This window comes from Taurulus bubalis (genome assembly GCF_910589615.1).
Source record: "Taurulus bubalis genome assembly, chromosome: 14".
Lineage (NCBI taxonomy): Eukaryota > Metazoa > Chordata > Actinopteri > Perciformes > Cottidae > Taurulus > Taurulus bubalis.
Window position 1 is genome coordinate 24,933,165 of NC_136602.1, and position 61,829 is coordinate 24,994,993.

The 61,829-nt window shown below is 42.3% G+C and overlaps 2 protein-coding genes across 2 annotated transcripts in view; one reads left to right on the forward strand and one right to left on the reverse strand.

Moving 5' to 3' along the window:
• rasgrp3 (RAS guanyl releasing protein 3 (calcium and DAG-regulated)) overlaps window positions 1–18,586 on the forward strand; it is a gene marked incomplete at its 5' end in the record, with an annotated part of 23,143 nt that extends 4,557 nt beyond the window's left edge. The window contains 14 exons of the mRNA XM_079229970.1: window positions 209–276; window positions 1,698–1,829; window positions 2,209–2,356; window positions 4,288–4,461; window positions 8,575–8,691; window positions 9,254–9,532; window positions 13,437–13,517; window positions 13,706–13,819; window positions 13,926–14,041; window positions 14,639–14,786; window positions 15,040–15,076; window positions 15,759–15,908; window positions 16,056–16,423; window positions 18,569–18,586. Coding sequence (XP_079086096.1) covers window positions 209–276; window positions 1,698–1,829; window positions 2,209–2,356; window positions 4,288–4,461; window positions 8,575–8,691; window positions 9,254–9,532; window positions 13,437–13,517; window positions 13,706–13,819; window positions 13,926–14,041; window positions 14,639–14,786; window positions 15,040–15,076; window positions 15,759–15,908; window positions 16,056–16,423; window positions 18,569–18,577 — 1,941 coding nt within the window. The 3' untranslated portion in view covers window positions 18,578–18,586. The remainder of the gene's footprint in view (window positions 1–208; window positions 277–1,697; window positions 1,830–2,208; window positions 2,357–4,287; window positions 4,462–8,574; window positions 8,692–9,253; window positions 9,533–13,436; window positions 13,518–13,705; window positions 13,820–13,925; window positions 14,042–14,638; window positions 14,787–15,039; window positions 15,077–15,758; window positions 15,909–16,055; window positions 16,424–18,568) is intronic.
• Window positions 18,587–23,040: 4,454 nt separating this feature from the next.
• cdh31 (cadherin 31) lies at window positions 23,041–53,577 on the reverse strand (the record flags this gene model as incomplete). The annotated part of the gene is made up of 20 exons (XM_079229824.1): window positions 23,041–24,013; window positions 24,689–24,832; window positions 26,078–26,208; window positions 27,094–27,312; window positions 27,865–27,997; window positions 28,261–28,352; window positions 28,455–28,597; window positions 29,152–29,396; window positions 29,562–29,747; window positions 30,071–30,199; window positions 32,503–32,675; window positions 32,898–33,042; window positions 33,172–33,327; window positions 33,829–33,969; window positions 34,861–35,163; window positions 35,589–35,677; window positions 37,406–38,167; window positions 39,223–39,337; window positions 40,956–41,020; window positions 53,295–53,577. The coding sequence occupies 20 exons, from the start codon at window positions 53,575–53,577 to the stop codon at window positions 23,798–23,800; spliced, it is 3,870 nt and encodes a 1,289-aa protein (XP_079085950.1). The 3' UTR covers window positions 23,041–23,797.
• Between the last annotated feature and the right edge of the window lie 8,252 nt (window positions 53,578–61,829).

A 61,829-nucleotide genomic window follows, 5' to 3' on the forward strand; every position in this document is an offset into this window, starting at 1 on the left:
AAGCGTAACTTTATTCCCTTATGTGTTCAGGAGTCACTTTCTCTGTGTGTCACATCATCTTGGAAGCCCATTTGTTTTGGTTCTCTAGTGGCTCTGAATGTCATGTATAGAACTTTTAAAGCATGATGAATTATTTCCTTAATTGCTGATTTGTCATATATTGGAGTGTAATGATTTGTCAAATCTTCGAAAAAGTCCTTAACTGAACCCCACGTACCGTGACAGCAAAGATGACACCTACCAGAGAACCAGGCTGAAGATTTGTTATCTAATGAGGTAAGATCCTACATACACATTCATCCAAAACTAACACGGCTTAGGGCCCGTTCACACCAGACACGACTCTCAAAAACCATTGCTGGCAAAACCATTGTTTCCCGATGGTACGGCACACCTTTCATGGGCTTTTTTTTAAATGCGCGCATTTTAAATGTGTTTTTTTGGTGCGTTTAAAAGTTGAAATATTCTCAACTTTTAAGTGCCTTGCGCGGAAACGCACAGCTCATCAATGTCACTGCGGTTGCGCACACAGGCCCACTCCACAGGCGCATTTTTTCCAAGGCGTTTTTGAAGCGGCTGCGCTTTTAAGAGTCGCGTCTGGTGTGAACGGCACCTTACTCTGGATTCCTGCGCTTTTGGGAAATACAAACCCAAGACTACAGAAAAGCCAATGCCACTTTACCAGATCACCGGATTTCACCTTACTAGTGCCATAGTCGTTCAGAACGGGCCATACACGGACATGCCCCCCAATACCCAAAAGAACTGCTCACCCCCCAGACCTCCTCATTCAACCTCCGTTGTTGTTATTCTACATGCCACATTGACAAGACGGTTTGTACAGAAGTTGTCCTGCTACAACTGCAACCGGTTTCAATGACCAAAATATACAAAATAATGTCCACCGCTCTGAATATCCTGTTTCGTTAATTTGAATGGTGATGCCCATTTTACTACCTACACACCTATATATACATACATACATACATACATACATCCATACATCCATACATACATATATACATTATATACATACATACATACATACATACATTATATACATACATACATACATACATACATACATACATACATGCATACATTTTAGCAGTTTCAAGACACACACATAGGCAGAGCTGAACAGTTAGATCTGGTCCTCACAATGCTCATTTCCTCTCTTTGTTAAATGTAACAATCAACACTGAGCTATTGTTTAAACCACGATTCAAACCAGAGACTAAACCTGTTTTTAAAGGACAACACTGCTCCAGAGCCAGCTCACACAGGATGTGGACATACCACAGTTCTAGGTTGTAAATGTGGCATAAACTCGAGAGAACTTCCTGCACTCTTCCACCACTTGCCTGATATCAGACTGTTAGTCACAGTTATCCCGTCCCCAGCGCTGATCGTAAAATCATTAGTCCCACCCACTTTGCTTATTGCTCCATTACTTTTTAATCCAGAAACATTTTACGTCATGGTGCCAGATGGGTATATTGACTCAAACTTGGTGGAGTGAGCGGATTCAAAGGTCTGGACAGACAATACCACCACCTTACAGGGGCGTGAGTCACAATACAGAAGGTCACAAGGGTCACTATCTGGTTCAAGAGAGAATTCCTTGGAGCTATAATTACATTATGTCTTTTTAGTGTCAAAATATGTGCTGCTGAAATCTCTATGTGTGTGTTCAGGTACTGGATTGTGACATTCCCTGCAGAGTTCAACCTGGACATGGGTCTGATCCGGATCACAGAGGAGTTCAGAGATGTGGCTGCTCAGCTGTCCTGTGAGGAGCATTTCAAGCTCCTCGACATCTCCACCATGTAAGACCCTCAGATACACGCTTAGACAAGATTAACCCAATCAGTGTTACAAAGCATAATAGCAAGACTTTTAAAAATGTAGTCTTTTTTTAATCCCAATTCCAATGTTAACCTTAAAACAAAGTCCTGGTTCTCTCATTACTGACTGGTAAAACGTCTCTCAGGGTGCGTAGGCCCAGCTATCTGTATCTGATACATAACAAGGAACCAATATGACAAAAAACTTACATAGACATATCTCAAACTGCCTAACACTTTAAATGACCAAAATGGTGATCCTCAGTTTTTAGTCTTTAAATTACAAATTGTTTAGAATCCCTGTGTCTCTGTTTTTCTCGATTGATTGTGCTTATTGCTCATGAATTGTTCTTCGTTGTAGACCGTCATACGACTGGATGCGTAAATTGACCCAGCGCAAGAAGCAGGCTAAGAAAGGAAAGGCCTCCCTGCTGTTTGACCACCTGGAGCCAATGGAGCTGGCCGAGCATCTCACCTTCCTGGAGTTCAAGTCCATACGGAGGATATCGGTAAATCTACAAACAGTCTGTCTAATGAGTTGTTTTATCCACGCTAGCAAGTATAAAAAGGCTCTGTCATTCCTTCTGGAACTATTGAATATAATCATCATGACTTGCTTAATCTGAAGCTCTGCAGAACAACAGGCCTAGTGTGAACATTAATATCTGAAAAATAAATATGAATCTTACTGATCTCCAGTTAGTTGCGGTCATAAAACCCACAAACTGTGCATTCACAAAAGTGCATGCCGTCTTGTTGCAAACATGTTGTTCACCATTCCAGCTTCAGCGGAAACCACAGGGGAGACCTTTTTGCCAACATGGATGCTCATGTTGGGGATAACCCTTTTCACTTCACCCCGAAACTGGGAAGTAAGACACCCAACTAAACCTGGGTCTCACTGGAAGTTTGCAGAAACTGCCAACCAAAGATCTTGCAAGTTGTCGGTATTCAACTGATCAGCAGAGAAGCTGCAGTCTTCTGCTAGTTAACGATCCCGAGGCTGCAAGGCTAAAGGCTGGGGGGCTAGCTGTCCCAACGCTAGCTGCTAGCGGTTCCAACGCTAGCGGCTAGCACAAAGGGAGGCTGAGTGATAGTAAAGTTATCTGTCAATTCACGTAACAGCTTAATTAGCTTGTGGGCCAGTGACCGTTGCATCGACTTAAAGGCAAGAATAGAAGGCACTGAATTGCGTAGGTCTCCTCATTTTGTTGAGCCACAGAAAATATATCTGTTGGGTCTATGTTTGGCCAGATTGTTCTGTCAGGCAGGTAACAAGCCAACAAAGAGGCCAATGCACAAGGGAGAGGATCTACATTGAAAATATTTGGCACAGGAACAGTTCAGGGATTTATTCATAATATTAGGTTACATAGTTTACAGGCAAACAGCTAAATGTTCCATATTTCTGAGTAAAGGTTTCAGGTTTCCGGTTCAGATGGCTAGAAAGAAAGGAACGGCACGTCATTAAGAATCTGGAAGGGAATGAGTGGCAATGGGCTGGTTATTTGCTGCAGGGCTGATGAAGGAAAGTGGACACAGGTGAGCAGGTGTAGGACAGAGTCAGTTGAACTGGTGGGAGTCTGGGGGCTTTCAGTGGATGGATGGCAATGCAGAGGCTTGGGGAAGTGAACAGTGTCTGTGGACAGGTGCAGCAGGACAGCCTGAGTTAAGGAAAACTACTGAGAAAGACATGGTGACACATGTCAGACAGATGCTATACTGTTACTGACATTGCTGAGTCAGTTCTTACACTTAGTTCAAGTTAGATTAAGTTACATTTTCATGAAGTCTTACCATCAACATTTTGGAGCCTAGTGAATAATTACACTACGGGTGAACTATGCACAACACTGATAAGAATGTTACTGAAAAGCTCTTGGGAAGCTGGACACCTGCTGGAGAGCTTTGATGTGGCGCTAGCTGGCCTCTGGGAGGACTGCCTTGTTTACACGGGAAAGGTGGTTCATGGGTAACAACGGCAGAAAGAACAACGTTTCAGGGTGTTATTGGACTGGTGAAGTAATGAAATGAGCACTTGTTCATGTGCGTGGGTGTTTCTGTTTGCCCTTGAAATGAGATGCTGCTGCAGGTTACATACGCTCTCACATGTTCTCCACACATGGCCAGACATTGACTCCTAAAGATGTAAGATTTACAAAACATCATTCAGTCTCTGAATATCTCTGTGTGACTCCTCGATCTTCTCGCCACCATAAGGCTACATTTTCATCGAGCGCCATTGTCAGGTCAAAATATCTTCATTTAAAATATGTATCGGCAAAATGTCATTCAGCTTTCACGATACCATCTCCCCATGAAAGTCTAAATGTCAGTGTGAGGTTTAATCCATTTTTCTGTGCAGTGACCATTCCAGACTTAAGAAGATTAGATTGAAAAATTGCCAGCTGGATGTGTGATGTGTAATATGTGTCTCCAGTTCACTGATTACCAGAGCTATGTGATCCACGGCTGCCTGGTGGACAACCCAACTCTGGAGCGCTCCATTGCTCTGTTCAACGGCATCTCTCAGTGGGTCCAGCTCATGGTGCTCAGCAAGCTAACGCCTCAGACCCGTGCAGAGGTCATTACCAAATACATCCACGTGGCTCAGGTAAGACAGGGAAGAGGCACCAGGGTTTAAAGGGTTTTTATCTGCGAAACATGAACGTTATGGCTAACAGCTAGTGCAACAGCAGAACCGAATTTGTCATAAAACTAGCATCATTACTTTTCTTTTATTAGAAAAGTATGGATTCCCTCAGAAGTGCATTACAAAAAATGATGTAATGATGTTCATGACCGATTACCAAGACATTATTTTACATGTAATAAAGTAGGATCAAAACGTTTGCATTAGCAATATGGCTGATTCAATAGTAATATTACAATGATATCAGAAGGTCATAATTACAAACTGAGCATCCCATTTTTCATGGTGAATGCTCCCTATGTCACTGTGCTGAGGACACAGAAAGCCTTCCCTCTGAAAACACTTTCTGTTGGAACTGGAACATGGTTTACTTGCTGTCAGCTGATGTCATTCACATTCACTGCAACAGGAGATAAACTTTCAAAACAATTACAACTGTAAAATTGACTCAAGGCAGATTTGTCTCAGTGGGTTGTGGATACTAGGCAACGTCCAACTAGTAGGTGATAAAAGGAGCCACATTGGCCCAAAGATCATTTTTAGTAGAGACTAAAAATACTGCAATCATGCCTCACTTTGTCTCTGTGTCCCTCCTCACAAAGACACATTTCTAGATCCTCAAATCAAACTCTGATCCGTCCACAAGATGCCTTTAGATGTTCCACCATTCAGAGAAAAAAGCAAGAGACGCTCCAGAAACACGTTGCGTGTTGCAGGATCATGAGCATTGCCTTCTAGAGGGTCGCGCTCTCGGTCTGACGGCCCAGTGGAGGCTACCGACTGCACAAGCCTCAGTCAGATGAAGGATCAATGGGTTAGGCAGACTAGACTAACACATTCAACAAGACAAAACCTCTGCCCCTGCACTCTCTCTGCCACTAAGGGATGGAGAAGGGGATGATAGCTATGGCAGGTTAACAAGGGGCATGTGTTTTGGTCTTTTTGGCAACATTTTGCATTCCCTGTCAAATCGCCTTGTGTTCCTTTCCCCATCTCCACACGCCCTTTACCGGTCTGTTCCTGTCCTTTACCTGCCTGTTACCTGCCCTTTACCTGCCTGTTACCTGCCCTTTACCTGCCTGTTACCTCCCCTTTACCTACCTGTTACCTCCCCTTTACCTGCCTGTTACCTCCCCTTTACCTGCCTGTTACCTCCCCTCTACCTGCCTGTTACCTCCCCTTTACCTGCCTGTTACATGCCCTTTACCTGCCTGTTACCCATCCTTTACCTGTCTGTTACCCATCCTTTACCTGTCTGTTACCCATCCTTTACCTGTCTGTTACCCATCCTTTACCTGTCTGTTACCCATCCTTTACCTGCCTGTTACCTGCCCTTTACCTGCCTGTTACCTGCCCTTTACCTGCCTGTTACCTGCTCTTTACCTGCCTGTTACCTCCCCTTTACCTGCCTGTTACCTGCTCTTTACCTGCCTGTTACCCATCCTTTACCTGCCTGTTACCCATCCTTTACCTGCCTGTTACCTGCCCTTTACCTGCCTGTTACCCATCCTTTACCTGTCTGTTACCCATCCTTTACCTGCCTGTTACCCATCCTTTACCTGTCTGTTACCCATCCTTTACCTGCCTGTTACCTGCCCTTTACCTGTCTGTTACCCATCCTTTACCTGCCTGTTACCCATCCTTTACCTGCCTGTTACCTGCCCTTTACCTGCCTGTTACCCATCCTTTACCTGTCTGTTACCCATCCTTTACCTGCCTGTTACCCATCCTTTACCTGTCTGTTACCCATCCTTTACCTGTCTGTTACCCATCCTTTACCTGCCTGTTACCCATCCTTTACCTGCCTGTTACCCATCCTTTACCTGCCTGTTACCCATCCTTTACCTGTCTGTTACCTACCCTTTACCTGTCTGTTACCCATCCTTTACCTGCCTGTTAACTGTCCTTTACCTGCCTGTTAACTGTCCTTTACCTGCCTGTTACCTGCCCTTTACCTGTCTGTTACCCACCCTTTACCTGTCTGTTACCCATCCTTTACCTGCCTGTTACCTGCCCTTTACCTGTCTGTTACCCATCCTTTACCTGCCTGTTACCTGCCCTTTACCTGTCTGTTACCCATCCTTTACCTGCCTGTTACCTGCCCTTTACCTGTCTGTTACCCATCCTTTACCTGCCTGTTACCTGCCCTTTACCTGTCTGTTACCCATCCTTTACCTGCCTGTTACCTGCCCTTTACCTGTCTGTTACCTACCCTTTACCTGTCTGTTACCCATCCTTTACCTGTCTGTTACCCATCCTTTACCTGCCTGTTAACTGTCCTTTACCTGCCTGTTACCTGCCCTTTACCTGTCTGTTACCCATCCTTTACCTGCCTGTTACCTGTCCTTTACCTGTCTGTTACCCATCCTTTACCTGCCTGTTAACTGTCCTTTACCTGCCTGTTACCTGCCCTTTACCTGTCTGTTACCCATCCTTTACCTGTCTGTTACCCATCCTTTACCTGCCTGTTACCTGCCCTTTACCTGTCTGTTACCCATCCTTTACCTGCCCGTTACCTGTCCTTTACCTGCCTGTTACCTCCCCTTTACCTGCCCGTTACCTGCCCTTTACCTGCCTGTTACCTCCCCTTTACCTGCCTGTTACCTCCCCTTTACCTGTCTGTTACCTGCCCTTTACCTGCCTGTTACCTGCCCTTTACCTGTCTGTTACCCATCCTTTACCTGCCTGTTACCTGCCCTTTACCTGCCCGTTACCTGTCCTTTACCTGCCTGTTACCTCCCCTTTACCTGCCTGTTACCCATCCTTTACCTGCCTGTTACCCATCCTTTACCTGCCTGTTACCCATCCTTTACCTGCCTGTTACCCATCCTTTACCTGCCTGTTACCTGTCCTTTACCTGCCTGTTACCTCCCCTTTACCTGTCTGTTACCTGCCCTTTACCTGCCTGTTACCTGCCCTTTACCTGTCTGTTACCCATCCTTTACCTGCCTGTTACCTGCCCTTTACCTGCCCGTTACCTGTCCTTTACCTGCCTGTTACCTCCCCTTTACCTGCCTGTTACCCATCCTTTACCTGCCTGTTACCCATCCTTTACCTGTCTGTTACCCATCCTTTACCTGTCTGTTACCTGTCCTTTACCTGCCTGTTACCCATCCTTTACCTGTCTGTTACCCATCCTTTACCTGCCTGTTACCTGCCCTTTACCTGTCTGTTACCCATCCTTTACCTGCCTGTTACCTGCCCTTTACCTGTCTGTTACCCATCCTTTACCTGTCTGTTACCTGTCCTTTACCTGCCTGTTACCTGCCCTTTACCTGCCTGTTACCTGCCCTTTACCTGCCTGTTACCCATCCTTTACCTGCCTGTTACCTGCCCTTTACCTGTCTGTTACCCATCCTTTACCTGCCTGTTACCTGCCCTTGACCTGCCGGTTTTCTGCCTGCTACCTCTGACCTGCCTGCTACCTGTCACCTGTTACCTGCCTGCCAGTCCAAATGCCATTGGAACACTTAAAAAAAAAAAAATACAAAATGAATAATAATCTCTGCCTCCATTGCGTTTTGAATGACATTGGCATATTTATTTGTACAACTACCAATACATTTGTGATAGTTCATATATGAGCTTTTTTAGTCTAACACTGAGTCAAAATAACCAGATGTTCAGTTTGGGTGTATAACCCAACAGTAATATCACAAAATAACAATAACATTGGGTCAAAACAACCCATTGTGTCGGTTGGTTTTCTACTATATAATACTTGATTAAATGCACTGTATATATATATATATAAAATAAACTTAGCTCCATTCCACCAGAGCTAACCTTATACTCATCAACTATAACTTGGCATAAACTGTCTCATAGTTGCTTTTATTTAATGCATGTTTAAAGTCTACCATTTTAATGAAAACATTTATATTTATTTCGTATGACAAGTTGTGGACTTGTGGACAATAAACAACGAGGGAAAGCCGGATGGCATCTCATGATAGTGGTGATAATGTGATCTGAATAGGCCATTCACTACTCTAACCTTGTGCAATAGAACAGAACATGTTTGATTAGATAAATATTATGTAAGCAAGTGAAATTGTGTCACTCTGTCATCAGAAACTTCTGCAGCTGCAGAACTTCAACACCCTGATGGCCGTGGTGGGGGGGCTGAGCCACAGCTCCATTTCTCGACTGAAGGACACTCACCCTTATCTAGCCGCAGAAGTTGTAAAGGTAAGTCAAATATATATATATATATATATATATATATATATATATATATATATACATGTATATCCAAACAAACATTCAGTAGACTTGCATTCCTACAACATTTGAACATACACATAAGCATATCCCTATACACGGTTTGGTTATGGTCAAAGGGGATCCAGTTGTAATGTGTTTGAGGGAAAACCAGACTTAAACATGTTTTATTCTAGTTTTGTTTGTTAGTGTGATTGGTTTTAAATACGATTAGGGTTAGGGCTTAATGGGTTAACCCCAATGAGTTGGATGACACGGGTATAAGGAATGCTATCAACAAAGCAACAACCTTCTCAGCTGAGTGGTTGAGCCGCTCCAGGCAAGTTTACTATAATGAAGTCAGTTGAAAGTCTTCAAACATTTAAAAAAATACAAATATATACAAGATTAAGAAAACTCACTTTTGATCCATGCAACTGCCGGCCTGCCCCCACAGTAAGACCACCAAGACAGATCACATGAATTGCCACATCATTCACTTTGTGATTTAATAATTAAATAAACCAAACTGTCCCCACTCCCCTCCCAGATCTGGAGCGAGATGACTGAGCTGGTCTCTTCCAAAAACAACTACTCGTGTTACCGAAAGGCCTTCAATGACAGCCAGGGCTTTAAAATCCCCATCCTGGGCGTGCACCTGAAGGACCTGATCGCCCTGCATGTCGTCTTTCCTGACTGGATTCATGGCAGCAACCAGGTGAACCTGGTGAAGATGCACCAGCTCTACATGACCTTCAATGAGTTGGTCTCATTGCAGACTGCAGTGGCCCAGGTGGAGCCCAACATGGACCTCATCTACCTGTTAACGGTGAGCGGTTACCTCACATATATCGTAATTTACCAATTGAACTTGCAAAGGAATAGCTCCACGCGACATGCCTTATCACTCTTCTCCTTTCTGTCTATCTGGTTTCTGTTTGAATTCATGAGAACATGAGAAGAAGAGTACTGAAAGGGAATGTGTGATTCACAGACATCCTGGGGACCAGAGATGAAGTAGTGAAGCGTATCAGTAACGACTTTACACATTTCTTTGTGTCTGGGGGAAGACAGTAAAAGAGGATATTCTTTAAAGATGGAATGCCGTTTTCATTATATTCCTTCTACTCAGTGTTGGGGGTAACGAGTTACAAAGTAACGGATTACAGTAACGATATTACTTTTATAGGTAACGAAGTAAAGTAACGCATTACACTCAACATATTGGTAACTACACTACTTTACTAGACCTCAGTAACGCGCGTTCCTACGTTACTCAAGACATTTGTACCAGTCCGAAAAGTTCTCTTTTAGCGGCGCGCGAGTCACACGACACTTCCTGATGAACAACCAATCACAGAACTCCATCTGAGTGATTTGAGTGACGTAGCTGCTGCTGGTGCGTAGAAGGAGGGAAGCGGGGAATGGATGAGACGGAGACGGAGTTCCCGGATCCAACTGGGAGGATCTCTCCAGGTTCCCTAGGATTAAGGATATTGCAAAGCAATACAACACTCAATACCATCAAGTGCACCTGTCTGTAATGACGTGGAGCTTCTAATGAGGACAAGACACGTCTGTATGAACGGAATCCCTCTACTGGTGAACTGCAGTATTACAACTGTTAAAGTGATTGAGAACGCGCTCTTGCACCCGACATGTTTATATTTTCCACACGTAACATCAACATTAGTTTGCGTCAACAAGCACGTATCATTGTACTTTATGCCTTCAAAGTAAAAGCACTTCCTGTTTACATGCTCTTCACAATAAGAGTAAATCATGTAATAAAACAAGTTACAACACTGTGGAAAGGCTTTTCAGCCTGGGCAGTGTTGTTCTGACCCCAAGGAGGAACAGGCTGTCGGGTAAAAGATTCAAGAGACTTTTACTCATGCGATACAATCGCTATTTTGAAGAATAGAGAAAAATGATAAACTTCATAGGATATAGTGCACTTTCTGTTTATTTAGGCAATGATGAAGTGGATTTTCTGTTTATTTAATTGCATTTTCAGTTTCTATTTTTTGGGTTAAGTGCATTTCTGTTTCTATTTTATGGGAAAAAGTGCCATTAATTTTCTATTTTTCTTAAACCACTACAATGATTCCTATAACAAGCTGGTTTTGTTCTTCGGAGTCGGCCCCCATTTGGTTTAGTGGGGTCTCATGTTTCCAAAAGCCTGTTTTCAATGTGTTATGCTGTTTGACCTGAATGTCCCCACCATACACAGCCTCTTGTATCCTGTTGTTTGTGATTTTAAAGTGAGGCATATTTCTTTGGTCAGACAGTGTGAACAGGGTTAATGTTCGCTCAAGTTAATGGCTGAGTTTTATATGCCTTTTTGTTTTACATGTTTACAATACACTATGTGGAAAGGCTAAGAGATGCCCTTTATTGAAAATAAAGTGATAAAGTGATGATGTTTGTCCAGGTATCTTTGCGGTTAATTTGGACATTTGCTTAAAAAAAAGGAAAGTAAAGTAACTAGTAGTGAAGTTACTTTTCAAATGCAGTAACTCGTAAAGTCATCTAGTTACAATTTTCAGAAGTAACTAGTAACTTGTAACTAGTTACTTTTTCTGAGTAACTACCCCAACACTGCTCCTACTGTACTGTACGCTGGAACAATCAGTTAACATTCAACGTTCAACATCTCTTTACATACTGACAGCAAGGACTGCAGGACTGTAATAAGTTTGTCCAATCAGTTCACTCTGTCTGTGCATTCACTGCTCTTCACCGGAGTCTTCTCCTGATTGCTAGCTTGACAGCTGTGAGTTCTCACATCAGCTGTGGGTCAGTGAAAGAGCAGGGTCCTCCTTCAATCAGAGGATCGGTGGTTCGATCCCCTGCTTCCATATCGATGTATCAAGTGTCAAGACACTTAACCCTAAGTTGCTGTACCTACGGTGTATGAATGTTAGTTAGTCCTGATGGACAGGTGGTCCCTTCATGGTAGCTCCTCCCATCAGTATGAATGTTAGTTAGTCCTGATGGACAGGTGGTTCCTTCATGGTAGCTCCTCCCATCAGTGTGAATGTTAGTTAGTCCTGATGGACAGGTGGTTCCTTCATGGTAGCTCCTCCCATCAGTGTATGAATGGGTGAATGGTACAGTCCATTTACCTTGGAGGGAGACGAGCTAAAGGGTCAGTGTTGCCGAATTTCTCGCCAGATTTTGGAACTTTTGGAACTAGTTTTAAGGAAAGTGTTGGCAAAACTGGGCTGGGTGCTTTAGTTGGTGAACTTTTGAATTTCAGAATTCTCAAGATTGCCAATCCTAGCTTTAACAGTGGTATTGCAACGTATGGAAACAACCCACTAACTGTTCACAGGTTATGTTGTTAAGTCCTGATTGATGCACAGAAGAACATGAAACAACCTTTTTCCAATTGAGCCCCTCCCACTTCAAAACAGTCAAAGCTCTGGCAAAAAAATACAAAGTCACCTCGCAAATTATTAAACTGTAACTTTGTGTTCATGTCAGAGCCTTTAAAGTAAACGACTCACAAACGTCAAGTGTAAAAACAGAAACACAAAGTTATCTTCCACAGCTCTTATGGTCCAGGTTCATATAGACTTCACTCCTAAAACACCCTGGTTGCTCAATCTGTCATGGTCCATAGTTCATCGCTCCTTTCACATGCTGCGACACATTTGGTGCAATTCATGTCCAAAGTTCTCAATGTTGCACTCGTAAATAGACTGAAAGCAACCCAGAGCTTTTTCAACACAAAATGTAACATTCGTGTCCTTTAAGGCTTTGATGCCCTTCATTGTTTCACATGTTGGTTTCGGGAACCGTCTGATCTCACTGAACATATAAGGACAGGATCAAATACACGAGTACAACAAGTGTCATTGTTCATGACGTCCACCTCGTCCTACGGGAGGCTTCAAGCACATCGCATACATCATCTTCTTTCTTTCAGGCTCTGTGGCAACATTGTTCAGGCAGCATGTAGACTACTTTCATCCCTGCAGTCTTCTGAGTCTGCACAAGAGCTATGAATGAATCTACAGTTGAACTTAAATCAGGTTTGGGGGGTTCACTTGATTTATGTACTGAAGTACATTTGCTCTGTGATGCATTTGAATGAATCTTTGAACTGAATTGATTCCCATCAGTGATCTGCAATGTTCACTCTGTGATGAGAAGTTACAGAGACACAGAAAGCACAGGAGAGGATTTCACAAAGATAGACTCTGACTGTCCCTTAGATCTTATGAATAGTCAGACTTTGGACAAAGCACTTTAGTTTTGTTGACGACCTTAAAGGAGATTTATGATGCAAAATGCTCTTTTTCATGGATTTTTAACATAAATGTTTCCCCAGAGAACCCCAAAATATGATAAAAGAACAGCTATCAGAAATAACAGGTGCAATATTGTAACCCCAGTTCTATGCACACAGGTGGAGCCCTGTGCTGGATGCTATGGGTAAAACTCTCCTCCAATCATGAGTGCATGTTCGCCATGAAAATGTATAAAAGCACAAGACGTCAGGACATATATACTGAATATACATATATACTGAAGACAGTACATAGGGCAGCGCACTCTGCCTCCCTCACCCACTCAGCCAGTTAAAACCATCTCACTGGAACTTTTCACACACATGAATGAGATTTATCACAAACAATGTAGTATATTAAATGAAAAGCGCATCTTTTTGCTTTCAGTTGTTTATTGATGTTTACTAATGATACACCTAACTCTTGTATCTGCAGCTCTCTTTAGACCTTTACTACACCGAAGATGAGATTTATGAGCTGTCACTGCTAAGGGAACCACGTAACCCCAAATCATTGGTAAGTTTTAGCTGAAATGTTGTGTTTAGGCTGGTGTTCAACAATTTAAATGATATTTATTTTTGACAACTTGCAAATATTTGTCATTTTTTACTACTTTCTTTTGCTCTGGTGGAACTTTTGGGAGAATTGGAGTGAGGAGTGTACTTTTCTGAACTCTGGTCTTCATGTGCTGTTTCCTTCCTCAGCCTACCTCTCCTACGACTCCCAACAAGCCCCTGGTCCCACTGGACTGGGCCTCCGGTGTCACCAGCAAGCCAGACCCCTCCGTGGTCAATAAGCACATCAGGAAGGTGGTGGGAGTGAGTACACGACCGCTTTTCAAATCGTGCCACACAATGCAGAACGCCGCTTGTTGGACAAAGCACAGATGCGCGTGTGTAAAATGTGTTTCTTGTCATTGTGAAGTCTGTGTTCAGGAATTATGACCATGACCACGATGGATATATTTCTCAAGAGGACTTTGAGAGCATCGCTGCTAATTTCCCCTTCCTGGACTCCTTTTGTGTTTTGGACAAAGATCAGTGAGTTTAGATATTGAAACCATTCCCTACTTGTGTATTTCTTCAGTGCATGGTCCCAGCATGATGATGTGTTTCTCTCAGTTTCTGTTTTGTGTTGTTATAACTTACAAAGGGTGCAGCACTTTGTAGTGTTGCTTACTAGTTTCAGTAAGCTAGCTAATAATACGCTATTTACGCTAGAAAGAAGCGCCCCCAATATGGCAAATTAGCAAATAATCCGTAAAAACATTCATTGTTAAACTTCATCCTTAGAATGTATATGCTTTTTAAATATAGATATTGTTTATGTTCTTACACATACACCAGCAGCCTGCACATTCTCGAGGTATGTCATCTCCAACACATTGGGGTTCAGGTGTTTTACGCCTAGTGAAAGATACAGGTGGTGTTTGTCTTGAGGTGTGATTACAGTTTAAACTGTACTGAAGAAGCAAAGTGAGGGAAAATGTAGGGTGAGCACTTTGCTTTAATTCTGTAAATGAATATTATGATGCGATTGGTCTGATGGGAGGACTGGAACACCTGGATATGACTGTCCTCTCCCTCTTTCTGTACGTCCTCCTTTCTTTCTTCTATTCTCCACTCCTCTTCTCTCAGAGATGGATTGATCAGCAAGGATGAGATGATAGCATATTTCCTGCGCGCTAACCCACTGCTCCAGAGTAAAATGGGCCCCGGCTTCATCCACAACTTCCAGGAGATGACGTACCTGAAACCCACCTTCTGTGAACACTGCGCTGGCTTTGTGGGTATCTCTAGATTATGGCACTGCACTTTTCATGTCTTCTTAACGTGGCAGTTAATAAGCTCACCAGTCATATTCCAATAATGTTGTCAGGCATGTCAAACATGAAGTACAGCCACATGCATCTGTCTCGACCCCGTTGACAGACATACACGTTGTTACAGGAAATGTTGTGATGACTCATGTCTCCATGCTTTTATCTAATGACATTTATTGTATTTTCTGAATCCTCCTTACATTTCTGGACCTGCAGCTCTGGGGAATCATCAAACAGGGCTACAAGTGCAAAGGTATTGTATCATTGGTGTCATTGCATCTTCTAACTAGTTATCGTCACATTATAGTCTTGAATCCATCCCCAAGGAGTAAAATAAGGTTTATCTCGTGATATATACTCGCATTATATGCGATATTATAGATGTCCCAAGCATGTATTTAGACATTTAAATGTTCATGTTTTCATGATCATTAAATGTCAGTGTGGCTGTGGCTCAATGAGCTCGGCGGTTCCCAATTCTGGCTAATTTAACATTTCATTCTGATTAAGAAATCAAAGCTCAAATGAATGGTAAATGGTAAACTTGTGTAACGCTTTTCTAGTCTCTGGACCACGCAAAGCCCTGTAGCACTACATGCCATCATTCACAGTGATGGAGGTGCAGGGATCTAGCTGCCGATGCTTAGATTGAAGGACGAGCCGCTCTACTACTAAAGTGGAATTTAGCAACGCAGATAGATTTCGTAGTATTTTCCCAAGTTTGGGGTCAATTTGCGGAAGCTGGCCCTTTAAGAAATGTGAAACTGAAAACTCCTTCCAGTGATGAGTCAGACTTTCAGAACCCAATCCCAAGAACATGATTCCCATTTGGCAATGAAGGGAGAAGGAAGACCATCATCCTCTTGTCCTGAAGCGTGGAACTCCTCTGCACTGAATAGTTGTTCATGTGTCATGTGTCTATGTCTGTTTGGCAGACTGCGGCGTTAACTGTCATAAGCAATGTCGGGAGCTGCTGGTCCTGGCCTGCAGGAAGCTGATCCGCTCCAGCTCCCTGGGCAATGTTTCTCCCGCCCGGCTGACCCACAGCTCGCTGCCCAGCAGCCCGGCGCTGCCCACCTGCCAAGGTCATTTCCAGCTCACGACTGTCATTCAATAAAGTGACACAAACAGATTGCAGTTGCAAAGGCTTTGCATGTTAGATATGAGCTTCTTTAGTCACGCTATGGTGAATAATTGATTGGCGGATCATTTCTCTGGGTTCTCTCCTCTAGACGAGGACGAGGTATTTGAGTTCCCGGCCGTCACGTCAGCAGATCCATCTCTGGACACCCAGTCCATCACGCTGATGACCGGCTCGGCCCAGAGGATCTCTGTGCGCTTGCAGAGGGCCACCCTCAGCCAGGCCACCCAGACCGAGTCCCTGTGGCCCGAGCACAGCTGGGGGGCCGCAGACGGTGGCTCCCACACCTTCCCCAAAATGAAATACAGGACTCACAGGAAATCCTCTAAAAATAAAGGTTGTGCCCGCTGGGAGAATCAGAACGACAAGGCGGTTTCTTCGCGGGGCGGCGTGGACTCGCAGGACAAGTCCAAGGTCTCAGGGGAGCGTCCACAGAACGGGGTCACGCACAGAGGGCAGGTAAGGGAAGCGCTGGCTGCAGGTCTGGATGTGTAACAGATGGCGAACCTGTGTGTGGACCGTGTTGTCAAAGAGACGTGTCACAGCTCCCACCACCTGGAAGTGGAAAAGTCCTCCATCAGACCCTGAGTTGATCATATCATTTCTCCTAATGTGTGTTTTGGAGGATTTCTTTGGAATTTGATGATCACATGAAGAGATATTTATGCGCAAAGAGAAAGGGGTGAAGTTACACCAGCCGTGACCAAAGTCTTTGACAGGTCCGACACGCCGCCTTATTGGTTCGGACAAATAAAGAGAACAAAGTTTCCCAAGTTTTAGATTAAAATTGTGTTTAAATTCACCATCTGGTTAAAATCGGTGAGTTATTGTGTTGTTTTGTCAATTTAACAATTCCTTTTTAAGGACACAGTTGCAGCATCAGTGTACATTTAGAAGAGCATCCAGGACGTGTCTCCCTGTGGGCTGTAGAGGTGTGTGCATGTGGAGATAGTGTGTGGATTTAATAGCACAAAACACATCACTATACAAACAAAATCACATCTGTCAACCTTTTCAGCTCTGCAAGGCAAAGCAGCGCCTGTTTTCAGACACTTTTTATTTTATTTTGTTTGAACGTTTCCTTAATTATCTCCAGAACCACATCGTTGTTTAACTTCATTTAAAGTTCCACAGTTCCACAACCCTTGTGAGAAGATGCATATGGTGTAAAACATAATTAAAGTAACCGTTAAGTTTAAGTATTTACGTAAACTCCGCCGACTATACTGCTGCTTTTCCCTAACAAACACATCTCAGTGATTGTACAGGCTTGTGGGAGTCTAACAAAGTAATCAAAATCCTTTACGAACTCTATATTAGTACCTGTAAAATCACAAATCGGCCGGAGGTTTCTTTTTTTCTTCTTCTCTGTCTCACAAATCCGCTTCCTGTGACTTACGTGGACCCTCCACATTTCTAGAAACACGTCACACAGCAAGAGGGAAGGCTTATGCCAATTGTAATACCCAGCAGCCTCTGGTGAGACAATGTATTGTCATAAAACAAGTAACCTTTCTATTTTTGAACTGAACGACACGGTTTTTTTTACTAAAACACCTTCCCAATATATCAAAGCTTGGTTTTACAGTGGTTTTTGTTGCATATTCTGATTATTTAGGTCCTAAGCTTTCCAAAAAGGTGTCCTATTAGTATTTTGGATGTTGGTAAGGGCCTGAACCATGGTCCAGTTTGCAAAAGTCGGCTACTTTTGGGGGGGAAATCTAGCATAGATCATGCTGGACGTTATTAGTTATGATCAAAATATGTTAAAAAAGTGATTTTTTTAAATATACATTTTATTCACAAATAAATTCAGAAAAAAATGATATAAAATAATACAAGTAATGTAACTCATTTGGGGTTCATACGACTACTTGAATAAAGTAAAGACGTAAAAAAAATAACCATATACGAGCCTCAGGTTTCAAAAGGGCATCATTCTGACAACACCACTACAACTGGTCCATTCAATGAGCTTAACACTGTCTTACTGGTGTGTGCCGTCTGACAGCCAGCTTGTCAGTCTTGCCCTTAACATGAACGCTAACGTTATTTAACTCATGGGCACCCAGGGAAAGACATTTGTTTTAATAAATAAAATATTCAGGGAGAGGATAATATTTCCATTCAGTCACATATTACAGTGTTTTTCAACCTTTTTTGAGCCGAGGTACATTTTCTACAATAAAAAAACCCAGCGGCACACCAACAACCAAAAAAGTAACCAAAGGTCACATTGTAGCATAATACAGCATGTATGGTAAGTATTGCGCTACCTACTGGCATGGAAGAGTATTTCATTACTAGCACAGACACTATGTTGCAGCTCAGACGCTCAACAATGGAAAATTATTTGCAGCAACTAAATCATATTTTTTGGGAACGATTAAGTGAAATTGGACATTTTCCCACGGCACACCTGGCGATCTCTCACGGCACACTGGTGTTGAAAATCACTGACATATGAGCTGAAGAACATCATTACTTTACATTACGCTGTCAGACATTCATTTAAACAAAATGAAACCAAGAACATTAATGAAAGGCACGCAAGAATAATAGTTTAGTAAAACAAATCATTTTCTTTTATATGTTCTTTTCCAGGACAGCTGACTTGGTCACGTTGACGAGGACCAGACCCGGGGGTCCAGAGGGGCCCTGCCGGCTGGGACCAGGAAGCTCTTCTGCCTGGGGGCCGTGCTGGGCTGCCTGCGGACCCCCTTCAGTGACCTGGAGCTGTCATGCCCTCTGAAGACCTCAGCACAGAGACACATGTGGACACTGTGTCGCTGCATGGGGGAACATGATGTGTGTTCTCTGGGAGAACAGAGATGAAGCAGACAAGCTCAGTGGATAATGGACTGACAGCCACCGTGGATCACAGGGAATAACCGCTCCATCCTGAGCAGGCGGTCCTTAGGGGATCAGTGAGGTTACTGAGAGGTTGCAGTTTGATTCAGGGTGTGCATACGTAACATCAGCACCTGAAGAACTGAGGAGAAACATGTTTTAAAGTGAACAAAAGTGTGGAACGAAATCCAGTGAATCCGAGCCCTTGTTACTGTCAGCCACCAGCTTCACGCTTCAGTATGACCAAGGAAAGGATCTGAGGAAAGCCACAAGCAAGTTCTCTCCGTTACTTCCCAAGTTGGAATGATCGGAAAATACATGATGGGAAAGTGTGTCGATATTTTAATGGTTTGGGGAAAAAAAAGGGAAAGCAAAAATGAAAGTGAATGTAAAGGGTAACCATAACCCTTCCTTATGGAACGTTGATGGACGATTCTGAAATGTCGTGGATTCTGTTAAATTATATTTTTGAGTGTTCATTGCCAATGTTTTTTTATTTATTCCTACAGTACCTGCACTTGACAACTACAGTATGGTTAAAGGTGCTAAATTCAAAATGCAGAGCATTAATATAACAGCAAAGCACTATTTGCTATGTGAAGATGTAGCTTCGTGGAGTAATGGTTTTACAGCTGGTGACGGCGTTGTTGTGAAGCGTAGCACCAACCCTGCTGTTGCCTCTCAGGTCAACACGGTTAGCTCTGTTAGCACGTTTAGCATAGTTTGTACTGTAAGTGCTGTTAGCACCGTTAGCCGTCGGCTGAGGTTCGCCATGTTGAGAGCCGTTGAGAGGCAATCAAAATGCTCCCAATCGTGTATTTTGCACCTTTGACCTTCCCGTTGTCTTAAGAGCAAAAACGACTGCGTTACGGGTGCATGGCTTCCACTGCAGAGGTAATGACTAAATAATGTTTGTTTTCAGTATGACATGTGGACTTCGTGGCCTGATCCTAGCATTAGAAAAAGTGTCTCACTATCATGAACTATGGGGGATTTCAAACGCTCAAAAAAAGATGAAAATCTAAGAGATTACAACACACATTGTTGTCTATATCATGAACACAATCACTAATGCTGTAAATGTACTTTCAGTAGTCGAGCCTCTTCAGCCCAAAGGAAACGATTGTAATAGGACGGCTCCTCAGTGACGATAAACTCTGACTCTCCCCGAGCTGTGATTGGACAGTTGATTTGTTGTTTTGGCACGAATGATGCGTTTCAATCTGAAAAAATAAACTCTGGCGCCTCCTAGTGGAGGTTAGGGACGGTGCATCAGGTTTAAGCCGCTCTCTGTAATGCACCTCTTCAGTTTGCTTTCTGTGATTTGATTTGAATGTGGCATTGGAAAACAACTCATTCAGTATTTAAAGACTAAAAACTAACCATTTTTTTTAACAAATGTTTTTAATTTAATTATGATAATTTTACTTTGTAATTTAAAAAGTCAATGAAATGACCCTCAACACACAAAGCCACCCCAAACATGCCAGAGCCATGAAACACTGGTGTTATGAAATAAAATCTGACTGAATAATGTCATAGCGAAATTAAAGTATATGTCATATATATTAGGGAAAGATAACTACTTAATTAGATAATTACTGAATACAATTATGGTTTAACATATTTACATAATGTATTGCATGCATATAATAATAAAAACTAGTATTATTATTAGTATTAGGAGTAATAGTAGTAGGAGGAGTCGTATGTCATTATTTATTTAATTATTACTTATTGATTTATGTAGTACTGAACACTTTGGGTCTCCATATGAAACAAAACCAGGATACTAAATCATAAGGAATACATAGTTAAAGGAGCCTTGCATGCAACATTTGCATCCATACTATTAGCACGTTTTCAAAAAGGTTAAGTGATTCAACATTATCACAGTCATTACAGTGAGAAACATGACATTTTGAATACAGATTTGATTGAGCTTTCATAAGACGCTGAAAGCTCAGGAAGGTGTCGTGCAGCAACACGATGGTGGCGGTAGAAGTACGAGCAGAAGTTGAAGAAGGCGTTAACCTCGAGATGCACAGTCAGGTGAATCTGACATGAAGAGGCGTCAGCAGCAGATGGGTCTGACATGGAGAGGTGGCAGCAGGTCTCTGCACACTCAGAGTTAGCGCCTGTTAAAGACTGTTTATAACATAGATGGAAGATTGATAAGTCTGAGATTATACCCGGCACCCCGTCTTCCCATATGCTGTTGAGGTAGCTTCATTTGATTGTTGAAGGTTTGACCAAAATCTGGATTAAAATAGACCTGCTGCTGGTGTCAGAGTTTACCGTTAGCTAGAACATGAGCAAGACGTTTGAGGGTGATCCCTTACATGAAGGGCTTTTCTCAGAGAGATGGTGCCTTTGGAGGAGTAGGAGTCGGGTCTGGTGATGAAAGGGCCCAGTATGCCCATGTTGGCAGACTGAGTCCTGTAGGTTTGTTGTGTGAGCTTTTCTGTTGTTGGTGATGGTCTTAATGACTTTTCCAAAGAGCGCTATCCAAAGGGATGTGAAGAAAAGAGTGGAACATTTAAAAACAGTGTGGTGGACATGTCCTCGTCCTCAGTCACAGGGACATTGTACTGCATACCCTGCTTTATTAAAGGTGCCACTCCTCCCCATGGCCTGCTGGTTGTTCTTTTCTTCAAATGTAAAAACCGGTTTCTTAATCGAGGCCACTGTGACTTGTTTTTAAACCAAATGAGGTGTTCCTTATTCATCTGATGTTGATGTGGTTGCAATGAAGGGATCGTTAACAGGATTAACCGGTTAGCGATCCAACAGAGGGCTCAGTCTGTCAGAGGCTGAAGCTAGCTCAGCTTTATCGCTAGAAGATAAAGGAAATAGTGAACTTAAGGAATCGGTCGGGACCAACCATGTCCTTCTAGCTGCTCCCTGGGGAGGAAGCTAAATAACGCTCTGAAGTTGGGCTACATTTTGTTGACTGGGTCCCTTGATCTCTAACCTCTTGTGTGGATGAAAATGGGCTTATGGGTACCCACAAGTCTCCCTTTGACAGACATGCCCATACATACCCTGCAGTTTGGGTGGAAAAAAACTTTACAGTATAATGTATTTGAATGTTTCTGCACACTGGGGTCCCTAAACAGTCTTGGAATTGGACTGGAAGGCCGACACTCTTGATCCCAATTGTATTCATGTGTGATGATCCCGCTGGTCCAGGTGTCCTTGGGCAAGACACTTGACCCTAAATTGCTCAAATGTATGAATGGATATGAATAGTTAGTCCTGATGGACAGGTGGTTCCTTCATGGTAGCTCCTCCCATCAGTGTTAATGTTAGTTAGACTTTTTTATTTACTTACCATTACTGTATGGAATTACCTATTGTGACCTCCATGATAATCACAGCTTAATGACACATTACGACCACAAACTAGACTTGACTAATTAGTTCCTTAATTTTTATTTCTGATTTGACTAGAAGAACTTGACATACACTGCAGAGTTTTATATCAAAATCTTCGGGTTCCCAGCTTTAGGGCTATTTTGTGGCCCGGGGCTCCTTGGTAGGTGGGGCGGTTTTTGGAGACTGTTGCATTGTTCGTGATGAGACGGTGTTCTTGCATTACATTGGCGTGTGGATGGGATCCCTCTGAGCGGCTCAGCTGGTGACGTGGGCCTTGTTTTTCCAGTTCTTACTTCTGTCTCAGCGGGGAATTATTGAGGTCTGATCGTGGTTGGGGTGATTTAAAATAATGAATTAAACGCTGCTCATCCAGTCCTGGTCGGTGAGGTCGTTGGTTCCCTGTTCCTTTGGCATTCAGCTCTTGCAGCAGTCAGTTTGTTGGTTGCAGCTACTTGACAGCAGTGTTTTCAATGCTTTTATTTATTTATTCGTGGCAGTTTTGAGTTCCTCTTAAGGTGACCAGTTTGGTTGCGTTCCTTCAAGGGATCGTGTTGTGCTGCAACTTACGTAGCATCAGCTGGACAGCGGCCTCTTGTGGTGCCTCGTTTACGGTCTGCAGCTCCGGTACAGACCGACAGTTGGCCGGCCGGGCTCTGATGAGCCGGCGTAAACAGAAACTGTGTGTGGACGTTAAACACATTTCAAGTTTCTCCCTATGCCAATCCCACGAGTACCGAGGGACCGGACTCCCCTGCACTACATTTGTCATGACTGGATGTCCAATACATTTTACTGTGACTCATTTAAATCAACGAAGTGGAGAAAGAAAGAAGTCACAAATCCATTATTGTATTAAGATAACTTTATAAAAACATTCTAAATTAACAAAGCATTTGCGATGCAGTACCACTGGAGGTAACGGCAAACAGTGTTTTGACATTACAATGTGATAAAAATGTCAACTGAACAGACAGTAATCAAGCATCTTAAGAAGCATTCGTTAGTCTCATGGACCCCGTCCTCACAGACCCGGTTTCCCCTTGAACATTACAAATTTCATTAATCAAAACAAGTCACTCTAACTCAAGCAGTAGTACAATCTCCATTAAAAAAAAAAAAAAAAAATTAAAAAAAAGTTAAGTACCATATATTGCCAAACATACGCAAACGTTACCAGTGCAACTGCAAGCATCTGTGTGTGTCCAGTGTCGCCCGGTAGGAGACAACTGGCTGAAATATCTGCACAAAATCCTTGAATCACCCTCAAGACTGATGATGTGGCTCCACTTTCTCAAACAGAACATTTACAAAACGCAAAGTTAGTCTTTCGCCTAGAAAGAAACAGGGATCTAAAAACAGGCAGACATAACTCGTGTATAAAAAAAAACAAACAAACTCATCCTTTGGCTTCTGACCAGCGGCCGACAGGTCTGAACTGACCACAACAAACCTCAACCCTCACACAGAAAACATCTGTTGGCCTACTGATGTCTGGCTGCAGTATAATTTCCCTGGGATGCAGTCATCCATCAGTCCATGCTTACATCAATCCAACATTCACACAGCCATATGTGCATCCACATCGCTTTCTTCTTGGTACATCTACTACAGCATGTCGTCATCTTCTCCTCCTCCGTACATGTCGGCCAGTTTCTTGAAGCGGGGGCCCCAGTCGCTGAGGCAGTTGTAGTCCTGGTCGCCGCTGCTCGACGAGTTCAGAGAGGAGAGGCTGCCGGCGTCAGAGGCGCCGCCCTCGTAGTCGAACACCAGCAGGGAGTCGTAGGGCGGCGCCGTCGGGTCGTTGTCGGCGGCCTTCATGTTCTGAGAGAGGAGAGAGGATGCGTGTCCTCGTTAAACACAACGCCAATGGTTTATACACAGTAGAAGCAGAAGTCGGGGAAGGATGATGCAACAAACATTTAAAAAAACATGCCAGGTCAAATTAACTGCAACAGGGTTCATACACATTCTGACCGGTGGGTTCATGACTTTAAACCAAATGTCATGACAAGCATTTAGTGAAGTCTGGGTGTAAACAGTAAAAAGTGAGTAAATGTAGTATTTAAACTCACAATGAGAACACAAAGCATACAGTAAACCTTAAATGACACAAATGAATGAGACAGTAGTTTGATTAAAAGAATAAACATTTATATAGATGCCTGCTTATATTCTTTTTAAAAGCATATTCATTATTTCAAACTCAGCGTAAATGAACGTCATGAACACATGAATATAACACATTTACATGACTTTTACTAAACTTTGGGGATTTTTTTTTTTCTCCAAGGACTTTTCCAGGCCTGGAAATAACCATTTTAAAACTTCATGACCGTATGAACCCTGCTTAATCAACAGGGACACCAAGAAGAGCCTCAGCTGGTTTGAAGCTTGTGTCAACTAATTTATATTTATTTATAAAAGCGGTGATGAATCACCTATTTTAACCACGTTTGATGTCAACATGTTTGGACGAGCTCTTAATGTTTGACTCACATCATCGATGAAGTTGCCGATTTCGTCTGGGTTGGCGGGGCGAGGCCGGTACAGAGGAGCCGGCATGAAGTTCGGCACCACGTCGTTTCTGAACACGTCGGGCCGGTTGTCCAGACCGCGGTGGAGAACACCCAGGTCATAGTCCTGAGGGCACATGGAGGTTTACACAAAGACACTGCATCCCATGCTGTTAATCTACACTGACAGAACTCTAATCAAAACTCCTTATGCAGACATATTGGGCCTAAATGTATACATTTATACATAGTTGGGGTGGGCCATATACTTACAAATTAATATCCCAATAACAAGGATCTCTTTATGACAGGAACATATCATGAATAGGGATGGGTATCGTTTGGGTTTTTTTCGATACCGGTGCTAAAACGATACTTTTTTATTGCCAAGGCAATTTTTTTTCTTCAAATTGAACAATATATTAACTGTTTAAAGTATACTTTAGATATAAATAAAAACATACAAAACACTTTACTTCAAACCTTTTAACTTCAAACAATATATATTTAAAGAAAGAACAGACACAAGCATCAGGTGGCCTGATGGGACGTGTGCAACAGAACTCAGACGCTGTTGATTCTACAAACTGCTGCTTTATGGACGACACGTCATCATTCATATCAACTGGAGAGATTTGTTCCAGAAAGCCGAGGACGGACGTTCAAAAGCTCGTGTCTCCAGCGATCTCCGTGTGTGAGCTCTGGAAGCCCCGCCCCCTTGAGCCCCACTCATTAAGCCCCGCCCCCTTGAGCCCCACTCTGCATGCAGGTGGACGACAGAGCGGGGCAGCGAGTGAGCTCTGATCCGCGCTATTTTAATAGAGTATCGATACATCAAAATCTTATCGTTTTTAACGTACGGGTACCACGCTACCTTTTCAGTATCTATATACCGTGCAACATTACAGAGTAGCGTGTATTTAAAAAAAAAAAAAAAAAAAAAAAAAAAAAAAAAAATCAAAAAAGGTTTTCGGTCCGGTAGGTACCGGACGTGTTGGAACCGGTGCCATGTTGGCACCGGTTCTCGGTACCCAACCCTAGTCATGATATGGCAAATGTATGCAAACATCACATAATACAATGATCGAATTGATGTCTGGCGCAATGAACTGTGTTTGACTGTTGCTTACATTTATTCTAGTGCTGAACCAAAGTACACTTGAGGTACTTGTATTTCCAGTCATGCTACTTCATACCTCTACTCCTCCACATTTCAGAGTAATATCACTACAGTCATCCGACTGATCAATGTAAAACATTAGCTCCACCTCAACCACCTAAACTATTGAAACGCTGCTTACAATGTAGATAATCCAGAATATTTGATATGTGCATCTGATTGAGCCTCAACCAAAGCGCCCGTCTTAGTTACCTGGTCGTCCTCCCCGCCTCCCTCCTCGTCGTAGTAGTAAATGTTGTCTCTGACGTCGTCGTCTTGCAGCAGAGGAACTTTCTGCTCTCCTTTCCTCCGTCTTGCGAAAATCAGCAGCAGAAACACGAGCACTGAACACACAGATCAAATATTAACACAACAGCGCCATGAGTCACCACAACACCAAGCTTCTCCTACAGAGCAAAGGAAGCGCCGACTAGTCAGCATCCAACCGTCTGGATAGACACTGGGGACGTCCCGATCCCACCTCCAACGTTCATTTGAGGGCCAATCAAGGTATTGTTTTGTTTTTTTAAGCATAGCATCGGCTATTGAGCCCGATCCAAAGCCAGGTTAAACTCCACAGAGCTCCTGAGTGAACAGAGGCTGAGCTAAAGCAGCACACACACACACACACACACACACACACTACGGGACTGTCATTTGGGCAAAACCACAAAAATAGGGAGGGCCCTTTGGGAAAAAAAGAGAAATTCCCTCCAGACAGCAAGGGAATTGTTATTTTATACCCAATAAAAATTGGTTGCAGATCGTTTTTTTTCCTTGATGCAATGCAGAGATATTCGATTGATTGTAAGAACTTAATGTACTTCAGCCGTGTTATCGAGGTAAATAGTGGAAAAAGCAGAACCCCTCGTTTGAACATGCATACATAAAAATATCAATTAAATTTAAAAAAAAGAAAAACATATTCCAACCCAGAATCCGCCCCTGAAAAACATCCCCAACAAAAGCCCCATTTCACCAGCTGGAACCTTTAAAACGCTCCTCCATCAGTGGAGCTGGTCAAGCCAGTGCTTACTGTGCGGCTACGTTCACTCATCAAAACAGTTCTACGACGCGCAAATAAAAAGAAAACGCAACTTAATCCTTAAAATGTAAATGTGTAGCTTAAAGTTACGAGAACATTCAGAACTGCTCACAGCATCCTGAGGAACAAGCGAAGGCCTCTATAATCCTACAGAAGCTGTGATGCAAAGCCAAAGCAGACTTACTGAGCAGCAACAGGATGCCTCCCAGTATCCCCAGGATGACCGGCAGCCCAGTGCCACCTGCCACGCGGCCTTTGCAGATGACCTCCTCCCCGGTGCAGTCGCAGACGGTGGCCTGCACGGTGCTGTCCTGCTCCATGCCCTGGTTGTCTGCCACCCTCAGCACCACAGTGTACTCTCCACTCTCCAGCTCCAGGGCTAGATTCAGGAGGATGCCCGTTTCTGAAAACAGAAGATTTACTTTACAGCACAGTTTGATTTGTCATGTTGTCCAATTCCAACAATATTTATTATACATTATTTGGAAATGTGTTGCATTAGGGGTCTCTTTTCCAGCGATGACTCCCATGCTCAAATCTCAGCAAACAGTCTGAACTTATACCTCAACTGAAACCTCTGACTGAGTTCACCACCTTGGAAGCACTACCTCTCATAGGAACTTTCATCATTTTGGTGACGGGCAATCTGAGGACAACTTTCAGCTTCTAAACAGTTAAAATATGTTTTACTTTTGTTTTTCTGCTGACACAACTGACCCATCAGGCTGTTCCTGCTGTGTATGAATGGGTTATGAATGGATAAATAGTCCTGACTGGCAGGTGGCACCTTGCATGGTCAGCCCTTCATCAGTGTTTATGCAGGTGTGAATGGACATGGAGTGTAAAAAGCGCTTTGAGCGGTCTGAAGCTATACAAGTACAGTTAAGTTTCTCCTGGTGTGTGTGGCTTACCATGTGTAAAAACAACTTGTATTTATGGTGAATCGTGTACATACTGGATTCGTTCATCCTGGCGGTCCAGTTGGTCTTCGACATGCCCTGCAATGTGACGCTGTACGGAGCAGCGAAGCCCGGTCCGTCTTTATCCGTTACCGACAGCAGCTGAGAAACAGATTCCTTGTGACACACCTGGGGAAATAATGAGAGAAAGACAGTTTGCTCATGTTACTGCACAACTACTAGTTTATTATGAAGTACAAATGACAAGGACAAGCAAGGTGAATGATCGACTTAAACCCACAGAGAAAAAAAAACACAAACGGCAGCAACACAGTAGTCCTAAAATAAACAAACAAATATATTAAATGCAACAAAACTAAAAGAAATCCATGCCATCTGCTCTTCCAGATTACGTTAAAGTGCATCTGCATTCAAAGCTAAATAAGACGCACCCTGATTGAACGTTCCGCAATGGTGGGTGCGTTGTCATTGACATCTTCCAGCTGGATTATTAGAGTGCCGGTTCCTGTGGCTGGGACTTCATCTGGTGAGGCGACAGAAACACACATATCAGAACAACTCATTCTAGGGAAGCTAACACATCCCGGTGAGATGAAGTCCATATCTAGTCTGGCCTCCTGCCCACCGTTGTCATATGCGCCAATGAGGGCCGTGTACTTGTTGTCCTTGACGAAGAGGGACTCTCTGTCCATCAACTGCTTTACTTTAATCAGCCCCGTGTCTTTGGCCACATTCAGCCATCCGGCAGGGTCTCGAATTACTCGATACCTGGAGATAAACAAGAAAATCACAGAATTAATGCTGTGCAAGCGGATTGTAACCAACAAACTCTATGATGAGGCATTCACTGATCGGGTGGCCATAAAAACATTCAGTTAATATTTGCCATATTCTGGACAGTCAATTTAAGCTTGAGACATTTCAGATTTGACTTTGTGGCTAAATGCTCATTAAGCCAAATTTACGAATAAACTGAAAATAATAATTGAGGATTATAGTGGCTGCATTCATTGACAGCAGTGAGATATTTAACCATGATCCTTGAAGATAAACTTCAATGAAACGCAAACTCTACCAACTTCCAAATCCAAAGAGACGCAATGAATATCAACAACTAATGATCGGAAAAATCTGAGCCTTCATGACAACACTTTATGAATTAAAGCATTTTATCCCAGTAATGCAGTGACTGACCATCAGCATGTGTTTTTGTGACAAATGCCTCCTCTTTGTTGCCCTCAGGTGAGAGAATTGAAACCTTTTCCAACAGCGATAACCTTGCGTATGAATACATGTTGAATATATCAAAGGTTTGCTCTTACATGACTTTCTGATTGCGTGCGGTGTCCGGGTCAGAAGCCGTGTACTGCACCACGTCGCTTTCCAAGGCAAGGTCCTCCCGTTTGAACACAGTCTTCTCCATCGGATCAAAGACGGGAGGCTCGTTGACGTCCAGCACACGCACCACCACTGTGGCGGTGGCGGTGACCAGGGGCAGCGCAAACTCAACGTCATTCGTCACTGCAATCAACAGAGTGTGCATGGTGCTCCTCTCAAAGTCAAGACCCTGGTGGGTGGAAGGAAAAGGAAGGAAAACTCTCACAACTCATACGACTGTACAACTTGCACTCAAACAGCGATCGCCATCTCATGAGCCGACGATCGGCCGCTGAAAAACCAGCTATAAAACTAAACTTTAATATGGTGGCTCATTTGAGAATGATTTGTTTACCTTGACGGTAGAAAGGATTCCTTCATGTTTGTTAGTTCCTGTTCTCACAGCGAAATGGCCTCCAGGATCACCATCGATAATGGTGAACACGGCGTTCCAAGCTGGGGAAAGCGGCTCGTCGCCATCCGTCACCGTCATCATGAGGATATGAGTGTCCACTTTATTTTCGTCAACTGATGCCTCATACTGGGAAAACGTAGTGGGGGGAATTAAAGAGAACCGGACGATTAGAAAAAAAGGTTGCTGTTGCTTGTAAACAATTGTTAAACCTTGGCCTTAATTTCATAATCTGCATTATCATGCAATTTAGTTCATTTGCTATACAGCTTAATGGAATTATCAGTTTACTAGAAGTTCACTTGCCATGAACTAGCAGCTCATACATCTACTTACGTCAACTTTAAAGCGACTACTTAAAAAAATGAAGCAGAGAAAATTGTGCTGTGCCTCGTTATGGTTGCCGAGCTTATAGACCTGCTCATCTGAACTCAGAATCATGTAATACTCACGGAAGACTTAGTGAATTCTGGAGCATTGTCGTTGCTGTCCGTGACAGTAAGGATGACTTTTGCATCACTAGTCAAGCCTTCTCCCATCATGTCAGCTGCTTGGACCACCAGAGTGTACTTCGGGTATTTCTGTGAGAAGACGCACCCAATGAGTATTCATGGTAAAACATATTTGATGTCCTTTTACAGACTCCAGCAGAACCCATTATGGAAAATAGAGAAAAAGCTATTGAGTCATTACACAACATCATGATGGTAAATGAAAGAGGAAATGTACTAAATTAAAAACAGAACACACTTTCTACTCCATCACTAGTAAGGTTCACTGATCTATTGCATGTCCTGCTGCACCATGAATGAAGGGGAAACACCAGTTTAATAAACTAACGGTGGTGGCCGTTAGGGCCTGCTAAGCCTCCTCTGCTGGCCTAAACAGAATCACAAAGTTATAGCTATTTTATCATTTAATTAGTTTTCACAGATACACTTTTTCGGCTCGCGAGTTACTTTTAAAATGACCAAGTCAGTCATAGATAGATAGATAGATAGATAGATAGATAGATAGATAGATAGATCTGCATGAACCCTTATGATGCAATACAATTCTGTACATTTTTGATCGTTACATTTTACTCTGATGACTTCACTGAATGACACCAGCAGGGTTGCATAGTCTGGACAGTAGCTGCTGGTCACCCTCAGGCAGACTAATGGTCATCAGTCATGGTGGAACGCTGTTTGGACTTCATATTTTGTATAATAATATTATACAGTCGGCCTTCTCCAGATCTTTGAAGAGCTCTCGCTCGAACAGAACATCTTCGTTGCCACATCCATGATCTTTCATGTTTAGCATTGTAGCGCATAATGCTTGTTGCTGTATTATGCAGTGGTAAATAAGGAAGTCGGGGAAAACATCGTCCTCCCTGTACTTAGCAATAAATCCAGTCAAGCTGCCAACCACTGCGGGCGCACCGGCCGCGGTGATTGGCATTAATAGGTTCGTTCGAGATGAGCCAGTATTGCGCAGAATCGGTCACCGGCGATCTGTGCGCAATGCATGCCGGTTGGATTTTAATCCGACTTGATCTGACGTCACGCACACGTGGTCAACGATAATCTCACGAGAGCAAGGCAGCCCCACCGATTTCAGAGCCAGGCGCCGCAGTAGCTCTCCACCGACTGCGTGTTGCAGTGCATGATGGGGAAACGCCTGGCTGTCTCCACATCAGAGAGCTGATTGGCTCTTAGAGCTGACAGCAAACACCACGTGTTGGAGGAAATCCTTATGTGTAGTTGTAATACTTTACACTCGATTGTTGACTATTAGTCTCATGTTTAACCTAAAAACATATCTTGTGTGGTTGATAATACAAAATCTTATTTATACAACACATATCAAAACCAGTAGTCCAAACGTGATCTGTAAACTACAAGAAGCCTAAGTTTGGAACTAACAGGAAGTCATTTGTTCTGTGACTTCCTGTTACTGACTACTTTGAAGGCAGCTGAAAACTGTCCGACTTGATCGCAGTTTTTTGACTCCGCCCCCTGCTGCTCTCGTCTGGATTCCAAGCGAGGTGCAGCGCTTTCGAACGAGCCTGTTAATTTGCCCACCGGGAGCTGCGTTTTGTCAATAAAGTTTTTGAAAGAGAAAAAAAAAAAATCAATGGCATGCGATCCGACGTATTGGGCACCCCTGCACTACATTTATTATTAAAAAAATCCCTTTCAGCTTATTTTCTCATTGCACAGCTCCTGGTCTTCCTCTGTTGCTCTGCCTTCAGCAGTGCAGCTGGTTTGAAGGAGAGTTTCATCCAATCAGATTTGTTCTCTCCTGCGTCTCTGTCACAAAGCAGTTTAAGCCTTGGCAGATTAAAGTACACAGAGAGTGGACGTTGTGGTTGCTTGTCATGGACTTCAACCAATCAGACCTTCAGTTTGACAAGCTGGGCGTATTCTTTTAAGTGCAGCGCCTGCGAAATGGCGTAGATGTATGTGATTGGTCAGTGGCCCAGCGTGACCATTAACATGCACTGTGATTGGTCAGTGGGGCAGCGTGAATTATGTCAACGAAAGAAGGAGAAGAAGAAGAAGAAGCTAGAACCTCAGGCTGAAGCCTGAGAAACAGACTTGCTGGTGGATTTACTGATGACGCCTTTCCCACAGAGGGTTATGGAGGGTTATGAGCATCTGGTGAGTGAACTGCTGGTTGTGTTACTGTTTTTACATCTGCAGTCGTATTTAATCATAAACAAGCCGCTGTTGTTGCTGCTGGTCCAGCCGGGTCGGGTCCCGCGCCATATCTTATTAACCTACTTCCTACGTAAACTAACCACTTTGTCAGTGGGCCCCACTACAGCTGGCATGAAAGACAGCCGGGGGGGGGGGGGGGGGGGGGGGGGGGGGGGGCAGGTTTTTAGACGCCTCACCTCTCTGTCGAGCCCGCCGGCATTGACTCTGATGCCTCCAGTGACTTCGTTGATGACAAACAGACCGGGGGAGGGCAAAGGTGGATCCTGGCTCATAAGACGGTAGCGGATATCCGAGTTGTCAGTATTTGGCTCGTCAATATCTGTGGCCACGACCCTAATCACCTCGAAACCTGGAGAGAGGGAAGGCAGGGGTGAGCATGAAGCGCATGGTATTCATGGGAGGGCGGGGGCTTAGAATGTTGGCTTCCAACTTCCGTTCTGGATTTAACTCCATCAAAACTTTAGGGTCAAATAGTAGAAGTTCAAATCGGCGCTTTCGTCTTGCGATAACTAAAGTATACCGTTGAACATTAACAGACAGTCTCAGGGTTCAATGGATTCACTGGCGGTACCTTTTGGCGAGGCCTCAGCAACTTCTCCCAGGATGAGTTCTTGAGCGAAAGTTGGTTTGTTGTCGTTCTGGTCAATTACTTTCACTGTAATGTCCATAGGGTCTTCTGAAGTTCCTCCACCATCTGACACAGCATATGCTTGAAACTGCAAAGGACAAAGGCATTTAAATACAAGCTCACACATTGCACCTGTGATGATTAAAATAATACATTCTGAAGGGAAAGGAGTGCAAAGTGAGTCATGAATCAAACCAACATCAGAGAGGGTGCTCACCATGTACGTTTCCTTTGCCTCTCTGTCCAGTGGTTGTGTGAGGTACAGATTACCAGTGTTTCTGTCCATGGTGAAAAGGCCAATCGGGTCCTCAGTGGCTCCTGGCCCACTGATGCTGTAATAGATCCTCTTCACTTTATCCTCACTCGAACGGATCTGGACAAAACACACCAGGCAGAGTTATACCACTCACTGACTTATATTAGTTACACCATTACAGAACAGTTTTCACTGCAGTGAGGAAGAACTGCAGAGGTCTTCTGAGATAATATGTATTCATTAATATGTATTCTGACGTAAAGAAACAGAGCGGTCCAAATATTCTACATGGATGATAGCCCCGTTTCATTATTTCAGCCATAGTGCACTAAACAGATGTTTGTTCATTATAATTTCCTCGGATAACATGATGTTTACACTTTAAGCAACTTTGTCTGAAGAAAACAAGGTAATTCATTTAAGTTAATCACAAGTTAAGGAATAATTGTAACCATGGCTTAATTTAGGGAGGAGCCGGGAAAGATTCACACAAGAAAATGGAACGCCAGATTTGAATGTACTGCAAATAGAAAGTCTAAAATAAGAAGCAGAGCTCGATGTCTGCAGTGGGAACCTCTGCAGAAACACATTTTGAAAATACAGCTCAATACCACTTACTTGAGATACTTTTAGAGGGTAGGGTCCTCTGTCGTTCTCAGTAACTTTTAATTCAGGAATAACCCAGTCTCTCTTGCTCCTCCTCAGCCCTCCACCAGTATGGCGGAAAAGTAAAATGGGCACCTGTCCATCGGTGGCATTCTGGAAGAAAATGCACATTTGTAGCCAGTTAGAGCGACAGATAATAGGGGGGTGTGTGTGTGTGTGTGTGTGTGTGTGTTGTTTTTTGCAGTAAACGTTTCAGTTAGTCAGCCCTACACATCTGGGACAGCGTCATGGAAATAATGCGCAAACAAATTAAACATTTAACTTATTCAGAGTACTGTCAAAATTAGCCTGTGTAGACTTTCATCCCACAGCATTGCTATGAAAAATACTTAAACCAGTAAGCCCCACGAACCCTATATAGGTTCTTTTTTCGAGGTTCACTGTGTTCAAGTAGTCATATGAACCCCAAATGAGTTCTAATACTTAATATCAAGTTTTTTCTGAATTTCTTTAAAAATAAAATTGTATTTCCCCCCCCGCCCCCCAAAAAAAAACAACACTTTTATAACATATTTTGATCATAACTATGAATAACCAACATGATCTGAGCAAGATTGGCCGAAAATGCTTTTCGAGCGGTTTCCGACATGTTTAAAATGTGTGCTTTCAGACCCTTACCAAGGTCCCACATACTAATAACACACCTTTTTGGAAAGAACAGGTCCTAAAGAACCAGGTCTGCAATAAAACAGCTTCCGCCGGTGCCGTCTGACGTGGTTCAGAGAAATCAAGCGTGGAGCTTTAAGCTAACAGAATTGAACCAGTGAGCCTGGGCAGCCACAGAGGGGCAGTGTTCCATAACAACAAAAAAAGAGCCTGCTAACAATGTTAATTGTTCCCGACCCTTGAAGCCCAATTTGATGCATGTGGCACTTACAAAACATATTTTACATCAAATATATTGTTAAAATAAGTTTTATTTAGAACCATGCATTTGCAAGTTTCCTGCTTGCCTCTTCAAACGTGTCTCTAATCCTACAGTACCTCGGTGTTATTAGCAGAGTCCACTTTGGTGTGCTGGTGCTGGTGCTGGTGGTCGTGGTGCCGACGCTCAACATTGTGGTGGTGGTTCCCGTGGTGGTGGTTCCCATGGTGATGCCCATGTTGGTGGTTCCCATGGTGATGCCCATGTTGGTGGTTCCCATGGTGATGCCCATGTTGGTGGTTCCCATGGTGGTGGTTCCCGTGGTGCACTACTCGGACAGGAACACTAATTGCGCGACCGCGAGAGTCCCAGGAGCGGATAAAGAACTCATGGCCTCCATGAACATCAAGCGGTATTTTTACCTGGGAGGCATAAAAATAGTTTTTTTTAAAAGACCATTAGCAAAAGGTCAACCTGCTGGTCAAGGATTTAGTTTCAAGCAAGCTCTCTACACGAAAACATCAAACTTTTACAAATCTGTTGAGGGTTTACAAAGACCAACAACACTGTTCAACTAAATCTGTGCAACATTCCAGGTGTGTCCGAGTGCAGGAGTCACTCACATGGTTCTACTACCATACTTCATCCAAGTCGAGTCAAACTCGTATTTAGTTACTGCATATCTGAGCTAAAACATCTGAACTGTGAGAATTTATATTTCCACACAATAGTTACCCAAATCCACCAATCATTTTAGGCACAAAAGGATGTGCATGGCTTTTGGAGAGGCGAGCATGATGCATAGTAAACTGTAGTTTTACAATCGAGTCCTTTGAGCTCCACTGACCTTCAGTATGCCGTCCGCCTGCACCGTGAAGTGGCTGTTATTACTGCTGAACAGAAAGAGGGAGCGGCCTGTGCAGTCAGAGAAGCCCACTGGAAAGTGACAGAAGAAACAGTCAACCGTTACAAATGCAGAACGTACAGAGAAAACAAAGAAACAAAAAAAGGCAGGTCTTCAGAACATGAAGTAATACTAGGACAGGATTACACAGTCATGTCATTGCTACCTCTTCCAGGCAGACATGGACACAGACTAAAGCTGCATCTTCCACATCATTTCCGTCATATGGATGGATTGTGTTGTTCAGTCTGTAAACATGACATGTATTGCACTTCTGACCATCCTGATAGCAGGATCCCCAGTGGCTCTCCCTGAGGGGTAAACACTTAGTTTTCAATATATTCCATCAATCCGATCAAGTGTTTTTGGCACTGATCCTAATCCAAGCACTACAAAAACACAGAAGAGTCATGCTTCCTTTACCGTCAACACTCTTTGTCCGGGTACAGACGTTTCAACCAAATAGAGCAGTTTCTGTAGACAACCCATCGTTGATAAACATTTGTATTGTAGAAACAATTGTGGGGTTTAGTGTTTAGCTCAGGTTGTGGTTTCAAAAGCAGAATAACTAGTTTGACTTCCCACATTAAGTACATACCCTTCACCTCCTTACATACCCAGCCTACCTGCTTTGGTTGGTTGGCTAAATGTTAGCAACTAAATTAGCATTGCTAGTTGAGACCGCATAGTGTCCCACTGCTAGAACCCCTTCTGGGTCTCATTGTCCCTCTGCTACGCTCACATAGCGGCTAGTTGGTACAGACCGTCTATGTTCATCATCGTCAGTCTGTTGTGATTTTAAACTGCATTGCTTGCAAAATGTAAAAGCATTGGGGCTCAATCGTAGTATTTTTACATGACAATTTTAGTGTCGCCACAATTTAGACTAAAATATATATATATTTTGTATCATTATAGCAGAAAATTGTACAATTAAGGATTAATTTATTGGAAATGGCAGTTTTTCTTTGAGGCAGTCTGAGATTTGCACGCCCGTTAACTTCTGGTGCTAAACTAATTTTGGTCACACCCAGAAAAGAATGGCACCAGTCTTTCTGAAAGGTTACTGTGATAAATAAGTTGCTTATAGTCGAGCCATATTTATATCTCTGTAGTAAGAGGGACAAAAGCAGAGAAGATAAAAGACAAACGAAAGATCGCAGAAAGAAAAGGGCCGAACGTCATGGGAAAGCTTCAAGTTGACTCAACCTTAACTTAGAAATATTGCTGCCCTCCTTTTCAATGTACCGATGAGTAGATCAACTAAACTGAACAAATAGGGATGCACCTATAATGAAGATGGCTTCGTGGCAATGGAGGCAATCACTTCAATTCTATGTTGGCACACTAAATACATTATATATTAGAATTATAGTTAAATGTATAGCCGTGTTTCCATTTGTTTTCCTAAGTTAGAAAAGCAATGTTGAAGTCAAGTGATAGTGGCGTACGCATGAGAATGATCCCAGTCCCGTCCACAGTGAGGCACACAGCTTGCTAATGAAACACGAGTATCAGCCGATACCCAAAAAGGTGTCGAGCGTTAAAAGAGGATCGGTGCATCCGACTCACAAAGGACTCGTTTGTTCAGACAGTCAAACTCTTTTCTCTACAAAGACGTGTTGGGACTGTGACCAACATGAACACTTCAATGTATCCCAGATTAACATATTCATGCCATGACCACAAAACCAGACTCATGGATTTTAAATTATTGGTTGACTAAGAATTCTGTGTTGAGTAGTCTACAAACAACTAACTCAAAATAGAGAAAAATATAACTAGGGCGAAGGATGGAGTGTGCGAGAGGTGGCAGTAGAGTGGGCTTGTGGTGGCAGTAGAGTGGGCGTGTGGTGGCAGTAGAGTGGGCGTGTGGTGGCAGTAGAGTGGGCGAGAGGTGGCAGTAGAGTGGGCGAGAGGTGGCAGTAGAGTGGGCGTGTGGTGGCAGTAGAGTGGGCGAGAGGTGGCAGTAGAGTGGGCGTGTGGTGGCAGTAGAGTGGGCGTGAGGTGGCAGTAGAGTGGGCGTGAGGTGGCAGTAGACTGTGTGTGAGGTGGCAGTAGACTGTGTGTGAGGTGGCAGTAGAGGGCGTGTGAGGTGGCAGTAGAGGGCGCGTGAGGTGGCAGTAGAGGGCGTGTGAGGTGGCAGTAGAGGGCGTGTGAGGTGGCAGTAGAGGGCGTGTGAGGTGGCAGTAGAGGGCGTGTGAGGTGGCAGTAGAGGGCGTGTGAGGTGGCAGTAGAGTGTGTGTGAGGTGGCAGTAGAGTGTGTGTGAGGTGGCAGTAGAGGGCGCGTGAGGTGGCAGTAGAGGGCGTGTGAGGTGGCAGTAGAGTGGGCGTGAGGTGGCAGTAGAGGGCGTGAGGTGGCAGTAGAGGGCGTGAGGTGGCAGTAGAGGGCGTGTGAGGTGGCAGTAGAGGGCGTGTGAGGTGGCAGTAGAGGGCGTGTGAGGTGGCAGTAGAGGGCGTGTGAGGTGGCAGTAGAGTGTGTGTGAGGTGGCAGTAGAGGGCGTGCAGGAGTCGCTCAGTGACTGATGAGTGTTAACAGCCTTTATTTTAATACATTTCATGACATTAGTCTCAACCAGACGACCCCGTGCCAGCATTGGTCTTTTGAGGTCTAGAGCTGGTTTAAAAACGGTAGATGCAGATTTTTTTTAAATGTATTAAGAAATGTAACACCAGCATTAATGTTTTACTGACAATCGATACCCGCCAATATTCAGTAAAGTATGCCATCAGGACGTCATACTTGTCCAGGAGGATATTACTGTGCATAAGCCACTAAACAGAGCAGCGTTGTTGACAGTAGAAGGACCAGAACACCACATCAAACAGCTCGTTATGAACAAGCAACCACAAGACAAACCAGCCTCTGACTTGGTCGCCCCATGAGACGACACATTGTACGTCAGCAGCGTCATTGTGGACTCTGTTCTCAAAGAAAGAGCTTATCTCACAGGACACGCTACCTGTCACCAGAAAGAGCCCTCGTGCGCTTCTTCTGCATTCTTATATTTCAGAAGTCATAAATCTTCTCAAGCAGAACAGAAGCCTGGTTCATTATAGTATAATCCTGTGTTCGACATGCAGAGGTGTCAGTCAGACAAAGACATAGGCCGCAGCAAAGAGGGAGGTCAGCTATTGTAGCGAGACAGCTAGGGAAAAGTAAAGGGTGGGGAAGCGTCCATGCCCTGATAAACATGCAGAACTGCAGCTGTGTAGAGCTCCTGCTCTGTGATGATTGGATAAAGCAAAGCCTGTAAAACCGGCTCGGGGACATTGTTTTGTCCTGCAGGTAAGAGCATAACAGGAGGTGTGGAGTGAGTGCAAGCTGAGACCTGAGCTCGTTTGGGGGTGAGAACAATGCAAGCAGCTAATCTGTCGAAGGCCAAACGAGCGTCGGAGCAACGCTGAGGCGTTTTAGACTATCGCTTTAACTTTTGGTCGATGCTCCATAGCCAAGATGTTCTTCTCCAAATGTGCAATCTGATAATAATCCATACCGAGTATTGGAAATGAACACCACGCCGTTTCCTTCAGGCGTGCGTCAGCCAATGAGAGAGATCTTCCTGGGTGAGCCTACCTTTCCCCAGTCTGGCGCCCATCCTCAGGTGCTTCCTGTGCACCTTGAAGATCAACACGTCCGACTCGAACCCAGCGACACATGCTGGCGCCTCGGTCGTCGCTAGAGCTGTGGCCTAAGAGAAGAAGAGAAAGCAGCCTTTTTACTAACCATATTCCAGATGTATGAAAATGAGCAATCAGTAGACGACAAGATCCCTTTTTCAGTGGGATTTTGTGAAGACTTTAAAATGGCAGTCCGAGTGATTAAAACGTCACTCAGCATTGGTGTAACCCTGAACTGAGGTAGAGAAATGTGTCACACAGGAAGTCATAGGGTCCATTCTGGGCCAACAACTTGTCTAATTATTATTGTGTAATCTCAATATTGTGTTTGTATCTAATAGTTTGGTCTATATAATTTCAAAAAGGTGAAACATGCTCATCACAAGTAGTGAGAAATAAAAAAGGCACAATTTGACCCATGACTTTAAACCAAATGTCCATGACAAACATTTAGTGAAGTCTGGGTGTAAACAGTAAAAAGTGAGTAAATGTAGTATTTAAACTAACAATGAGAATACAAAGCATACAGTAAACCTTAAATGACACAAATGAATGAGACAATAGTTTGATTAAAAGAATACACATTTATATAGATGCCTGTATGTATGCCTGCTTATATTTTGAGCATCTTTCTTTTAAAAGCATATTCATTATTTCAAACTCAGCGTAAATGAACGTCATGAACACATGAATTTAACACATTTACATGACTTTTACATGACTGTAAGAACCATGAAAGGTGACTTAAAATTATATAAAAACCGAGATCTGGCAGCAAATTCACATTTTAAAAGCTGGAACTATATTTATATAATATATTTAAATATGTGTGGGTTTTGCTTAATTAAGTAACAATTGAATCAAAGCTGCTGCTCTAGGTCTATCAATAACTAACACTTCATTCTGTACAAACTAAACGATCACAGCCAAAGTAAAAGCAAAAGCTGGGACTAATGTGTTTTTGCAAGCAAATCCCATCGAAAGAGTTTATTTTATTAAACATGTTGGGTTGCATTTCAACCTGCAGACTACGTCATCAGCGTCACAGGGCGAGGCCGAGAGAGAGAGAGAGAGAGAGAGAGAGCTGCTCGACGAGGAAGAGAGACTACTAATGGAGTTAACGCTTCTTGAAAACGGTCTACGGCAGATACAGTTATAAAAACTGGATAATTCACTTCTTCATTTACTCATAACCAGTAACATATAGACTGATATTTACACATCTGAACTCTCATTATACTCTTTTATCATAACACCAGCATTATTCAAAAAGCCCTAGTGGTTGCAGAGATACACCTTTTTTAGTTTAGGCCTAGAAAAAGGTGAGTTAAAAAAAAAAAAAAAGGTAAGGCTTCCTTGTGACATGTTGGTCATGACAAAGTTTATTTAAACTACTTTGAGATTTCATAAATGTATTTGGGCCAATATGCAAATTATATTGTGATCCGTTGTCGAATACAGGTTCAACTTTTAATTAAATACAGGCAAGTGTTGGGACTAATACTAGTTGAGATTACGGAAATAAAAAAAACTGAACTGAAAGTTTTTTTCAACTAGTATTAGTCTCAATTGTTGTGACTAATACGACAGAAATGTGTAATGCTATGCGTTCCTTGTTATCTAAATCCAACACGAGAGAAGGCCAGGAGCGGCTGGAGTTCACTTTAAGGTGCAATAAGGAAAGCTCACCTGGAAGAAGACGAACAAAACGCCCAAAGCCGCGGCCCGGGATGTCCCCATGGGGCCGAGGAGTCCTGATGAAGGAGTAGCACGAAAGTCTTAACTGTTGTATTCCTCTCGACGTGCTTCTTTGTCCTCTCTCCTGGAGCTATTCGGTGACTGACTGAGATCAGCTAGGACGAGTTGCTGCAGGTACTTTTAGAGCGTGACGTCATTTTACAGGTGCGCGACTTCCGTGTTCCCGATAAGGTCACGCGGGCTGAACGCACCTGTGGAGACAGATACCCGTTGGTTTCTGTCACTTCCCGCTCATGAACAGGTACACGACGTGTCTGACACTGACGGAGGGTTATTAACCAGCAGCTGCGTGAGGGCTGTGATCTACTGAGCTGAGGACCGAGCTGAGGACTGTCTCATTTCCTCTTACTGACAGAGCTCGCTCTCGCTCTCGCTCGCTCTCTCTCTCATATATAGATAGAGAGAGAGAATATATATATATACATATATATATATATATATATATATATATATATATATATATATATATATACAAATATATATATATATATGTATATATATATATTCTCTATCTATCTATATACATATATATATATATATATATATATATAGATAGATAGATAGATAGATAGATAGATAGATAGATAGATAGAGAGAGAAAGATATATATTATTTATATTACTTGTTTTGATTTTACTATGTCTCTGTGTGCACTTTACCCTGTTTGCTGCTGTAATCCACTACAGGACTAATACAGGAATATCTAATATATATATTATTTTTTATTTATTTTTATTTATATATCTCTCAATATATATTAATCTCTCTCTCTCTCTCTCTCTCTCTCTCTCTATATATATATATATATATATATATATATATATATATTACATATATATATATATATATTAAATGTATATATCTCTCTATATATATTATATATATATATATTTAGTATATATATCTCTATATATATTAATCTTTCTCTCTCTATATATATATATATATATATATATATTAAATATATATATTTAATTTATATCTCTCTCTCACACACACAAACAAAGACACACACACACACACACACACAGACACAAACAAAGACAGACAAATGTTGTCAGGAAACTCAAACTTCCATCCATCTACTCTTTTCTTACTGGGACCTGATTTGTAGTCAGCATCTACTGGACTAGTGACAGCAACTTTTACGCCCCCATACAATTTGCTTTTAAAGTACAACGTGTGGCTTATAGCCCACAACTTCAGTTTGCACTACAGGGGTAGACAGCAAAGCGTACATCAAAGCATTTGATAAATGGTTTGTACTTGAATAGCACTTTTCTAGTCTTCTGACCACTCAAAGCACTTTAGCACTACATGTAATAACTAAACTTACCCACATACACTGATGGCACACTAATCATTCATACCCTTTCATACACCTATGGGGGGAATGTTGGGTTGTCTTCCCCATTGACATGGACTAGCAGAGGGGATCCAACTGACTTGTGACTGAACGTATTCAGGGTCAAGTGGGACAACGTGTCCTTCAAAGGAGCCGAAAGCCCGGCTAAACTCACTATTCCTTCCCAAATCAGAGAGCCTCACAGTTTAAAACCAATATGTGTTGTCGTCCGGCAACCCTGAACTCACTCACGTTTTCAAAGTTTAGGGTTGCTCTTAAACGGCAGACAAAATATACAACATGAGCAGCTTACTACGTTCCACTCAAACGCATAATGGACAACCGTGTTAGTGTGCAGTGGGCGACAGTATGCTGGCTGTATCTTGGCTGCTAATAAGAGCCAGCGATAGATGATGGGCCTTACCTCATGTGGCATTAATATATTAGATAGCTATGGTATATAACAGTGTTCAGGCGAACCACAAACAGGGAGTATTCTGGTTTACCAGGTTGCGTCTGGTTACAAGCTAAAGGCAGAGCTGCCAACTTTTCAAAAAACCTTGGAGTGAGATTTTGACGGGGGTGACCAAAATTTAGCCGCGCACGCAGCCACACACGTTGGTGGCTCAAATATCAGGAAATTGGAATTAATTTGGCGTTGTACCCACGTTGTACCCACGTTGTACCCTGCATCCTGGTGGTTTGTGGGGCCCAAGGTCGTTGTTGGGGCGGCCTACTGGAGATGAACAACATTGGTTACATTCTGTGAAGCAAAGACATCGCTGATGGTCCACCCCCAGGATATTTTGGGTTAAGTAGATGTTATTTCATGCATTCTAGTGGATTTTTGGGTGGTATGCTAAAGATGTATCCTGGTACCAGCCAAACTTAGCCCCGCCCACAACATTTAAAGGTCTGGAAGTTCGGTCTGGCACTGCTCCGTTGGGGAGAAATGATCCAAAATCAAAAATTGTTCGGACCAATCAAATTGTCAGGGCGGGCTTTATACGATGATGGACAGATGACAGTAACGTAATCAACCACGTCACCAAAGAGCGCTTGGGAACCACATGTCATTAACATACCTTAGTCCAGGGGTGGGCAATTCATTTTCCCAAGGGGCCACATGAGAAATTTGGACCGTTGTGGAGGGCGAACCAATAGTCTGAACTTAATTCAATTAACTCAATATGAATGTTATTACTTTATTAAAAAACTGAAAATTATATTGTTTTGAGCTGCTACTGGTAAGAATACATGTATGTTACAATAAGGCTATGAAAATAAGTTTAAAAAATGTAAACCGTACATTAAATATGTATGTTAAATAAAGCAATTTATTAACTTTAAACAAAAGCAATAAGTGCTTTTGATGTTTACCAGTTCAGTTGTTCTTACTCGGTGAGAAAAGTCCAGTCTGTGTTGCTTGAACTAGAGCATGAAGTCTGGTTGAATGAGGTGGAGATGAAGGACAGCTGACAGGTGTCAGAGAGAGAGGATCTGATCTGTTGACCTTCATCACTAGAATGTTTGTTCTCATGTCGGTAGATCCAAAGAGAACCAACATCTTCTGAGCATCTTTCCTCATGTGAGGAACGTTCTCCTCTTTGAGAGAAGAGTGAAGATCCTGACTTAAAGTGCTCTGCCAAAGTGGATCAGACCGCAGGTCAGATCCACGGCGGCTTTGCGCGATTAATTTTCAATCTGGAGGCGGAGACTGCAGCGCGAGGCTCCTTGGGAGGCGCGCGCGTGCGCGCACACATAAAAAAAATCGCCTTCAAAGTAAAAGCATTGGTGTTTGTATTGCATTCATGGCGTGCACCTTATTTATTTATGTTTAATTTTTGATTGACCTCACGCGGGACAGACTGGGAGAGCCGCGGGCCGTAAGATGCCCAGGTCTGCCTTAGTCTCTGCTCCTCCTGAGTTTCTCCCACGGTTGTGTCTGTTTGAAAATGTTCTTCTGTTGCTATCTTCGGGACTCTTTGGGGTAAATAGGATGTCTATGCAGCGAATAGGTTTACAGATGCGCTCCTTAGCGCCATCTATCGTCGGGGAGTTTGAAAAGGAACGAACGCGCCTCGGCCCAAAATCTGAATTTTTTTTTTTGCCGTGAGAAATTGGTTGTGTGGCGTGAGTGCGTGTGAAAACATGCAAAAGCTTGTGTCACACGGCGAAACCGTGAGAGTTGGTAGCTCTGCTAAAGGACACTTGCTAATATTGTCAGCATCATAAGAAAACAGCAGTGAAGAAAACAAAAAGCCCTTTCAGTGTATTTAAAGACAGCGTGAATGCCACTGAAATATATTTAAACGTTTGAGTGTTGATGGAACTAGCCTGAATTTACCCTCTTCCTCGTAGCAATGCTAATGCTAGCATTAGCATTGCTACGAGGAAGAGGGTAAATAACAGAAATTCACCAATAACATTCACAACTTTGTTTTTTCAGTTCAACACAAGTTCAGTGTTGACTCCTGTAACCGCCTCCTGTCGGTGTATATTCGATCAGTCTGTTTTTAAATGACTGTAGGTCTTGATGCAACGTTAGCTAGGTTAGCCCTGTAGCAGGACATCCTAGCTAACGGTGGAGCAAGTCCTTGCTAGTGTTTGTTAACTTTATGTTTAGCTCGCTCGGTTTGCTAAGAATTGTTACACTGCTTCAACTATTATTACTGAGAATTATTGATGATACATAAAAGCAATTTAAGCAGTAAATCCTAATGTACTTACAGTGTCAGGCGGTCTCCAGAGCAGGTATTGTTAGCTTGTGTGTTGGGGGCACAGTGCACCATAACCTTATGTTTTTTTATTGCTTTGTCATTGATTGTACAAAATGACACAATGGCAAATGTTCATATTTTACTGTATCACAGAGTGCTAAAATATTATAAATAACCAGACAATATATTAAATAAACTACGGTTTAAAAATAAATGTAGATAGACCGAGGACTATCGTAATTTAGATATGTAGTCTATTGCTTTCCAATATACAAGCAATGCCATTGACTAAAACAGTACATTTAACATCCCGTAAAACATAAAATTCAAACTTGAACAAAAATAAATAATGGTTCATCTTCCCACTTTTTCAAAAATCACCAACTCTGGTATGGTCCAGGGGACAGCTGGAGAACCACAATATTGTGACATCTAACGCAGCGAATTAAGGCTTTATTTTGAATAAACCAGAGTTTGTAATTGTTTGAGCATTGAAAATACTACCCAGGAGTAGTTTCGTGAGTTTGATTTATTTCTGTCGCCTTTGAATGAAGTGTGTTAAATGGCGCTGTAAAAGTAGTTTTTGTGAATGGAGTTTGGTGTATCTGGCGATAACAATAAAACTCTTTACCCTAAGGTCTTTCTCTGTATTATCCTTTTCCACCATGTTGTAAGACACTTATAATAACATTCTTATCAGTCAGTTGCAAGAACAAGCACTTGTGATGTGACGGTTCACACTGTGATATGTAACATGAGGCTTTATTTTCTATCATCATCTTTTTAACCTGTTTTCACTGATGAATACGTTTGACTTCCAGGATGTATCCTTCAAATGCAACTAATTCCCATATCAAAATGTTTGTGTGATGAATGCTTTCACACAGAAGGCATATTTTACTTGCAAAAGAGCAACATAATTGTTTTTGACAAAGATCCACTCCTGTTCTTACTTTTTCACAATAAAATTTGCAGCCGAGAATTCTGCATTTTTGTGTTTTTTATTTGTGATGCCCCCGGTGTTTAAAGACCTTTACAGTAAGGAACAATGAATTGTAAAGCATTCCTTTCAAGTGTCCCTTCCATCATAGACATTATAATAAAGTCCATAACATAACTCCATACAGCTTCAGACGGAGTGAACATGAAAGATGGGCCTCTTTTCAAAAAGCAATTAAGAGATGTTATCTTTTGCTCTTCCCCTCATCGGCCTTGCATCCTTCCCACAGAAGGACAGAGGGAAGTGGGGGCAGAAGAAGAAAGGCTGGTCAGTTTACAGTGGCCACCACTTAGCCAGCATAAAGGGGTCGATGAGAAAAGAGGAGGCATTAAATGAGGGGCAGTGGAGGAATGGGGCAGGAGTGTGAGGAAGGCAACAAGCAGTGCCAGAATGCATTGTGTTGAGTTTGAAGAGTAGTACACCACCTCATGTGGGACTACGGGTGTAATCAGGACTTTAATGTCAATGTGTAGAGTTTTAGTATTTGTCACATTTTAGTTTTTGGTTAAAGGAAGTTCTTATGGCACACTTCAGATCAAGTGGACACTAATTTAGCCTGTTGTATCCAGGACTGTTGTAACCAAGGCTGTTGTAACCAGGGCTGTTGTAACCAGGGCTGTTGTAATCAGGGCTACTGTAACAAGGAGGGCTATTGTAACCAGGGCTATTGTAACCAGGGCTATTGTAACCAGGGCTGTTGTAACCAGGGCTGTTGTAACCAGGGCTATTGTAACCAGGGCTATTGTAACCAGGGCTGTTGTAACCAGGGCTATTGTAACCAGGGCTATTGTAACCAGGGCTATTGTAACCAGGGCTGTTGTAACCAGGGCTATTGTAACCAGGGCTATTGTAACCAGGGCTATTGTAACCAGGGCTATTGTAACCAGGGCTGTTGTAACCAGGGCTATTGTAACCAGGGCTATTGTAACCAGGGCTATTGTAACCAGGGCTATTGTAACCAGGGCTGTTATAACCAGGGCTGTTGTAACCAGGGCTATTGTAACCAGGACTGTTGTAACCAGGGCTGTTGTAACCAGGGCTGTTGTAACCAGGGCTGTGGGGTTCATTAGCAAAGGGTTCTAACGTCCATGAGTGTAATTATCACAATACCATCAAGGGTTTCTGTCACGAACGGGTGTGGTGGGGCAGAGACTCAGGTGCAGAGGAAAACGACAGGAGTCAGGGTGAGGAAACATAAACAAGTATTTATTCCTCACGGGGAGGAAAAGAAAAAGTATTTTAAATTTCTGGACAAAGTTACAAAACAAGGGAAAAGACTGATCCTGGAAACTTAACTACAGCTTGAAGGCGACGCAAACTCACAGGGATACAAAGACAATCTGGCAGGGACAAGGGAAAGCAGGGGAGTATATATATATATATACATATGTATATATATATATATATATATACATATATATATATATATATATATATATATATATACATATATATGTATATATACATATATATATATAGATATATATATATATATATATATATATATATATATATATATATATATATATATATATGAGAGGGGAAACACAGGTGTATCGCATGAACAATCAGGAGACACTGGGGAGACATTGAACTACTGGGTGTTACAGTTTCAGGGTATGATTATACCACAAGCACGCTTGAATCATCTACAGATTGTTGCACAGGAGCAGGTACTATTGGTGACACGGGTAAACCTCCCATTTACTTGAGAATATGTTTGACTAGTGCAATGCAGAACTCTTAAATCTAACTGTAGCCTAATTCAGTATAAAGACGCTTAAACAAATAGGATCTGTACAGTTGTCTGACTCACCAGTAGACTGTAGACTGTTCTGGCCTTTCCTATTGGTAAACATGATGATGTATTGTTGTAGGCGCAGCTAAGCTGGCTAGAACGTTTTTTGGGGTTTGTTTTAAAAAAAATATTTAAAAAGTTTCTCTCAATAGCCACTCCCTCTCTGGGACCGTGAGTGTTACTTGAAAAAGTGAACATGAAGCATAACTGTAATCGTTAGTCGACCCTTACAGATACTTCCCGTGAGGAGCTCAGAGGGGAGTGTCAGGAACCCATCATTCCCAGCTGGCCGATCCCCTCTGTCCATGTTTGGGCGCACGTACCCAGCATGCCCTGCAGGAGGACGCACCCCTACTCTGGCTCTGATTGGCTAGAGGCTAAACGCTAATGTTAGCCTCGCTCTGATGAACTGGTGCTTTTAACTAGACAGGTCTGGGGGAAACTTAAGTTTGTGTTTTGCCCTGGAGTCTGAAGGTCGACTTCCTGGTTCAAGTTATTTATTACATTTGTTTGTATATAATTTTATCATTTCCAATCATTTTTAGGCGAGAAATCAACTGTGCATATTTCCCATGTTGGCAGTTTTTATGCAAAAATCGAATATATAGATTATTATTATTATATGTTCATAATATATGATATTACTACAGGCTGGTGAAAGCTTAAATCTGCTCTAACTCCACTCTTTTTTCATCTGAAACCAGTTGACCTTGAGTGTCTCGGCCAGGAATGTAGGCGTCATGGACATTCCTGGCCTTGTTGAACGCTTCAGACATCACAGGTGTTCATTCATCAAGAGGGGTTACGGCTTCATGGAGGGGGAGAGTGATCACACAATGGATTCAAATACAGTCGTGGAAAATACATCCAAATAGCATTACTGTTACGAGTACTCAAGAATTCTGACCGCCTTTTTAATGATCAATTAAAGCTTTATTTTTGGATTTTAGCTGTTGTTAAGTGGCCCTCAGCGTCTTGATAGCGACGCACCAGGCACCCTCATGAATATGTATGACATCACCGGGCTTTCAAGAAACTCTAATGTAAACCAACCCCAAATCAATATTAGAAACAGAGCAACAGATTTCATATTTAAGAGCGAGAAGTCGGCTAATGGCGGGAGGGAGGACGGTCGAACACACACAGGACTCGGGGGCTGGCGAAGTGAATTTTCCTGCCGATGTGTGTGTGGTTTTGTTCCCTAAACCTGACGGCCGTTTCATAATGTTCACCACATGGAAAACGTTCACCGCTTTACAACATTAATGCAGCGTCACAACACTGCCCAAAAGGCTAAACAGCTAAAGATTTCATAAACCTTTCAGTAGCAAAAATGTGATGTAGATTTTAATGTTGGTCTCGTGTGTGAATAAGTTTCCGAGTCTATTTCACTCAGAAGTCACAATGACTTACTAGACCCGACTAATAACATTCCTGTAACACATCCAGCGAGTACTGATGAACGTTATTGTAAATGCTGCAGTGGCACAATACATACAATTATAACCCATTATGCGCATAGAAAATAAAAAACAGGAAATCAGAAACGCCCTGTACCAGTCCTGTTATGTCTGAATAGAGCTCTACTGAGCCAACAATGTCACGTATTCCAGGTTCACATGCAGCCGTTCGGCAGACAGAGTTTAATGAATGCATGCTGGCCTCACATTGACTCAACACTGATCTCACTGTGGCGTAAAGTTGATGGATTCTTACCATAATCCCTCAACAAGAGTTTTTCTACTGCCAGTTTAAGGTATAGGCATGGAAAGCTTTCTGACCGTTTACATTCTACAGTTTTATCTTTCTTGTTGGCGTAAATTCACAATATTAACCCTCTGCCAATTTGTACATACTTCCCCAAATTATTAAAGCTGAAAATAGTAACTGTCTTGACCTTTTCAAACTTCCCCTGCCTGTCTCTTTGTATTCTCTGCAGCTGTACTCTACACGCCTTCTTGTTTTATTGCAGCTTTAACAGTTCAATGAGTAAAACTAAAGCAGTCTCATTCAAGTTGAACACATAACCCACTGACCTTGACTGTGTTTATGTGTGTCCTCTAAGAGACAACGTTTATTCTCACCAGATCACTTATCTCACTCACGTTCTCACGCACACACACAGAAACCAGCATGCTGTCCTTCCACTATCACACAGGAATGTAAAGCAAGCTCCCAAACTGCAGATGAACTTGAATATGGTTAATTAGTAGAGAAAGCAGATGGTTGGGAGTGTGAGAGACGGCGCCACAGAAGGAGCAAGCAAGCAAATGTTATTTATGTATGAGGCCGTTTTAACACACAACTCAGTGACAGTGAATTACAGGAGGAAGAACACGGACCCCTCACACACACACACACACACACACACACACACACACACACACACACACACACACACACACAGTATGAATTGTAAATGCTGTGGTGATTTTCTGAATTTCCATCAAGCACCATCATCAGGTCCATATGTCCATTTGTCTTTGAGCTCAGCCTCAGCAGTTCTGTTTCTAGTGCCAATAAGCAAATGCTAGCATGCTAACATGCTACGCTAAAGTGACAAATGTAGTGTAAGAGTAGCTGCACACACCCTCAAGAAAAGAGACCGCACAAAGTAAAGTTCTGCTTTTATTTATTGATTTGTTTTCATGCAAAAAAAACAACAATCTACGTTTCCTCTCCTCTTGCCACAGCGTCTGGCTTCCTCTTCCTCTGCGTAGCATCACACGCGAGTTGCCCTCACATTGTGTCTGAGCCGTCGGCATATGCTTGTGCCTGTGTTGCCCAGCTGAAAGGAGCACGGCCTCCCAGAGACTCTCGTCCTGTTGTAAAACTACTGGTCATGATCAATGAGTAACTGCACAGACATCAGATTAGGAACATGGAATGTTTGCTTTGCTTCCACGTTTGATCTTCCCCAACAAAACACTTAGAGGTGGCTCACTTACTATTTATTAACTATTAACTCTTTATTTCACACTGGACAAAACAGAGCACACGAAGTGAAGCTCTGCTATAACTCCATGTAGTGTATGCTGTGCCTTTATTCCTGGAATACAAACATAATCCCACATAAAACATTAACTTCTTCAACTCAGATCCTTCTTCCTCTTTTGACTTTGTGTTGCCGCCCAGCAGAGTGTGTGCGTCTGCCGGGCCATTAGTGCTGCTGAAGGGTTATCACGTCAATCATTAACTGTCCGGTCAATGCTGAGGATACTCCAGTATCTGCCGACAGCAGGGGGAAACGAGTGCATCTGAACAACAGCACTGACAAAGAGCAATGCTTTGAGAGGATAGCTTTCAAAACCATCCAGCTGAGTCATATCTGAGAGAATATTTGGTTTCTCCCTTTGACAACATGGACATTATGTTAGCCTTGTTTTTGTCTCCATGGATAAGATTTAGATTACAAGAAGAAACATAAAGACTCCAGGGGGGACACTAGAACAGTGACGTCCACAAATAACCACACTATCACAGTTCTTTCCACATAACCCATTGGAAACTCTGACCCTGCCACATGAAGCCCAGAGGCCATGCCTTAAAGAACCAAAGCCTCTCTCCGCTACAGGCTGCAGCACCAAAGCCTCCATCAGTCAGTCACACTGGACTTCCTGTTGAAAGCCCATCATCAGGCCATTTAGGAGCTTTTAGCTTCCATCAACTCTTTATGTCAGCAGCCCTTCCCTTCTGATCTCACGTGCACACGGTCTCACGTGCACACGGTCACATGACCACAATGCATGCACTCTGCAGACACACACACTGCAGCTGAGCAGAGAGAGGCGTCTGAAACCACCGAGAGTTTAGATTATATGTGTGTGTGTGTGTGTGTGTGTGTGTGTGTGTGTGTGTGTGTGTGTGTGTGTGTGTGTGTGTGTGTGTGTGTGTGTGTGTGTGTGTGTGTGTGTGTTGGTGGAGGACAGGCTCAGTCATGATTGCTTTTCCTGGAATGTCTGTGGAGGTGTGGTTTACCTGAACATAAAGGCAGAGGAGGAGGTGAGAGATCATGGTGGCCAACCAGCCAGAGACTAAGGGCCACATTTTTTACTGTGTTACCGCAAAGAGTCACATCTTACACATGGGCTTTATCACAGTATGCCAAACACAGAAATATTCCCTTTCACACTCAATTACAACACACATAATAATGTTATAACTTCAGCCTTTTTGAACATAACATAAAAAAAAAGTTTAAGGTATATATATTTACATTCTACAGTTTTATCTTTCTTGTTGGCGTAAATTCACAATATTAACCCTCTGCCAATTTGTACATACTTCCCCAAATAATTAAAGCTGAAAATAGTAACTGTCTTGACCTTTTCAAACTTCCCCTGCCTGTCTCTTTGTATTCTTTGTATTTGTAGAGAGTTGCGCTCTTCTTTTTACGTGATAAGTGTCCGTCCAGGGCGGGCCCAGTTTCAATTTCAGTCATGGCCAGGCCTGGTCTAGCAGAAGGAATAAGAACAGACAGATAGAGAAAGTTAAGATAAGAATAAGAAGAATAGACGTGAAAATAGAGACAATACAAGAGCAGTTTAAGACAAAATGAAGAGATAACGGTGTGATGCAAGTAACTGAACCTCTACCCCAACAACACACTACACACTACACACACACACACTACACACTACACACACACACACTACACACACACACTACACACACACACACTACACACTACACACACACACACTACACACACACACACTACACACTACACACACACACACTACACACTACACACACTACACACTACACACACACACTACACACACACACACTACACACTACACACACACACACTACACACACACACACACACTACACACATACACACACACACACACACTACACACACACACTACACACACACACACTACACACATACACACACACACACACTACACACACACACACTACACACATACACACACACACACACTACACACACACACACACTACACACATACACACACACACACACTACACACACACACTACACACACACACACTACACACATACACACACTACACACACACACTACACACACACACACTACACACATACACACACACACACACACTACACACTACACACACACTACACACACACACACACACACTACACACACTACACACACACTACACACACACTACACACACACATGGAGTTCAGAGGCTACATGTCTCTGTGATCTGGGGCTGAAGAAACAGTCACGTTAAGCTTTAAATTCTCAGTTCATTAACACTGTCTGCAAAGTCCATATGAGGCCATAATTGTTTTGTTTTTTAAATAATATTAATTTGTCCACAACCTTTTCACAGCCTTGCTTTTCCCTCTCAGAGACTGTTGTCAGCAGCTGCTTTAGACTACTGCATCCTCTACATAGCATCACACCTGTGATCTGATAGTAACACTGGTACTTGTACACTGTAATCTGATAGTAACACTGGTACTTGTTCACTGTAATCTGATAGTAACACTGGTACTTGTACACTGTAATCTGATAGTAACACTGGTACTTGTACACTGTAATCTGATAGTAACACTGGTACTTGTACACTGTAATCTGATAGTAGCACTGGTACTTGTACACTGTAATCTGATAGTAACACTGGTACTTGTACACTGTAATCTGATAGTAGCACTGGTACTTGTACACTGTAGTACATGGTAACATGCATCGATGACTCATTTGTCAAAAGGACATGCTCTTTATTTAAAAGAATAAATCAAAACACGAGCGAAATAGGGCCAACTAGAATATCAGTTAAAGAAAAAAGTTTCATATTAACAGAATGTGACTGAACAATCTTGGTGTATATGTATATATATATGTATATATATATATATATATATATATATATATATATATATATATATATATACATACATACGTATATCAGATCGAGACAGTAATCCGATAAAACACGTCACTGAAACAGTAATCCAGACTCCTCCTCGTCTAAAAGTTGCAGCCAGCGTTGTGTTCATGTTTAATAATGTGTGATACGTTTTAAGAGCTCATGATAACAGAACCGGGTCAAAGAATCCTTTGAGGAGGAATCAGTGAACAGTAAAGAATCTGATGAGTGGAAATCATTCGTCATGATGACTTAATACTACTCTCATAGTCTCCCTCTATGCAACTTCCTGTGTGTGTGTGTGTGTGTGTGTGTGTGTGTGTGTGTGTGTGTGTGTGTGTGTGTGTGTGTGTGTGTGTTCCCCTTGAGGCCTTGTGAGTCATGCTGGGATGAGTGGGAACTTAGACTGAAACTCTGTTGAAAGAGTGCTCCCAACTCCTCATGACATGTATCTTTAAGGTCCACTAACCTTTGACCTCAACAGTCTGCCTTTAGTACTACAGTATACATAAATATAATGTAAGTATTGTTTCTGCTTTACGTGAGCAGTAATATTCAGAGTACTATGTTTGAGGAGTCACAGTCTACAATCCTGACAGAAAACAATCAGGATTTTGTTTAGATTCCCACTGTTCTGGAGCTACAGTCACACGACTTTAATATTGGGGAAATGTGTATTCAGCCACATGACATTATGGGATGACGATGGACTTGAAGGAGGAGTTCAAGATGAGCGTCGCTGTGTTCCTGTTCCCACACAAGCTTGTTTCCTGTCATGTCTCATGAGGGAACTGCTTCTCTGGTGGGACATGTGTTCACCACCGGGACACAAGACCTCAGATCTGAGTGAGATGGAAACTGGACATTGTGAGAGACCAAGACTGTATTTATCTTATTGTTAGCAAGAACAATGCATTTATAATAACAATCATTGTGTGTCCTATTCCTTTAAGCTATAGAGCTCCACTGTTGTCCAAAAACAACTCCATTGTTGCACTGGGGGACATACTCCTTCATTACCATGAACACACACACACACACACACACACACACACACACACACACTAATAAGAAACATTCTGTTAAATCTTATTAAGTCAAATAACGTAAACATAACAGAAACACATCTTTCAGTTCCATTGATTGACTCTGGGACTTTATTGTGTTCTGCTTTTTACTGGAATTAGATGTGTTTATCCAATGAACATGATCTAGCACCATATGAGGAAATATAGGAATAATAGAGTGAAACCAGAAGGGTCATGACAAACTGGGCTGTGGATATTACGCATGTTACACTACACTTACCTTAGTGAAGGGTAAATAACGTTCAATGGGTTTATAATATATATATATATATATATATATATATATATATATATATATATATATATATATATATATATATATAAATATATATAAATATATTGTTTTAAGTCCCAGCTGTTGTAAGTGTTTTTCTTTCCTCGGCCACAGGGGGCAGCAATGAGAGCACTTGAAAGCTATTTAGCAAGAGGCCTCAGCCGGTGGGTTTACAGGACACTACACTCATTTAAAAACTGTCCACCACTTTGGTACCAAGCATAGCGTCACCATCTTTACCTGTGTAGATATGAAGGCTCATGCTAAGCTAACACAAACACAAGGATTCTTAATATCAGCTGATATAACTACACTAAACAAACTAATTATTAGTATTATATTCATTTCTGCCAATATATGTCCCTTAATTCTACACACAGTTCCTTTAATGGCTTCTGATCTAAATGTGTTTTATACCTGTTGGAATCTGCTGACACAGCATATTGGTTATGTGCAGCATATTGGTTATGTGCAGCATATTGCTTGTGGTTTTGTGCAGCATATTGCTTGTGGTTTTGTGCAGCATATTGCTTGTGGTTTTGTGCAGCATCCGACTCATGTCTGGTCTGAACTCGCCTGGAGAACTCCAGTGGCCTCGATGCCAACGTAACTGCTGGACTCGACCCCTGAAAGGTGAAGCCTGAGGACTGTTTACCTCGGAGGAGGAACCCGACCACACCCGTCATCCTGCTGCGTGGGATTAGCCCAGTCTATTGTCATGTGAGTGTAGGTGTGGCGCGTCTTTAGAATTACAGTCATTAACATTAGCCAACACAGAGACACTCCTCCTTCAAACACAGAGAGAGACCAGAGCCAGCAGTTAGTACCTCTGAATCCATCGTGATTTAGAATAAGATAATAAAACACCACACGGTCTTCAAGGTGTTGACTTTATTGCTTTCTGTTTCCTCCAAAGTTTCCTTCAGGCTCAGACAGAGGTAGACACACACACACACACACACACACACACACACACACACACACACACACACACTGCAGCAGACAGCCAGGCAGGCTGCAGCCTCAGCACACCCAGAGGTCCGCTTTACAGGAACCCTGTGAGTTACTCATTAGACAATGACAACACACACTCCCGTATTTCTCTGTAACTGCCGGTCTATTCTTCTTCTACAAGTGGAGAGGATGACAAAAGACTGTTATGGCATAAACTAGTTAAGAACCGGCTAATTACACTAATTCATTTCTCCTATTTTTGGGTTAGGCCAGCATCCAACTGACATGGTGATATGTGCGTGTGGTTTCATGTGCGGCTGAACTCGGTAGATGTTTGTGCATCCAAAGTCACAGCAAATAGTTTTTTAGAAAAACTAAGAATATGTTTTGTTGGCTACCCAGATAGAAACAGTCGTCTCTGGAGCTTTGTCCAATCAGCAGGCTCCTCTGCAGGTTTATCACCAAAGTCAGGCTGAAGAGCGGTGCATGCATGAGTTATGAGCCATGAGCCGGCGTGTGATAGGCCACGCCCCCATGCATCCTCTACCAAAGAAATGTGCAATGAGTTGCAGCTAATTTCCTGCTTGTTTTTGTATTGACGGCGGCCATGTTTTGGAACGGGCCTTGCAGCATTACAGTGCATTGGTGCGTATGGTGATATGATGATGTACATCATACTCGATGTCTCAGTGAAAGTCAGAAGCAGAAGGGAAGGCTCTGAGATGAGGTTTGTCGGGACGACAGACGGGAATGCAGCAAAGCCTGAATCACCAAACTGCCCGGTGTTGCGTAACCGCGTGTCACGCATCACAGACCTGGGAACGGTTCCTTTGAGGAAGGATGTCTGTTCCTTTTAAAGAAATGAAACATGAACTTTAACCAGTCTGTACAGTCTTCATTTATCTTGTAAAAATGTAAGTAATGTATGTTTCACTCATCTCAGCCATTTTAAATGTGTCCATAGAGACTGCAGAGGCTGTGGATGTGAGGATGTCTCCCTCTGCTGGGCAGCATGGGCACAGCAGCTTGACCAATGTTTTCTAATGAAGGCTTACGTCTGTTTATGTATATGTCGTCTAGTAAACAGGATACAATTATTCATAATCTTGGACAATATTTTGTTTTCAAAGGGATGAAAAGTGAGTTTTTTATGGTGTTTGTCTCGGTTTGTTGGCATCAGTGACAACAAATAAACTGTTTTTAAAAAGAATGTTTGTATTATTATTATGACAGACATGTTGAGTGTAAATACATGTAAATGTAATGTAAACAAATATAATACAATAATAATAACTGTGTAATCGTATTGTAAAGTGTTATAAAATTGATAAAGTGCAGAAACCACAACACAACAACATTTCTCTCGCCTTCATATCTACTCCTCAAACTGATCTTGTCTGAGTTGTTAAGCCTTTTGTGATTATGGATATTCTTCACTTGTATTTTCTACGTGAGGAAAATACAATACTGAACTAATGAGAGGAATCCTATGAAGTAATGGTGACAGACCTATGCACCACTGCTCCTTCCTCGTGAGCCTGGAGGTGGATCTGTGTGGACAAGTCCAGCTAAGTCTCTCCTTCTAGTTTATGAAGGCAGCACTCCTTGTTTAGATCAGACTTCTCTGCTCTAAACCGTTCTGATTTGATCATGTGACCTTGACCTCATCACAGATCGCCTCACGACTACGACGCCTCGCTCTCCTTCAGGACCGATGATGTCCAGGTCTGACTGAACCCTGGTGCTGGTCTGGGTTCAGCCCTGGTACTGGTCTGGGTTCAGCCCTGGTGCTGGTCTGGGTTCAGCCTCCAGCCCCCAGACAGGTGTAAGCTGGAGCCAGAAGCAGGAGGAAGGCCAGAGGAAGAGGAAGGAGGCGGTGTGGATGACATTCTGCTCTGTGGTGACAAAATGCCGAGCTTGACCTGTGAAGGTAATCAAGTAACTCCAGTGGTGGAATATAGAATAACAATATAAGTACTTTAAATTTACTCAAGGACTACTTCCTTCACTGCACACATTTGAGGTAGCTTTACCTGTACTTGAGTATATGTCAATTCAGGCCATTTTATGATTTATTAATTTGTAATAATGTTTAATTTATGACTTTATTCTTTTTTTTTACTATAACCACCAGTAGGCAGTAGGCAACATGCTGTGATCAAAAGCCCTGATGATGATTACAGTTAAAAACACATAAACACAAGAACAAGACGAGCTTGTGGTTTGTCTTCAATTCATATATATATCTATATATATAGATATATAGATATATATATATATATTTATATGTATATATAAATATATATAAATATAGATATATATACATAAATATATATATATATATATAGATATATATACATAAATATATATATATATATATATATATATATATATATATATATATATATATATATATATATATATCAAGCATGACATCAAGGTGATTGTTACCTGGAGAAAGACTCCTCTGGTTGCTTGGTGAAGCTCAGACCCTCAGAGACGAGAGCTTGACTTTATTCTCTTTCCTGCATCAGTCACGTCTCGTAACGTTTACACCGAGAGAGGAGGACACTCACCGGGGCAGCTGGGTAATATCTATATCTACCGGCTCCTGTTGTCTTCAGACTTCACCTGAAAGGGAGAACATGTTATCAGATTGGAAATGCAAACATATATACTGTATAAGAATAAAAGAATAATGCAGGGGAAATATACATTTGATCAAACTCTCTATCAGGTCAAGTCAATGTTATGTACACAGTTCAATATTACAAACTTTTTCTGTCACTCAACACAATGTGTGTAGATGTGTGTGAGGATGGATCAAATGCAGGAAATAATTTCCCCAATCTGCGGTTAATAAAGGATTATTAAAAAAAGAAGAAAAAAAAGAAGAAAAAAAATTCTCCGCGCCCCACCTGTAATACCTCCGCGCCCCACTAGAGGGTCGCACCCCAGCGTTTGAGAACCACTGCACTAGTGTCAGATGAAGCTCAGTATGCAACCACACATCTTCCTCTTCCTCAGAAAGCTGTTCATCACACTGCACATAGTGACTCTATGACTGAGCCTCTATATGAAGTGACTTTATGACTGAGCCTCTATATGAAGTGACTCTATGACTGAGCCTCTATATGAAGTGACTTTATGACTGAGCCTCTATATGAAGTGACTCTATGACTGAGCCTCTATATGAAGTGACTTTATGACTAAGCCTCTATATGAAGTGACTATGACTGAGCCTCTATATGAAGTGACTTTATGACTGAGCCTCTATATGAAGTGACTCTATGACTGAGCCTCTATATGAAGTGACTTTATGACTGAACCTCTACATGAAGTGACTTCATGACTGAGCCTCTATATGAAGTGACTCTATGACTAAGCCTCTACATGAAGTGACTCTATGACTAAGCCTCTATATGAAGTGACTCTATGACTGAGCCTCTATATGAAGTGACTTTATGACTGAGCCTCTATATGAAGTGACTTTATGACTGAGCCTCTATATGAAGTGACTTTATAACTGAGCCTCTATATGAAGTGACTCTATGACTGAGCCTCTATATGAAGTGACTTTATGACTAAGCCTCTATATGAAGTGACTCTATGACTGAGCCTCTATATGAAGTGACTTTTTGACTAAGCCTCTATATGAAGTGACTCTATGACTAAGCCTCTATATGAAGTGACTCTATGACTGAGCCTCTACATGAAGTGACTTCATGACTGAGCCTCTATATGAAGTGACTCTATGACTAAGCCTCTACATGAAGTGACTTTATGACTAAGCCTCTACATGAAGTGACTCTATGACTAAGCCTCTATATGAAGTGACTTTATGACTGAGCCTCTATATGAAGTGACTTTATGACTGAGCCTCTATATGAAGTGACTTTATAACTGAGCCTCTATATGAAGTGACTATGACTGAGCCTCTATATGAAGTGACTTTATGACTGAGCCTCTATATGAAGTGACTTTATGACTGAGCCTCTATATGAAGTGACTCTATGACTGAGCCTCTATATGAAGTGACTTTATGACTGAGCCTCTATATGAAGTGACTTTATGACTGAGCCTCTATATGAAGTGACTTTATAACTGAGCCTCTATATGAAGTGACTCTATGACTGAGCCTCTATATGAAGTGACTTTATGACTAAGCCTCTATATGAAGTGACTCTATGACTGAGCCTCTATATGAAGTGACTTTTTGACTAAGCCTCTATATGAAGTGACTCTATGACTAAGCCTCTATATGAAGTGACTCTATGACTGAGCCTCTACATGAAGTGACTTCATGACTGAGCCTCTATATGAAGTGACTCTATGACTAAGCCTCTACATGAAGTGACTTTATGACTAAGCCTCTACATGAAGTGACTCTATGACTAAGCCTCTATATGAAGTGACTTTATGACTGAGCCTCTATATGAAGTGACTTTATGACTGAGCCTCTATATGAAGTGACTTTATAACTGAGCCTCTATATGAAGTGACTATGACTGAGCCTCTATATGAAGTGACTTTATGACTGAGCCTCTATATGAAGTGACTTTATAACTGAGCCTCTATATGAAGTGACTTTATAACTGAGCCTCTATATGAAGTGACTTTATGACTAAGCCTCTATATGAAGTGACTCTATGACTGAGCCTCTATATGAAGTGACTTTATGACTAAGCCTCTATATGAAGTGACTCTATGACTGAGCCTCTATATGAAGTGACTTTTTGACTAAGCCTCTATATGAAGTGACTCTATGACTAAGCCTCTATATGAAGTGACTCTATGACTGAGCCTCTACATGAAGTGACTTCATGACTGAGCCTCTATATGAAGTGACTCTATGACTAAGCCTCTACATGAAGTGACTTTATGACTAAGCCTCTACATGAAGTGACTCTATGACTAAGCCTCTATATGAAGTGACTTTATGACTGAGCCTCTATATGAAGTGACTTTATGACTGAGCCTCTATATGAAGTGACTTTATAACTGAGCCTCTATATGAAGTGACTATGACTGAGCCTCTATATGAAGTGACTTTATGACTGAGCCTCTATATGAAGTGACTTTATAACTGAGCCTCTATATGAAGTGACTTTATAACTGAGCCTCTATATGAAGTGACTTTATGACTGAGCCTCTATATGAAGTGACTTTATAACTGAGCCTCTATATGAAGTGACTATGACTGAGCCTCTATATGAAGTGACTTTATGACTGAGCCTCTATATGAAGTGACTTTATAACTGAGCCTCTATATGAAGTGACTCTATGACTGAGCCTCTATATGAAGTGACTTTATAACTGAGCCTCTATATGAAGTGACTTTATGACTAAGCCTCTATATGAAGTGACTTTATGACTGAGCCTCTATATGAAGTGACTTTATGACTAAGCCTCTATATGAAGTGACTTTATGACTAAGCCTCTATATGAAGTGACTTTATGACTAAGCCTCTATATGAAGTGACTTTATGACTGAGCCTCTATATGAAGTGACTTTATGACTAAGCCTCTATATGAAGTGACTTCATGACTGAGCCTCTATATGAAGTGACTTTATGACTAAGCCTCTATATGAAGTGACTTTATGACTAAGCCTCTATATGAAGTGACTCTATGACTGAGCCTCTATATGAAGTGACTCTATGACTGAGCCTCTATATGAAGTGACTCTATGACTGAGCCTCTATATGAAGTGACTCTATGACTGAGCCTCTATATGAAGTGACTCTATGAC